We start from the raw sequence: 72089 nt of genomic DNA on the forward strand, positions 1-72089 counted from the left end.
TATCTGTTACGGATCCGACCCACGGATCCCGCATACCCGGTTATCCGAGGACAACCCGTTTCGACCCAAAGGCCCAGAACCGGCCCTTCAAAGCTCCTAACCAACTTCCGAATTCAAATATCTCTCTTATCCTAATCAAACAAGATAAGATAAGATAACGGCCATCACCTATAAAAGGAGGACCCAAGTCCCTTCAGGTATGATTCATTCCACACACCTCATACCTCTCAGATCCATTCTGACTTGAGCGTCGGAGTGTCTTTGCAGGTACCACCCCCCATCGCTCCAGTCAAGCAATCTAGTTCCAGCCTTGCCCGTGGGTTCCCGATCCACCCTTCAATCCGTACCGGAGACATCTCGTACATTGGCGCCGTCTGTGGGGACCCTGCGCCAGCTGGGCCCGATGGGGGACGTCCTAGAGGAAACCCCCTCAAGCCAGGATGACTCTCAACCGATTAACCCAACCCCCGAGCACCGAGAGGTCACAAACCAAGCGAGAATAGCGAGTACTGTCCAAAACGCGAACGATCACGACATCACGGACCGACGACATCCTGAGAAAGCCAGCGACAAAGCGGCGCAGATCATCCAGGATCTCTGCCTCCGGGTTCAGGAACTCGAAGGCAAGATAACCAATAAAGAAAAACACAACAACGAACACGGAAGCCATGCAACCTCCAGATCAAGATCTCGCCGCGGTAGGTCGCCAACCCGACGACACGACAGAAGAGACGGTCGCAGCTCCTCACGCGACCACAGACACGAGAAATCGCCAGAACGGCGATACAACAAGAAACATAACCGCAGCGCTTCTCGAGAGCTGAGTTATCAACACTACTCAGACGAAGATCGGAGGGACCGAAACACCAAACGCACGAGAAATGACCATATAATAATGGGAGCTACACCCTTTACAGAAAGAATCCTAAGAGCAAAACTCCACAAAGGCTTCGACAAACCTACCGATATGAAGTACGATGGAACTAAGGATCCCCAAGAACATCTAACGGCTTTTGAAGCCAGAATGAACCTAGAAGGAGCGGCCGACGCGGTCCGATGCAGAGCCTTCCCGGTAACCCTCGCCGGGCCAGCGATCAAATGGTTCAACGCCCTCCCAAACGGATCCATAGCCAGTTTCCACGATATTACACGAAAGTTCATGGCCCAGTTCACTACTAGGATCACTAAAGCCAAACACCCCATCAGCTTACTAGGAGTCACGCAAAAACAAGAAGAATCCACAAGAAAATACCTCGACCGCTTCAACGACGAATGCCTAACGGTCGACGGACTCACGGATTCCGTCGCAAGCCTTTGCCTGACCAATGGGCTAATGAACGAAGATTTTCGCAAACACCTCACCACCAGACCGGTATGGACCATGCATAAGATCCAGAACGTCGCCAAAGATTACATCAACGACGAAGAAGTCAGCCAGGTCGTCGCGGCCAACAAGCGGCAGCACGGCAACACCCAACGCGGCAATTCGGCTTCTCACCATAACCCAACACCCAAAGAGAATCAACGGGACCACCCCAGGCCGACTAGCCGACCACCGAGAATAGGCAAATTCTCTAATTACACGCCCCTGACAGCACCAATTACCGAGATATACCACCAAATAGCAGATCGAGGCATCATTCCGAAAGCCCGACAACTCAAAGAAAGGACAGGGGGCAACAAAACCCTCTACTGCGAATACCACCGAGGTTACGGTCACAAAACACAAGATTGTTTCGACCTTAAAGACGCCCTTGAACAAGCCATACGAGATGGCAAACTCCCAGAATTTGCCAAAATCATCAGAGAACCGAGACGCGCGGAGAGAGACAGGTCGTCGGAGAGAGAAGGACGTAACCCGAGAACCCAAAAGCAACCCCCCAGGGAAAGCCCAGAGGAAGATCCGACCATCATAGTAAACGTCATCAAAGGCAAGGACGTATCAAGCAAGTCAAAACTAACAATGAAGAAAGACCTCAAGGTAATGGCTGTAAGAAACCAAGTCCCAATCTCCGCGGCTGACAATACGATAACGTTCTTACCAGAGGACTGCCAACACGGCACCTCAGCCGAGGATGCCCCTTTCGTCATCTCAGCTAGAATCGGAACAGGACTCGTACGAAGGATACTGGTAGACACCGGGGCAGACTCAAACATCCTTTTTCGAGGAGCCTTCGATAAACTCGGACTCCACAACGACAACCTCCAAACACACCGCCACGGCGTCACGGAACTCGGAGACAACTTTCTCAAACCAGATGGCTCAATCACACTTCCCATCACCATAGGAACGAGCAGCCAGAAGAAGACAATCCTATATGAATTCGTAGTCCTAAAAGACTCCACAGCCTATAACGTGATCTTCGGAAGGAAAACAATCAATGACTTCTCCGCAGTCATCTTTACCAAATACCTCCTTATGAAATTCAGAACCGACGACGGCTCCGTCGGTACCATCCACAGGGACCGAGAAGTCGCAGCCGAATGCGACAACACCAGCCTAGCCCTAAGGAAGAAATCCCGAGATGCGGTCGGAGTATTCCTAGCCGATCTGGATGCCCGACAAGACGGCCAACCCAGGCCAGAGCCAGAAGGAGATATGGAAAAACTACAAATAGGGCCAACCAAAGATGAATACACCTTTATTAATAGGAACCTCCCATACGACCTCAAAGAGGAACTCTCTCAACTCCTGAAACAAAATAGAGACCTGTTTGCATTCACACCAGCCGACATGCCGGGAATAAACTCCGACCTAATGTCCCACCGTCTAGCCGTGGCCCCAAAGCTAAACCAGTAGCACAAAGGAGAAGAAAAATGTCATCAGACCGAGCCACCGAAGTAAAAAAACAAGTTAACGCCCTACTCGAGGCCAACTTCATCCGGGAACTCCCCTACACGACCTGGCTAGCCAACGTCGTACTAGTGAAAAAATCTAACGGGAAATGGCGAATGTGCGTCGACTACACGGACCTCAACAAAGCTTGTCCGAAGGACGCCTTCCCCCTACCAAACATCGACGGATTGGTAGACGCTGCATCCGGTCACCGATACCTCAGCTTCATGGACGCATATTCCGGATACAACCAGATTTCGATGCACCGACCAGACGAAGAGAAAACAGCGTTCATCACCCCAGACGGGACGTACTGCTACATAGTAATGCCCTTCGGCTTGAAAAATGCTGGAGCAACCTATCAAAGACTCGTTAACAATATATTTCGAGACCTGTCCGGTAACAAATTAGAAGTCTACATAGACGACATGCTCGCCAAGACCGAATCCGGCGAACAACTAACCGACGACCTCAAGGTCATAATGAACACCCTACGAAAGCACCAAATGCGACTCAACCCGACAAAATGTGCCTTCGGAATAGAGGCAGGGAAGTTCCTCGGCTTCATGATTACGCAACGTTTGGAGTTGAAGCAAACCCAGAGAAATGTCGCGCCGTCCTCGAGATGACAAGCCCCAAAAACCTTAAAGACATCCAAAAGCTTACCGGCCGACTGACGGCATTATCGCGCTTTCTCGGGGCATCGGCTCAAAAAGCGACCCCTTTCTTCAAACTAATGAAAAAAGGAGCCCCTTTCAAATGGGAGACGGAATGTGAAGAAGCATTCCAACACTTCAAGAGGGTCCTAGAGGAACCACCAATCCTCGCCAAACCCCAAACAGGGGAAACACTTTACTTATACCTCTCCATAACGGAAGAGGCACTCGCAGCAGCACTCGTCCGTGAAAATGAGAAAAAGGAGCAAAAACCCGTATACTTCATAAGCAAAGTCCTACAAGATGCGGAAGCTCGCTACTCACGCTTAGAAAAGCTAGCTTTCACACTCCTTACAGCTTCCCGACGCCTACGACAATACTTCCAAGCTCATCCCATGACGGTTCGAACCGATCAGGCGGTCAAGCAGGTGTTGCAGAAACCCGACCTAGCAGGAAGAATGCTAGCGTGGTCCATCGAACTATCTCAATTCCGGATCAAATTCGAACCCCAAAATGCGATCAAAGCACAAGCTATGGCCGACTTCATCGCCGAGATGACTCCGGGAAAGCTCACCCCCGAATCATGGAAACTACATGTCGACGGCTCATCAAACTCCACCTACGGAGGCGCCGGAGTCATACTCGAAAACCAAGACGGGATCACGATCGAACAGTCGGTACGATATGAATTTCCAGTATCAAACAACCAAGCAGAATACGAGGCCCTCTTGGCAGGCCTATCCTTAGCCCGGGAAGTTGGAGCAAAGGTCCTAGAAGTAAATACCGATTCACAGGTAGTCAGTTCCCAAATTAACGGAGACTACCAGACACGAGATCCCCTACTCCAACAATACCTCGCCAAGGTAAACAAACTAAAAGAAGGATTCGAACACGTCACCATACAGCACGTCCCTAGGGAACAAAATGCCAGAGCAGACCTACTCTCCAAGCTAGCCAGTACCAAACCCGGACACGGTAACAAATCGTTAATCCAGGAAGTCATTAAGACACCCTCCGTGTCAACAACAACCAACGCTCACCTGACAATCTCAAACCAGGGATCTTGGACCTACCCTATCCTGCAATACCTCCTCGATGGAACACTGCCACCAGACCCCAAAGAGGAAAAACGAATAAAAAGGGAAGCCGCCAACTATATCATTGTCACAGGACAGCTATACAAACGCGGATCCTCGCAACCCCTGCTCAAATGCATCGAACCCGGGAACACGGAGTACATACTCCGTGAAATCCACGAAGGCTGCTGCGGTCACCACGTCGGAGGCAAAACTTTAGCCCAAAAAGTCATCAGAGCAGGCTACTTCTGGCCCACGGTTATCCGGGATTCCATACAAATAGTTAAAAATTGCGACAAATGCCAAAGGCACGCCAATATCCACCAAGCCGCGCCGCACCAGCTCAGCACCATATCGGCAGAGCGGCCGTTCGGCACTTGGGGCATCGACCTCGTCGGACCCTTCCCTACGGCACCCGGCCAGCTTAGATACCTCATCGTCGCCATAGACTACTACACTAAATGGATCAAAGTCGAACCCCTGTCCTCCATAACAGCAACCCAATGCCGAAAATTCCTCTGGCGTCAGATCATCACCCGATTCGGGATCCCCGAGGTCGTTATCTCGGACAACGGAACCCAATTTACCGACAAAAAATTCAGAGAATTTTTAGAGGGGCTACGTGTATCTCACCATTTCAGCTCGGTAGAACACCCCCAGACAAACGGACAGGTGGAATCCGCAAACAAAATAATCGTCAAAGGACTTAAAAAGCGGCTCGACGAAGCCAAAGGACTATGGGCCAACGAACTCGGGTCGGTCCTATGGTCATACCGAACCACACCTCAAATGACAACGGGAGAAACACCTTTCCGACTAACATACGGTGTCGAGGTGGTCATCCCGGTAGAGATCGGAGACCCAAGCCCCAGGAAAACGGTCGGAGGTAACGACGAGGATGCAGAACGAGACCTCATTGATGAAACAAGAAGCATAACCCATCTCAGGGAGCTAGCCCTAAAGCAAAGAATCAGTCTGAGATACAATCACGGAGTCATCCGGCGAGAATTCGCGGCCGACGACCTCGTCTTACGACGAAACGATATCGGTCCCCCGACCCCAGGAGAAGGGAAGCTCACCCCCAACTGGGAAGGACCATACAGAATCAAGGCTGTAATTGGAAAAGGAGCGTACAAACTCGAACGGCTCAACGGCGACGAAGTCCCGAGAACATGGAACGCCGCCAACTTGCGACGATACTACGCCTAGACCAACCTACAAAGGTCGCACCCTTGTCCTCATTTCTGTTTTTGTACTTCTCCTACCAGTTTACAAATTCCAAGGTTTTATTTCTCATCTAAGTTTTAAACTCGGGCACTCTTTCCCGCCACCAACGGAGGGTTTTAACGAGGCCCAACCATCAATAAAAATTCCATTAAAATAGCTATTTCTATTTTCCTAAGTGTCCCAAATACGGAACAAAAACACGGCCGCAACTGGGGGACTGATCACCCCCCAGGCCCAAACACGCGGATATCCATAAAAGAACCTGACCAAACGACGGTCCGAGGAAACAAACGAAATACACACGAAATAGCCTAAAACGGAATATATGATAGGCCCGGACGGCCCAAAAACAACGTAACAACGGAACATACAAAAGGCCCGAACGGCCAATAAGCACTATTAAAACGAAAATAAAGTGTTCCAAAATCAAAATACACGGCACTTGGCCATCCGAAAATATCCAAAACACAGTTCAAAGGAAAATCCAAAGAGATAAAGGTAAAAGCTACTCGAGGTCAACGATCTGGCCATCACGAACAGTCTTGAAGGCCCCCATCACGGACATATCCACACCAGGAGCTAGCACTGAAGCTTGAGCCCTCATCGTTTCCTCGGTAGCCGCAATTGCATCCTTCGCATCAGCTAGCAACTCCGTCTTCTCCCTCTTCAAGGAAGCAACCTCGGCCTTTAGAGCCTCCGACTCGGCGAGAAGCATGGCAGCCTGAGAACCCACATCAGAAGCCCGCTACCGCTCCTCTGCCAACTGAGAGAGAAGCGAAGTTTCAACCTCGGCAAGTCGGAGAATCTCTGCCCCGGCCTCCTCAGAAGACTTCACAGCCCTCTCCCTCGCAGCTTCGGCAGCCTCAAGTTCCCCCTTCAACTTGGCTACCTCAGCATGAGAATGACAAAGCTTCTTATCCAGCAAACCAACCTGAGCCATCACAGGCTCAGCCTTCCGAACAACAACGACAGACCGGAGGAGAGCACGATACACCGACTTGGCCTGGAACGAAACATCGCAGCCATCAAAAAACGGCTCCGTTCTAGGCATCAAGTGTTGATCAATAAACCTCGGGACATCGAAGTGTCGATCCATCACGCTGGGCACAAGACCCTCATCCTCAAAAGTCTCGCTGCTCGGGTCCTCAGGCCTCTTTCTCTTCCGAGAAGCCTCAGCAGCCGTCACCACGACGACTTCAGGAGAGTTCGTAGGGCCTGGAGAAACTTGAGCGCCGGCCCGTGCACCCGAGGAAATCACCTCCTGAGAAACCGGCTGAGAATCCACGGCAGGATTAGAAACAGGAGTGGCCGGGGACGACGACCCCTCCTCCTGGGCCATCGCCGCCTTCAGACGCGCCAAGGATGTCAAACCACCAGCCATCTCAACTGCAAGGAAACAAGAAACAAAAATCCCAAGTTACGAAAACGGGAAACAAAACATAAAAACCAAGAAAAAGAACGGACACACACGACACACACCAACATACGACGGGCAAGCAACCGGATCACCCATCACGTCCCGAGGATTAAGAGGACGCTCCCCAAATAACTGCCACAGAACAAGAGCGATATCCCGCTCCTCCGAGGACAAGAACTCCTTCGAAATCCGAGTAAACACAGATGGACCAGCCTTAAAGTTCCAGTAAGTGGGGAACTGACGTTCACCCTCCAACGTCAACCAAAAAGGGTGATGCCCCCTCGCGGGACGAACTTTAAAGTAACCACTCTTAAAACCATGGAAGGAGTCTTCATACAAACCAAAAACCCGACGGTGGGGCTGAGCTCGGAAAGATACATACCCCTTCTTATGCTTCCCCTCCTTAGTCGGAAGAGTACACAAGAAAAGGAAAAGAAAAACATTTACTGAGGCAGGTAGCTCTAAAAAATCACAAACAAGTTCAAAAGACCGTATCGCCGCCCAGCTGTTCGGATGTAGCTGGGACGGTGCCACGGAGCACCAATTCAACAACTGCTGAACAAACGGAGAGAAGGGAAGCCGAACACCAAGCCGGGTAAACATCGCCTCATACACCCACATCCAATCCGGCACTATCAGGGAGTCGAGATTGGTATAGCAAACCCTCTCGTCAACCCCAGGGAGGGCAAGCTCGTAGTGGCGTTCGGCATCGCCACCCCCACAAACAGCCCCTTCATCACGGAGCCGTTGGAGGTCCGCCTCCATCATCCGTGACGGTGTCCCCCAAACATCACTGGTGACCCAAGAAAAAAGGTCAGGGACACCCCCCGCCGGTGCCACCAAAGCCCTCACACCCTCCGTCCGTCGGCGAGCCATACCTAAAATATCGACGAGCACGACCGTCAGCCAAACCTCACGGCAGAAAACGACGGCGGGTAAAAAACCAAAAACAAACACCGCCACCGCACACCACCAATTATACGGTGGCACTCGCCCCAACCCTTTTCTAAAAACCTAACAGAACTATCTAACCACTATACAAACACCACAAAACTACTCTAAAACTACACTTAGCAAAAACAAAAACAAAATACTGCAGAAAACAAAGCAGAAGATGCAAAAAGAAACAAGAAAAATGCCAACCTGATAAATCAAAGGAAGAAAACCCGAAGGAAAGATGCCGCAGAAGAAGACCAACCGAAACCACAGAAAGCGAAAATGGAGAATAAGGAAATGCTTTGGTTGGAAAAAGAAGCAATAGAGAAGTAAAAGCAGAACGAGAGAACTGAAGGAGGAAAACCAAAACGGTTTTTGAAAAAAGCAAAACGACGAAAATACCCTTAGAAAGCAAAGCAAACACAAAGGGCAAAAAAAGAAAAAGCGCAGCTTGCAATAAATACCCCCTCGAAAGAAGGTAACGCCTCGAAGAACACAACAGACGCGACTGATACGGAAGAGTCACGTCAGACCTAAACGGTCAAACGAATCTTCCACGATACGAAAACCGAGGCACCGACCTCACCTCAAAGAAATCATACGGGCACCCGAGAAAAAATCGAGCCCATAACAAACGTCTCCCAGCGACAGACCGACCTCGCTCGCTCTCCCGCTGCGGGAGCAACTGTTACGGATCCGACCCACGGATTCCGCATACCCGGTTATCCGGGGACAACCCGTTTCGACCCAAAGGCCCAGAACCGGCCCTTCAAAGCTCCTAACCAACTTCCGAATTCAAATATCTCTCTTATCCTAATCAAACAAGATAAGATAAGATAACGGCCATCACCTATAAAAGGAGGACCCAAGTTCCTTCAGGTATGATTCATTCCACACACCTCATACCTCTCAGATCCATTCTGACTTGAGCGTCGGAGTGTCTTTGCTGGTACCACCCCCCCATCGCTCCAGTCAAGCAATCCAGTTCCAGCCTTGCCCGCGGGTTCCCGATCCACCCTTCAATCCGTACCGGAGACATCTCGTACAGTATCCATTTATCTTCTATTAATATTGTTATAATAAGGATACATGTAACTTTATAAGAATGATATAATCTAGACTTTGATTATCTGAAAATTTACTGAATGACTGAAATAGCTCTACGTCACAAACTAATGAACCTTAACAATAGGGATGATCATAAAAACAACTAAAACAGGTATTTGTTGGGATTACTCACGTTTTGGAGTTAGATGTGGACCCGTAAAATTCTCACAACCCGCGATGCAAAAATAGATGGGGCATAGATATAATTATCCACTCTATGGGACCATCAAATTCACATGAATATAAAATTATTAATTATCCTAATTTATATATACATAAATTTATTTTTTGAATTTATTAACTTTAATTCCTAGATTCAATTCGAATCCTTTTTTTAGACTCATTCTCTGTCCCCCCCTCTCTCTCTAACTCACTCTATCTACCTCTCAAATCCGTCACTACGTCACTCAGTATCGTCCTAAAAATTATGTTATTATGTTAGAATATGCTTTTATATTTTTTTATTTTGAAATGTTATTTTTCATAATGAATATATTCTGAATTGTGTTGAATTATATTAAATTGATTATTGTATGTTTATTATACTATGTCTTTTTGTGTTAATTTTTTTCAAAAATTTTTAAAGAATATTTGTATATATCCAAAGAGACCTACATTTCTTAAGAGGATAATTAAACAGAAATTTGCAAAGATGGAGAAGGGACGATGTCATTTTTTTTAAACGGGAGTGAGAGATGAAAAGAGGGCCTGCCATATTTTCTTGAGTACTAATTACCATACCTAACTAGCAATGGAGATTCAATCTAAAACGATTTAAGAGAAGACACGTGTGTTTCATCTGCATTGGCCTTTTAAGATAATGAACCTAAGTTGGATTTGGGACCCTAACAATGGGTCTGAATTGATCTTGCTTACATTGAGGTCTTATTAGGCCCAAGTATATCTTGAATTAATATTTAAGTCATCGTTATAATAAATACTATACTATTTAATATTATAACACTTAGTATATGTAAAAGTTGGATATATTTACAAGAGTTTTTTAATTTAAATTAAAAATTTTTAATTATCTATTTTTTTAGTTTAAATATTATTTACTAATGTAATAAAAAAGTAAAAATAACAATAATCACTTACATAATTAAAATAGATAATCCTAATATATACATGACACTACATATATCAACAATTATTGTATATGATAAATATTTTTTTTGTAATGACTATTTATATAATTTATTGCATAAATTTTCTCATATTAATATTTAATGGATTTAAGATACAAGATATTATTTAATATACAAAATAAGTAACTTAAGTCATCATCTAAGATAATAGTGCAAATACCTACTTACTTATTAGTACTGAAAATATGTAAATAGTATAAATTGATATTTTTTTAGTATAAAAATAATAATAAATATTATTAATTAAGTTAATTATATAATTAAAAATTATAAATAATTTTTTAAATAATACTAAAAATGAGATCACTATTTTCACATATTACAAAGTTTATAAAAAAAATTGGACAATAAATCAATTCTTAATAGATTATACATTAGTCCTGTCAAAAAAATAAATAATTAATACATTATATATTATTATTTACGTACTAATATAATATTTATTATCGATTATTAAGTTTATAATTAATTTTTAACCCAATTTTTGGTAACTAAAATTTAAATAATTAAAATTATTAAATGCTAAATATTTTACACCTAATCAATTTTATTTTTGTTATTGAAATTAAAAAAGGATAAGTTGTTAATAAATTCTAAATTTAAATTTAAATTTGAGTAAAAAAATAAAAAATTATTTTAAATTTTATCTCACTAACTAGAATTAATTTTAATATAAGAAATTACTTTGTATATCATATTATAGGATAGTGTGGTCATTTTTTTAACAGTAAATATTGTTAAATAAAATGGTGTAAGAAATTAAAAAGAAATGTATTTACCAGTTTAAGAAATACTAATTTATTTTTCAATAGAATAAATTATATATTGAATAACAAAATTTATTATTGGTTTCTCTTCATACTAACTAATACTCAATGATAGTGTTTCGATACACCATGTTACCAAGAAATATTAATCAATCAAATAAATTTTGTAATGACATAAGTCTATAAATTTAAACATTTAAAAATTATGTCATAAAATATGAAGTTTGAACAAAGAACAATGTTGATCATATTGTTTTGACTTCAATAATGAATATGGTATCAACAAATAAATTTGTTTCACGTAAATTTTAACAAAGACAAAAGTCCATAAGTATTGCTATTAATAATGAGATATTAATCTATTTTAAAGACAGATACATTTTTCTACGGATTTTCTAACTTAGCATGTCAAAGGCTAATATTAAACCACTCTTCCATCTTAGCCCATGACAACAATAAAGAAGTCTCACGGCCCACAAATTCAATCCAACAGAATACACAAATTCAGTTATAATTTTACTCTTTATTATTATCTTATCTTTATTTATCCTTATTTTATCTTTATTTGCTTTTATCTTTCATAGGTTAATACTATATATATATTTAGTTTTACCTTTATAGTTTACAATTTCAATCAATTAACAATTAATAAAATTTCTTCTTCTTTTCTTTTCTTTCCTTGTTTTTTCACAATTTTATTATCTTTGCATGCTCTTTATGTACTCTTTCCGTTTTATTATAGTATCAGAGCTCCTCTTGAAGTCTGCTGACATCCATGGATAAACCAATCAATTCAGATTCTAAAACCCCTTCAACCTCCCCTCCCACTATGAATAATCAACCCCCTACTTTGTCCTAGGTTAAGGAAAAAGGGCACACGAGCAACTTCATGAGAAGCCTCTTTTGGATCTTTACTCAGCCTAGTACTTTTCTTTCATGGCACTTCCTTCCAATGAAGAAACTCATCCTTCAAACCCACTTGAGCTTTTGTTAAGTTCAACTACTCATTATCTTTGTTCTTTCAATACTTTTTCTATTGTTAACAATTTTTCAAATCGAGATTCATTCTTGAATACTTGGATCATTGATTCTGGTGCCACAGATCACATTGCATCAAATTTATCTTGCTTTATTTCTTACACACAAATTTCTCCTATTATTGTTCATTTATCAAATGGTTCTCAAACTACTGTTTCTTATAAAGGCATTGTTCAATTTTCACCATCTTTGGTTCTTCATGATGTTCTTTATTTACCTTATTTCAACTTTAATATTATATTCATCTCAAAAATTACTTCAGCACTTATATGTGAACTCACTTTTTCATCTTCTTCTTGCACTCTACAGAGCAACAATTTGGGGACGATTGATTTGGGCAGAATGAGAGAGGGATTATATGTCTTTGAACCCAATTTCGGTAAAAATCCATCCACTACCCACTCCATAAATTCCATTCAATCTCTACCCATTACACCTTTAAATATATGACATTTTCGTTTAGAACACCTTTCTGGACAAAGACTTAATCATTTACATAAACATTTTCCTTTTATTTCTATGTATCATGACGAGGCTTGTGACATTTGTCATCTTTCTAAGCAAAAGAAACTTTTATTTTCTCAAAGTTTTAACAAAGCCAATGCAAGTTTTGATTTATTACGTTTTGATGTTTGGGGTCCGTTTCGACAAAATTCTATTCATAATCATAAATATTTTGTTACTATTGTTGATGATTTTAGCTGCTTTACATGGGTTATTTCATTGAAATCAAAAGGAGAAGTGCAAAATCATGTAAAAAATTTTATTACTTTAGTTGAAACACAATTCAACTCTAAAGTCAAAACTATTCGTTCCAATAATGGACCAGAATTTATTTTACATGATTTTTATGCTTCAAAGGGTATTATTCATCAACGTAGTTGTGTTGAAACTCCTCAACAAAATAGAAGGGTAGAACACAAGCATCAACATATTTTGAATATAGCTCGTACTCTTATGTTTCAATCTAATTTACCATCATCTTTTTTGTCTTATGCTTTTAACCATGCTGTTTATTTGCTTAACAGAGTTTCATCATCAGCAATTAATTTTAAAATACCATTTGAGATTTTATTCAATCATCCACCAAATTATCATGACCTTAAAGTTTTTAAATGCTTATGTTTTGTTTCTACCCTAATGGCAAACATATCAAAATTTGATCCAAGAGCTAAAAAGACTGTGTTTATTGGCTTTCAACATGGTTTTAAAGGATATATTGTTTATGTTTTTGAAGATAAAAGAATTGAGATTTCTAGAAATGTAATTTTTTATGAAATGATCTTGCCTTTAGTCACCAAAAATGTCCAATTCCATACATTCATCCTAACATTGCCAAACACACCTTCTCAAAAATAAGATTCAGTTAGTCTTCCAGTTGAACCCTCACCTATACCCATTGACCCAACTCCATCTAATTCTTTATTTTCTCCAACAACCTCTCCTTCTTCCTCACTGTCGTTTCCTAACCAAGTTGAACCCATGACTACCGAATATCTTTCAACACACACACCCATCTCTCCTTCCGCATTAGACACCAGTCCACCATCACCTCCTCATCCTCCATCACCGCCTGAGCAACCCCATCCTCATCATTCCGACCGTCCTCACCGACCTCCAGCATATCTCTCTGATTACTTGTGCAATTCCTCTCTCATCTCTACAAATCAATCTACCTCAAAGTGCAAGTATCCTTTATCTTCAGTAATGTCTTTTTCTTCTCTTGCATCTTCACATAAAAAGTTTCTTTTATCTCTACATTTTAACGTTGATCCAAAGTCTTTTAAGGATGCCAATCAACACTCTAATTGGCGTAGTGCTATGAAAGATGAGCTAGATGCTCTTGAGCTGAACAAAATTTGGCGTCTTATTGATTGCCCTGCAGGCGTTAAGCCGGTTGGCTGTAAATGGGTCTATCGTATAAAACGCAAGCCTGATGGTTCAGTTGATCGATATAAAGCACGCCTTGTGCCTAAAGGATTCACTCAAACTGAAGGTGTTGATTTCTTGAAAACTTTCTCCCGTGTTGTCAAGCCTGCCACCATCAGATTAGTTTTGGCATTGGCCTCTATGAAGTATTGGCCCATACATCAGTTGAATGTCAATAATGCTTTCTTACATGGGGATCTTTCTGAGGATGTTTATATGATTCTGCCACCTGGATTTACATCTTCTCGACCGAATCAATGATGCAAGCTACTAAAGTCACTGTATGGTTTACGACAATCTAGTCGTATGTGGTATGACAAACTTTCTCATCTTTTACTATCTCATGGATACCAGCAGACCTTAATTATAGTCTATTTGTTAAATTCACTGGTGCTCAAATTTCTATCCTTCTAGTCTATGTTGATGACATTATTTTCACTGGTAATTCTATTTCTGAACTTGCTACCATGAAGTCTATTTTGCACCAACATTTCCGAATTAAAGACTTGGGCCATTGAAATATTTTTTGGGTATTGAAGTTGCTCAATCAGCGAAGAAAATTTGCTTATTTCAGAGAAAATATTGTCTTGATCTTTTGGAGGATTATGGTTTATTAGGTGCTAAACCTGCCTCTGTTCCAATGGATAGTACCACAAGCTGGAAACCAAGAGGCGGGAAACTTGCTTACTCTCTTCCTTCCCATCCTATCTCACGAATTGGATTCGAATCAATATCTCCGGAAACTTTCCTTTTAGTAGATTGTGAGTTATCTGTCGTCCTCCTCATTATAGTCCTCCTAAAATCAAGAGCATTTTGTCGGAAAATATCCTGCCTTTTTTGTTTTTTAGGGGGAGATCCCAGGGAAGTGGGACTCACTAGAAGGAAGACTACTTTGGTTTGGCCAGAATAGTGTTTAGAGATTCCGTATTTAGTGACGTATGGCATTAGAAATGACGCTTACGTGGGACCCTACATGGAAGTCAGTACCCTCACTACCTCGGGTGAAGGTTAAGGTGAGGAGAAAGCTTTCTGCAGCCGATCAAAAGCGGCTGAGGAAGGTGTCAGCTTTTCACTGCATCGAAGATGAGCTCAACGCCTGGTTTCGGTTGGCGCATACTTCGGTGTCGCATATTAATACAAAAGCCCCCTGCTATCTGACCCTTTTGTATATCGCCGTTTGGTTGGACGTCTTATCTATCTCACCACTACTCGACCGGACATCATGTATGTCACTCAACAATTAAGTCAATTTATGGCATTTTCTGCCAAGCATGTGTTACGATATCTGAAAACTAGCTCCGACAAAGGACCTTTTTTTTCCAAGAGAATCAGAAATTCAGCTTCTCGGCTTCAATGACTCTGATTGGGCCAGATGTCCTGACACTTGGCGATCTTTAACAGGTTTGTTTCTTCTTAGGCAGTTCTTTAGCCTCTTGGAAGACCCAGAAACAAACCACCGTTGCCCGCTCATCCACTGAAGTAAAATATCGTGCACTTGCTAACACAACTTGTGAACTTCAGTGAATACTAAATGTGTTACAATTTTTACGCATCTCTTCTATCCGCCGCCCACCAGTTTTATATTGTGATAATCAGAGTGCTCTTCATATTGCTGCTAACCCGGTTTTTCATAAACAGACCAAACATTTAGAGGTTGATTGTCACTTAGTTCGACAAAAAAGCTCAAGGTGAAGTGATGAAACTTCTCAAACTTCTCCCCATTCCCTCTTCTGGCAGCTAGCTGACATCTTCACCAAGCTTTTGTGTTCTCAATCCTTCAATCTTAATTTGAATAAGCTTGGTGTTCTTGACATCTTTCATCCTACAGCTTGCGGGAGCGTATTAAACCACTCTTCCACCTTAACCAATGATAACAATAAAGAAGTCTCACAAACCATAAATTCAGCCCAACAGAATACACAAATTCAGTTATAATTTTAGTCTTTATTATTATCTTATCTTTATCTTATTTTTATTTATCCTTATCTTATCTTTATTTGTTTTTATCTTTCATAGGTCAATGCTCTATATATATTTAGTTTTATCTTTATAGTTTACAATTTCAATCAATCAACAATCAATAAAATTTCTTCTTCTTTTCTTTTCTTTCCTTTATTCTTTCACAATTTTATTATCTTTGCATGCTCTTTATGTACTCCTTCTGTTTTATTAACTAATCCATCATGTATTGATGCTCTATTTATTAAAGGCATGTTGCTAACTAATGAATTGTTACACACATAAGAGATTCGAACTTTAAATACTTATTTAAGCAGACAAATAAGATGACTATTTAACCAATCTAAATTGATTAAAACAAATATTAATTATTTTTAATATTTTTAAATTATAAAATATTTATAATAATAATAATAATTGTATATTTTTTATTTTATTTTTTAATAAAATTTTTTATATAATTTTATGTATTATCCTGTGCAGCACACGAAAACATACACTAGTTAACTAATAAATCAGAGAGAGTACTTGTATCAAAAAAAGAATTTTTTTTTGCACACAAAGACAAAACTAATAAGTTAATTACACTAATATGTGTAAATAGATTGAGTTAGTCAATTTTAGATATAATATTATATAATTAGCTAATATTTTGTGAGTGAAAAGTACTCCTGTCTAAACAAAATATATATATTTTCACACATAAATTATCTTTTCATATTTTATTTCATTTTTATATATATATTTTTTTCTTTTACATGCTTTATCTTATTTTATTTAAACTCACGTGACAAAATTATGATAAAAATTATTGTATCTCTCTTATACATATACACCGTTTAAAGAAAAATAAATAAATAATAAAGAGAAAAAGTCATAGATCTTTAGATATAAGTGGTCTTCGTTTTTTTATTTTAGTATCTATCACTTGTTATTTTATATTTGACAAAAGGATAAATAGGTCCCTGAGCTTTTGGCCCGTGGACATTTTCGTCCCTGAGCATTTGAAAATACTTTTAAATCCTCGACCTTAGCAAATTTTGGACGGATGAGTCCCTCCGTGGACTTGCCTCCGCCGGACCCATCGGAGAAGTCTGATCTGGCTCCCCTGAGGATGACGTGGCACGCTTGGTTGACAGCTGGACTGCTGAGTAGAAAGCTCCCTTCGAAAATTGGACAATGAAGTCCCTGCACCACTAAACTACGTCGTTTTGCCACCCTACCCTAATTCTTAAATTGATTGCCCTTGTTTCTGGAGGCCAGTGGTGAGGAGTTGGACGTGCATCAACCATGGCTGCTAATGGAGCATCAGCAACATCGAGAAGAAGCCACAGGGGAGTAAGAGAGGAAGATTCTGCCTCAAGCTCAGACCTTTATGTTCTTTACGACGGAGACCCGAAGGACGATGTCGCCCGGAGATGCTTCTGTGGAGTTTATGCGATAATGTATATGTCGAGGACGATTAGGAACCCAAACAGAGTCTTCATGGGTTGTCCATTCTATAAGGTAAGATAAGAAACCTGTGAATTTTGTTCTGTTGGAATGGTTTTGTATGGTGCATTTATTTTGGGTTTTTGTCAGGGAAACCAACCGCACTGCAAGTTTTTTCTTTCGGTGGATGAGCATTTGGCTAGAATTGGAAGCAGTGGTTGCGTCTTTGATAAAAGACCTGTGGTTGAGAAAGAGCCAGAAGTTGTTGAAGAGGATGAGGGATTCCATCATAGGATTGCTATTCTGGAGGAGAAGGTTACTGTGCTGGAGAAGAAAAAAAATCCCTTAGCTTGTTGTGTTGTTATTGTTGTATGTGCTGTTGTGGCTGCATTTTATGTTTGTAGTGACTGATAAATGAATTTTAGAAGGTAGAGTTGGAAAATGTGTTGATTCTGGTTTCTGTTTTGTAATGAAACATGGTCTTTAGGGAACATTTGTATCCTATTATCTATGTAAATGCAGTTAAAATTATGATATCAATTGGGTGTTGAAATTATGTTGTCAATATGTGAAGAAGCCTTGAATGATTTCGTATAGTATGCATAAAAGTTGTATACTTAACCACATAATATATATTGAAAGTTGCCCAAAAAGAACAATTATGCTCAAGTGTATAGTATTTTGAAGCTTAACATCACAAAAGTAAGCCTCAAACACCTAACAATATTGCAACAGTTTGTAAAAACCTAAGAGCTTGTTCAAAAAGCCACTAATTCTCCCAAAAAAACATTGTTGTCACATTCAACTTTCCTAAATGATATTACAAGGCATAGTGGACTGCCCATGATGTCACATTTTTTCATGTCTTTGGATTGATGGATGGTGGATTAGGAATGAATTTGAACAGTCTTGTTGTTGCTGTGCTTGCTGCTGCCAGTGTCTCCTTAGAAGCTACTGAAGTCGGTCCTGGCCTGACTTGAGATGGTTGAGGCTGTGGGGGTGGAGGCTGACTTGAAGGTGGGAGTGGAGTGGCACAAAGTGGGGCAGGTGGCCTGAATATCTTCTGTTTGGGCCTGATTTTTGAAGTTTTTGGTTGAAATATTTGGTGAGGTGTGGATGAAACTTGGAGTGGAGGCCTAAATGATGTACCTCTAGTTACACGACGTGGCTGGGGTTGGTCTGCGACGGAAGCTGGTGTTACAGGGTTTAGTGTTGCTGGCACAGCACTTGGAACCTGGTTGTGATAAATAAGACAGTATTCATGAGACTTAGCATAAATAACAGTTTAGAGGCTCAACATAACACAATTATATATTATACTTACATATGGAGCCTTGCTAGATGCAGCCTGGGTAGATGCAGCCTGGCTAGTAGCTGCAGCCTGGCTAGTAGCTGCCTGGCTAGATGGAGCACTTTGGGTGTTAGGGGCATCCTGTAAGTTTAAGTTGACCACTGTTACGCATTACTATTTGAATCCTGAAATATCTAACTAAACATAGTTTACACCAATATAGCAGATTACTAAGAATAAATACAAATACTTACATCATCCTGTGGTGCTGACTGTGATAGTGGAATGACAACTAGTGACTGGCTTGTCCCACCTTTCTTGGACTTCTTGGTCTTAGGTTTCCAGTTGGGGTTAGATGGAGCACCCTTGCATGTCTTGTAGTTATGTCCCTCTGACCCACATTTACTACAAGTAACCTTAAAGGATCTCTTAAGCTTGGCACCTTGCTGCATCATTGGTTCAGCCGGATCCTTTTGTCTGTTGTGTACCTTTGGTTTGCCGATTGGTCTCTTTATGATGGGAGGATCTGGTCTCGAATACTCACTTCGTGTCCAAAATTCCTGACTAGGCACCGGTTGAATAGCATAGGCATATGTCTTATGGATTGACTCCATGCATAACCATGGATGCACATATTCTTCTGGTTGATCATGTCTTTTCCTGATTGCTGCCACTGCATGGATACAGGGCATGCCTATAACAGAGCAACATGATGCAATTGTTTTAAATGAAACCAGAAAATTGAGAACAGTAAAACAAGTAAATCAGAATATACTTAACGTCCCTACTAACCAGTCAGCTGCCATTTGTTGCATGAGCAGGTTTGCTTGATGAGATCCACATCCACCTTTGTTGTCTTACGACTCACTTCGAACCTCTTTCGATCTTCGTCACCTGTCCACTCTGCAACCCACTTATTACTGGGCCTAATAAGACGATCCAGCCTCTTCTGCTGTACAGGTGCCAGCTTTCCAGAAACATTTTGTAGCAACTGCTTATGCTTGACCATCCTCCGCATTAGATAGCACCTTATTTCTTCACACATTGTGAGAATAGGCCTGCTTCTATAGTTTACAATCTTCGAGTTGAACACCTCACACATGTTATTTGTGAGGTTGTCCACTTTTGGTCCATGTGAGAAGTAGGCCTTCACCCAAGTTGCAGGCTCGAATTTCGATAAATACTCCCATGCACCCTGGTTGATTCGCTTGAGTTTCTCCATTTGCTCCTTAAATTCTGGTATTGTGGTGCATTTAACACAGTCCCAAACCACCTCCCGAATATAGAGATCCTTAAATCGGTTGATAAAATTTTTCCAAATGTGCATCACACAGTTCCGGTGATGGGCATTTGGCATAACTGCCTTCAAAGCAGGTAGCAGTCCCTACAGTTCAGTTTAACAAATAAATCAAGTAACCAAGCAGTCATCATACCAACATCACTTAATCAAAGTAGTATTCAACAATATATTAACTAACACAGCAGCATTGCATTCATAGTAACTAAACCAGCATGCACTAACTCTTATTAACTAAAACAGCAGCAACTCATACTTAGATATGCACAAGTAGTGCATTCATACTAACATCACTAAGTCATGTAAACTAAATCAGCAACTACTCAATGTATGTATAATAGTAGAAATAAAGTGAATTGATACTGAGACACAATGAAATCAAGTTCTGCTGCATATTATATCAAGTTATCAACTGAACATAAAACCAAATCAAAGATATTATCTATTTTACCATTAAATATTAAATACATACATATATCCATCACAGATCCCAAAGACACCTTGTGGCTTCGCTATATGCTAAAATTATATGCTGTTTTCCTTCTCACATGCCTAAATTTTTAACTACTTGACATGAATATAAATAATGGGATCTATCTTTTTATTTTTCGTATTTTACATAAGTTTAGTACAAATTATGTAGATAGCATATAATTTCTCATATTATATTGAAAAAGAATCCCTTACATATTCAAACAATATATAAATACCGTAGTGAAAACTGAAAGCAATCCATATACTTTATCAATGCTTATTATTAATTAATTAATAACTACTTCTAATAAATCTAAAATATTATGTACTTGACTTGACTTGGTGCATAGATATTATTAATAATCAGTTAATAATGATGAGATTATTGAGATCAGCAGGCCGTAGTAGACTGGTAGGTGTCTAGGAATCTCTTCAGAATTGATCTATCTATCTATCTATGTTGTCGTTAATCAAATGAAAGACTGCATCATCACCCTGCTCATCAACTACAATATTTTCACTTCTCATAAGTACACTAGTATCTAATATTATAATGTTATAATAGTTTAAAGAGAAATTCTTGAGTCTATGGCTAATAACTTTATAAACTAACTCAGCAGCTACTCAGACCTACATATGCAGCAGTAGTACATTCATACTAACATCACTAAGTCATCTTAAGTAGATCATCAGCTACTCATTCTTACATATGCAACAGTAGTGCATTCATACTAACATCACTAAGTCATATTAATTAAAACAGCAATCATTCGTACTAACTAAAGCAGCAGGTGGACACATGTATTAAGAAATAACATAGTCTTAATCAACACTAAGTAATAATCAAGTTTACCTTTTGTTGGTCGGACATAAAGTTTCATCCATGAGTCTGCACATCCCCCAAATCCTCTTCGAGAAGAGTCAAGAACCACTTCCAGGATTCTTTAGTTTCAGACCTAGCTACTCCATAGGCAACCACGTAAAATTGGTTATTGGCATCCTGGCCAACTGCTGTGAGGAGTTGTCCACCATAATAAGTCTTCAGAAAGCAGCCATCAAGATGTATCAATAGCCTACACCCACTTTTGAACCCCTGTTTGCATGCTTCTAATGATATGTAAAGTTTATCAAAAACAGGGGGAGATTGAGGTATAGGAGTGACACACAACTCTGCCCTGGACCCTGGATTGCTTCTTAATATCTCAAACAAATAATCTCTAACATTACTATACTGCTCCCTCTCATTACCCATGATTCTCTCTCTTGCCTCTCTAACTGCTCTGTACACCATTTTTGGATGTGCAGTGAGTGAGAATTCTTCTCTGAGGAAGTCAATAGCCTCATTTGTCCTCATATGAGGCTGTGTATTCATTCTCTTCTCAACCTTTAAGCTAATCCAATGTTGATCAGCCGCATTACTTCCCATGTCCCTTGCACATGTATGGTCATTCTTGTAAGTCTTAACCTGGTAGCATTGCAAAGACTTGTTGTATGATAAATGAACCAGCCACGGACACTCATCATCCATGCATCCCACCCTCACTCTCTCTTTGTCATTCTTAATCCACCTTAGCTCCCTACCCTCAGCAATGAATGAGTCTTTTATAACTTCCTTAAATCTGTCAATGGTGGCAAACCTTGTCCCTAACTTAAACCTCCCCTCTCCATGCTCATAATCGTCATCAAACTCAGGGAATTTATGCTTGCTAGATTCATCATCTGATGAAATAGGTGTATGTAAAGTCTCAGATTCATAGTCATATACCGGGTCATCATCATCATCTTGCATCAAGCTCTCATAGAACCTAACGTCTTGGTCCATGTTGGGCTGTGGGCCTCTGTTGGGCTGCACATTAGGATCAGGCCCAACATAATTTCTGGTCTGCTGCTCATTGGGTCCACTGCTTTGTCCCATCTTCTTCCACGTCTTCCTCTTTCTTTTAGCACCTGTCTTGTTTGCACTTGTCTTATTTGGAGACACAGCTTTCTTCTTTCCTTTCATTACTCTCTGCCTTTTGCTACCCTCATCATCAGCACTTGTATCATCATCATCACTGTCACTTTCAAACCCGGGAGGTGGAGGTTTGTAGGGCTCATCCTCCGTACTCTCATACCCATCATCAGAGGACGAACTCTGGTCATCCACCAAAACCTCTCCCTCATCAGGACTCTTACTTTGCTTTCCAGCATTCTCCACAATCTCAGGTTCATCAACCGGGTGATCAAAGTATAGGTAAAACTCGTCAGTCTCTGTATTCTTCATTTTGTTCTCTCGCATTTCGTTAATCCCTGCATCCCCAGTGAGAATATGCAGCCCAGACTCAATATCAGGACTCATTGGATCATACCAATAAACTGTCTTGTATGATTGGTACCCCAAGCCCTTGAACAGTGTGATCAAGTCTCCGAAATTAACGAAGTCCAGGTCCATTTCTGGAAACTTCTCCACCTTTCCATTTTTGTAAACCAGACAGCCATTACTCTCTCTCACAAAATTACCTCCATGGTGGAACACGGGCACTACAAACACATCAACCATCTGACACAAGAAAAACGGAAAACTGTAAACAATGATCAAGAATTACTCTATTCACATATTAAAAGGCAGGAACCTTCAACATCCAAAACGAAAAATAACCGAGAAAATTTCGGGGCCCTAACTGTGATTTAACTTCAACCCAAAATTTCGATTACTTTTTTCACAACTTCTATCAACATGCACGCTCAGTCCATTCACATCATACTTCATACTTGCAGTGATATTTAACCTCACAATCCACTAACTACGCTACAGTACAGAGTTCTTACCTTCGGTGACGAAGCCAGCAACTCAGACAACAATGGTCGCCGCTTCGACAGCCACTCCACACGGCGAACGTCTCAGCTCTGGGTTGTGATCTTTTTGGAGGGAGAAACAGAGTATGATGAACGTTGGTATTCCTTAGGGTTAATTGTAATTCAGAAGGGGAGATGTGGGTGTAAAAGGTATTGTAACAGACTTTGTATTGTAAGGGTAGGGTGGCAAAACGACGTAGTTTAGTGGTGCAGGGACTTCATTGTCCAATTTTCGAAGGGAGCTTTCTACTCAGCAGTCCAGCTGTCAACCAAGCGTGCCACGTCATCCTCAGGGGAGCCAGATCAGACTTCTCCGATGGGTCCGGCGGAGGCAAGTCCACGGAGGGACTCATCCGTCCAAAATTTGCTAAGGTCGGGGATTTAAAAGTATTTTCAAATGCTCAGGGACGAAAATGTCCACGGGCCAAAAGCTCAGGGACCTATTTGTCCTTTTGTCTTTATATTATTATTGTAAAAACTTAAGCTGTGAAAAGTTATAGTAGATTAGAAAAATAAAAAAATAAGATAAAGAAAAAAAAATTGTTATGAAAATTTTTTTATTGCACAATAATAAAAAATTACAAAGGGTTAGCTCTTTACAATCTTCTATTTATATGCTGTATTATAATTTAAATAATTCTAGGTAAGTTAATAACTTACTATAAATAGAAACATAAAGTATATTAAATTTGACATAAATAAATTGAAATTTTAAATGAAAAATTTGACCACGAATAATTTAATTTTATATTATGATTGTAACTTACAAACATTCTATTTGTGAATTTTATTTCTATTAATTATAACATTTAAAATAATAATTAAAAATTTTATAATTCAAATATTAAGAAAAAAAAAAAGAAATGCCCATTTTAGTTTACTTGCATATCAAGAAAAGTTGTTTATTGGATTACATAAGCATTGTGTAAAATAAATACTCTCTTTTAAAGTCTATTACAAAAAAAACTCATTTGCCTTGATTTGAGCGGTGTTAAAATTCTTCGATCGTATTATAAGGTTTAGATCAAAGTAAAAAACCTACTTTAAAAGATAAAAAATAAGTGAATTTTACCATTAAATTAATAAAATTAAAGTGACATTTATTTTTAATTATTAATCTAAAGGAAGAAACATTTACTTTATCTTCTAGAATGAAATCTTTAATTCAAAAAATAATATGTACTCTTACTCAACATTTTTTATTGTTAATAAAATAAATAATAAATAATTAGTAGCACATAGTTAACATTTGTTCTTTTTTATTTTCATTATTTTTTTAAAATTTATATTATGTCTTTTTTATTTACTTTTATAGTCCTATTAATGTTTGGAGATGCTCCCATAAAGACGCAGAAAACGTCTTTTTTTAAATACATTTTTTAATAATTAAAATTTAACATATATAATAATTTAAATTATATTATTTTTGTTAAAATTAGGTCAGACAAATTAATTTTATCAAAAAATAGTGAATCAAATTTTGAATCCGTCTAAATTAATATTATTTTTTATAAAAAATGACTACAATATCTCTATTATATATATATATATATTAATTTTGAGAATCCTAAATTCTAGCCCTTTTCTTCTCTATCGTTATAGGGTTAGAATTTAAAGTTTTCAAAATATATATATATATATATATAACAGGGATATTTTAGTTGTGTTTTATAATAGGGATATTACAGTAATTTTTTAAAAAAAATATTAATTTATACCGGTTCAAAATTTAATTATTAATTTTTTTGCTAAATTGATTTGTCCGATCTAATTTTAATAAAAATAATATAATTTATTTTATTTTATGTGTTAAATTTTAATTTTTAAAAAATATCTTTAAAAAGAAGACGTTTTTAACATCTTTATTTAAGTGGCTCCCATTGATGTTTTATTATATCTTTGGTCAGTGTTTTTGGCTTCTTTTGTATATATTTCAATTAGTCGATATGTAAAATATTTATATTTATTTTACAGAATGAAAACACTTAATTGTTTTCAATAATTAAGAAATATTTTACTTTGGAAAAATAATCTAAAAGTAGAGCTACAAACTCTTCATAAGAGTAAAAAAAAAATGACAATCACCATCCATCTAAAACAAAATAAAAACAAACACAAGAAGACATACACTAAATGGTTACAATTTAATGCAAAGACACTTATCAAGAGAAAATCGAAATTGTCTATATTTTATAAAGAGTTGCAGTTCATTTTTTAATTTACAATATGTTTTGTGATGGTTTATGGCAAATTACAAATTATTTGACATGATATAGTCTTTAAACAAGGTCACAAGGAGCATAGAGTTGATTCAGAATTTGCAATGCATCATATTGTTTCTTATTTAAATAATATATATATATATATATATATATATATATATATATATATATTAATTTTCTTCCTGATAATAAGAAAAATAAATAATTAAGTAGATATTATCAATCACATTATATAAAGAGCATCATCATATCTTTATTTTAATTTCTAATATTCGAAATTTAATTTGGTTGCCCAAAGGCAAATATACCCTTAGTAAAGGGATCTATCATTTTTCCACCACCAAAAGGTAAAACAAAAGTGTAAAGAATAATCTATAAAGAACGTCTATGCTTTTTTTCAAATGACTTCCTTTTTGTTTTTAAACTTTCTTTGTTGTCTTCGTATATCAAGTGGCTTAATTATATATCTACTTAAAATAAATAATTGTGTATGTTAGGGTTTTGTTTTCAAAATATTTGTATCAAATTGCTTGTGTGTCTTCGGCTGCATTTGGATCCCTGTGTATAACTGTATATGTTAGTCCTCAGTCTATTTCTGCCTCACCCAACATTCAAATTCAGTAACGCAATAATACTGATGTGTGTTGTTGGTGGTGAATTTTTTTTTATTTTTATTTTTTGTTTTTGTACGTTTCTGTGAACTACAAATAATATTTTTGAATTAATTATTTAAATCGTATTTTTTCTATTTATTTTATAAGTTCTAATATTATTATAAATTAAATAACAAATTATAACTCAAATGACATAATCTTCTCATACTTATTTAGAAGTTCGTGGATTTACTTAACTAAATTTATATATCACAATTAAAAAATTTCATACTATTTTTAAATAAATCTTGCAGAATTTAAAACTCTATTTCTTCCTCTTCTTTTATCATCATCCTTTCTTTTTTTTTTCTTTTTCTTTTTCCTCTTCTTATTTCACATTCTCGTAATTTTTATTTTATTTTCTTAACAAGATCCTGTAACACCCTAACTTTTAACACTTCATGATCGTACTAAAAGTAATGCGTTATGGACCTAATTGCCTTTATTATAAATTTACTATTAAGCCTTTACGTCGATATCGCGTTTCAGTTTTTAAGAAAATTTCAGAAAAAGATTTTAGTAATTAAATTCACATAACAAAAGATCTTCAAATAATAATAATCACATAATTATTAATAATAATAGATGCTATACAATTAGATTCAATGTAAAAACTCAAATACAATATCTATCCCTCTGGATAAAATAAAAACCCTAAAGCAACAAGGACGAGGGAACTCTATAAAAACAACAGAAATCACAAGTAAATCTACTAATCGTCTGCAGCTTTTTACTGAATCTCTAAACCTGTGTCACTGAAAGGGTGGAAGATTTGGGGTGAGAACAAACCACACGTTCTCAGTAGGGAATGGGAATGCCGTAAAAGTAATGGAATAAAATGCAAATAATTAACTTTACTCAATAAAACTTTATTTTTTATCGAACTCTTTGAAAATACTCTTGTTCTACTTTAGCTAACAAATTACCTCTTTTTTAAAAAAAAATCTCTAAACTTAAATCAAATTTTAAATATAAAAACTAGTCACATTTTCTGTCTCTCAGCCACATAGTTAATCCTCAGTCAAATGTCAACTCGTAATCACTTTAATACACTCACAAACAAGTAGTGTAAGCAAGAGATTCAATTCAATGTACAAGCAAGTCACAACAAGACAAACAGTACAATCACAAAGTAATAAGACAAGCAAGCGCAATCAAATGCAAATATGCAAACAACATGATGCATGTCTATCCCTAACGCAGGCCATGAGCTCATGTGTCGGTTGCCTACCCGCTCCCGACATTACCCAGGCACAAGTCCCAGGTATGACTTTCCAGATGCATCAGTGTGCTTACAAGTCGTACGGCCAGGCCGCATACAGTGTGACTTTTCAAATCAATAAGCGTACATCTGGAAAACAGTTCTCAGTGTGTGGGCGTCCCCACTTTACATTTGGCATTAAGGCCCAAACAATATCACATCTGCTCTCCTGTGGCAGATATTTCATTAATTAATATATTCTTTAAATCCTTGTTCTCTGCTCTCCTGTGGCAGAGATTCCTTTTCTTAATAAACCGAGCTCAAATCTTTACTTAAAACAAAATCTCTCCTTAAAAGATTGGGTTTAAAACATTATATTTTTCTTAATAAATCAAACTTTAAAATAGAATAAATCTTTTCTTAACTAAATATATTTTAAATAATTTAATTTTCCAAAACCAAATCTTTTAAAATAAATTTTCAAATAAAACCTCAGATTTTATAAAATTTCGGCGGCATTCTCTCTAAAATTCGGTCTAAACCACCCTTTCGGGTTCCCTATTCCTCAACAATTCACCAGCCTTTTTCTCAACAATTCTCAAATCAGCGAAATTCTTAATAATCAGAAAACAGTCACATTCACAGCAATAATCCATACTCAATAACATTACTATTATATATATATATATTTGCAATTATTCAATTAATTTTGTAGGCATTCTAAATTAAAAACGTTTATCTTTAAAAATAAATCCCCTACCTTCGTACGTAATCGAAATACTCGAAATTCCGGAGAAGCTTTCTGACCGAACTGCTGAAAGAAAAAACGTCCGGGATCCTCTGTGCCTCGTAGAACTCCAGTTGGCCAAGGTCAAAGGGTAGGAGAGCTACGTCACTGTCGACTTCCACCGGACAAAAGTAACGCCAACACGTAAAGGAGGAAGATACGAACACTTTTACCAGATTAGATTTTTTATTGGAGTTACAGATCGCAAAAAATCAAGGCCAAAAAGTTAGAGGATTTTACGGTTCTCTCATAAAGCTTCGGTCTCTCTCTGTTCTTTCTTTCTAGCTTTACTAGAAAATGAGGCATGCAAGGCCAGTTTAGAACTAATGATCATGTTTAGGAGAAAATGTTACACAACTCATGGGTTTAGGTGTCATAATCTTATATATACATATGCATGATGATCTTATAATCTTACACACGTATATATGCATGAAATTAAAACACGTTTCATTTCTTTCCTTCTCCCAAATGGCTTCGGCCACTTTTTTCTCTTTTCTCTTTTTTTTTAAACTTTAATAATAATAATAATAATAATAATAATAATAATAATAATAATAACTAAATTAAATTTTATTTTATTAAATTAATTTTTGAAAATTTGGGTCTTACATCCTACCCCATTTATAAAAATTTTCGTCCTCGAAAATTGATATAAGATAGAAAAGGTTTGCATCAACTTCACTTTCAAAACGTCAAAAAAAGAAAGAAAAAGATTTGGCATGTCCATTTCATGTGAAGGAAATCATATCTTATAAATGACAAGATATGGTCGGGAGTTATTCAAAACATATCTCAAGAAAGAAGTTCGAAACAAAAATTTCTCTACAAGCAAGTAAGGAAAAAATGACTTCAAACTACTTTAACACGAATAAGGAGTATACGTTTTCCTAAAACTTTACTTCTAACGTTCTCAAACCCCATGATTCACGTTACCTATTACTTCTATCTCGTCTATGATAATCCATTAGTGTTTCCATATACATGAATCATTAGTATTAAGTTAGCCAGACCTAATACCATGAGAGATTCATTAGTTGACTAACAGAATTAATCAATAGACAATCATGCATTTGAAACTCAAACTCTTGTCTGTGGGACAAGTCCTACTGCATAGTCAGAGTATGCAGTAAAGCATAGTCAGTCCATTCCCAAGGCTCTAACGGGAACGAACTGCTCTGATACCATAATGTAACACCCTAACTTTTAGCACGTCATGATCGTACCAAAAGTAAAGCGTTATGGACCTGATTGCCTTTATTATAAATTTACTATTGAACCTTTATATCGATATCGCGTTTCAGTTTTTAAGAAAATTTCAGAAAAAGATTTTAGTAATTAAATTCACATAACAAAAGATCTTCAAATAATAATAATCACATAATTATTAATAATAATAGATGCTATACAATTAGATTCAATGTAAAACTCAAATACAATATCTATCCCTCTGGATAAAATAAAAACCCTAAAGCAACAAAGACGAGGGAACTCTATAAAAACAACATGAATCACAAGTAAATCTACTAATCGTCTGCAGCTTCTTACTGAATCTCCGAACCTGTGTCACTGAAAGAGTGGAAGATTTGGGGTGAGAACAAACCACACGTTCTCAGTAGGGAATGGGAATGCCGTAAAAGTAATGGAATAAAATGCAAATAATTAACTTTACTCAATAAAACTGTATTTTTTATCGAACCCTTTGAAAATACTCTTGTTCTACTTTAGCTAACAAATTACCTCTTTTTTTTTAAAAAAAATCTCTAAACTCAAATCAAATTTTAAATATAAAAACTAGTCACATTTTCTGTCTCTCAGCCACATAGTTAATCCTCAGTCAAATGTCAACTCGTAATCACTTTAATACACTCACAAACAAGTAGTGCAAGCAAGAGATTCAATTCAATGTACAAGCAAGTCACAACAAGACAAACAGTACAATCACAAAGTAATAAGACAAGCAAGCGCAATCAAATGCAAATATGCAAACAACATGATGCATGTCTATCCCTAACGCAGGCCATGAGCTCATGTGTCGGTTGCCTACCCGCTCCCGACATTACCCAGGCACAAGTCCCAGGTATGACTTTCCAGATGCATCAGTGTGCTTACAAGTCGTACGGCCAGGCCGCATACAGTGTGACTTTCCAAATCAATAAGCGTACATCTGGAAAACAGTTCTCAGTGTGTGGGCGTCCCCACTTTACATTTGGCACTAAGGCCCAAACAATATCACATCTGCTCTCCTGTGGCAGACATTTCATTAATTAATATATTCTTTAAATCCTTGTTCTCTGCTCTCCTGTGGCAGAGATTCCTTTTCTTAATAAACCGAGCTCAAATCTTTACTTAAAACAAAATCTCTCTTTAAAAGATTGGGTTTAAAACATTATATTTTTCTTAATAAATCAAACTTTAAAATAGAATAAATCTTTTCTTAACTAAATATATTTTAAATAATTTAATTTTCCAAAACCAAATCTTTTAAAATAAATTTTCAAATAAAACCTCAGATTTTATAAAATTTCGGCGGCATTCTCTCTAAAATTCGGTCTAAACCACCCTTTCGGGTTCCCTGTTCCTCAACAATTCACTAGCCTTTTTCTCAACAATTCTCAAATCAGCGAAATTCTTAATAATCAGAAAACAGTCACATTCACAGCAATAATCCATACTCAATAACATTACTATTATATATATATATATATATATATATATATTTGCAATTATTCAATTAATTTTGTAGGCATTCTAAATTAAAAACGTTTATCTTTAAAAATAAATTCCCTACCTTCGTACGTAATCGAAATACTTGAAATTCCGGAGAAACTTTCTGACCGAACTGCTGAAAGAAAAAACGTCCGGAATCCTCCGTGCCTCGTAGAACTCCAGTTGGCCAAGCTCAAAGGGTAGGAGAGTTACGTCACTATCGACTTCCACCAGACAAAAGTAACGCCAACATTTCGATGCTATTTTTTAATAAATTAAGAAAGTTTTTGTGTTATGGTTAAAAAATTTCGATGCTATTTTTTAATAAATTTTGCATAACTCAAAACTCTTCATCCTCCTCTTCTTCTTCTTTGTCGTCATCATCATCATCATCTCATCTTTTTCTTCTTTTCTTGTTCATCTTCTTCTTGTAAAAAAAAAAAAATCAAACAAAAAAAGAAAAAATTTATAATGATGCAAAATCACTATAAAGAGAAAGAGAAAAAAAAAGAAATACAGACATCTGCAGCAGTAATAAAAAAGACGATAAGAAGGAAACACACAAAGAAGAAGAAGAGGAGAAAAAAAGAGGAAGAACGGAGATACAAACTTCATGTTAGTAGAAAATTAGAGTGCGTAGACACACTCTTACTAATATAATTAATTTTTGTTAGAATTTGACCAATTTAATTAGACTTAATTACCAAAAAAATTTAAATGTATATTGAGCCTGATTTATATGTGGTGGTGGTGGTGCACTATATGTTTAGAATTCAATAATATTTTATATTTTTATTAATAAATATTAAATAAGATAAATTTAGATAGCTTGGACTAATTTTTTATTTTCTCCCTAATATTATTGTTTAGAATTTTTTTGAATCCAGAATTTAACTATCTGAAAATAAAACATATATACATTAGGTCGTAATGTTATCTTAATGTGATAAATTCTTTACTTTTACGATTTTTAAAAGGTTTAATTTTTCATTGGTTTTTATAATTTTATAAAATTTATAATTAAGTTTTTATATATTTTTTTGAATTAAATTTTTATATTATTTTTAATTTTATAATTAGGTCATTTTCAATATAAAGAATAATAGAGTTAACTAAATATTTTGTTGTAAATTGAAAGTATTCATAATTAAGAATTTAATTAGATATTTGACTACATATTTTTTGAAAATTTTTTTTTGTTAATTTAACGTTTTTGACATAAAAATAACTTAATTACAAAATTAAAAGTAGTATAAAAACTAAATTAAAAAAAATATAAAAATCTAATTATTATAAATTTGATAAAATTATAAAAATTGATAAAATAATTAAATCTTATCAAAACCTTAATATATCAAAATATTAAAAAAAAGATTTTATTGAAGATAATTTTATTCAAACATTAAATATCATTGGTATGACTTTCCTAATATTAACCGATGGCTTCATGCCTAAGACTCTAATTTGATATTAATCCTTGATTGAGGGACAAACATTTATATCCAACATTCTCAAGTAACTAAATATATACGGTAATATTAGATTGACAAAAAAAATTAAATTTATTTTATTTAATATTTATTAATTATAATAATTAATAAATAATTAAATATTAAATAAAATATTTTGAATTATTTTAATTAATTTTTTTTTGTTTTTTAAACATGATTGAAATTAAATACGTATCCGTACAAAACCCTCGTATTTGACCCATATTTATTTACTAGCTAGATTAATAAGTAACGAATTTTGATTATATTTATCTATTTGGCCAAATAGTCAAAGAAAATATTATAACAAAGTCAAATTAAGGACCTTTCACTCTCACAACATCATTAATTCCTATCCAAACTTCTGACGAAGTAACATGCCACTCTCCATTGGTTTAATGCGGTTGTCCACATAGCCAGAAACCCAAAAAAAAAAAAAAAAAAGGCTAAGTTCAACATTTCAATTCCTATTAACAATTGCTTGTATAAACACACACACTACTAATTTTTAGGACCACATATCAAACACATTTTCAAAAACACATATATGTAAAGCACTACCATCATATTATAAGCATGATCCATTTAAGGTCACTTGCATAGAATACCATACATATTGCACAATCCATCATAATGACATAATAATGTACACTATTATATGTCCATCCAATTTCTAACAAGCATTTGATTGATTTTGCTTGTGATTTGTGAATGGTGACTGCCATTTAGGATACACGAATACGAATACGGATACGGATATAAATACGGAACACAATACGACACGATATAAAATATGTGAACACATAAATTTTAAAATTTTATAAAATATAGTGATACGGTATATATAAAATATAAAATAATTTTATAGTTAGCCTTTTTTAAATGATTAAAAGTATTTAAAATATATTTTATTTTAATAAATAATAATATATATTATTTATAAACTCATTTCAAGAATATATGTTAAAAATAAGATTGGACACGCTGATGCATAATTGTATTTAGGTGTGTCTAAGTGTGTCCGGGCACGATTGGACACAGTAAACACGCATATCGAACGAATATCAATAAATATTGTGTTTAAAATGTGCTCGACACGCAAACACAACAACTCAACAAAGTATCCATTCTAATAATTAGATTTGATATAATAAATATAATAATAAGATCCCTTTTAGCAAAGTATAAAGCAAACACACACAGTTATATTATTTCACACATATTAACTTGTTAATTCATTTTCTTAACAATTATATATACACATATTTTGCTTATAGTTGGGGTATTCATTGTTGAGTGCTATAGAATTTTTTACTGGTTTAAGATATTTATATTTTATTCGGCCTTTTATCGGTTAGAATTTTTTACTGTTAAGAACCTTTCACAAATAATTTTTTTGGATTAAGATCAACTATTAAAATTACTGAAAGACTGGTATTTTAAGAACATTTAAAATTGTTGGAATATATTATCAATTATGAACAGGGGACAAAAAGGGAGAAGCTAGTGGCATCAAATACAAGCTATATATCTAAGTAGTGTTATCTTGAGTTACTGTGTTAACATCATTGAGCAGGATTACCAAATCCACATATTCGAAGAGGTTTATTTTAGAACCTAGCTAGCTAGGACACTATTTATTAGCTCTTGAACTTAAATATCTAACACTGTTTGAAATCAATATCAATATACTTTGTGTGCCATAAATATAGTGAACTGTTGCAAATGGCTACACAGAAAGAAAGTGAATGCATATCAGCATAAGTAAGATTCATGATTCGTGGTGTCTGGCGTGGACAAAGAGAATAGGTTATTAGAGGTGGGGACAATTAACTTGTCTATTTACAACATTTCGGTACAATTAATTATCTTAAAATTGAGTGGATATAATTTAATTTCAAAAATTATTGTTTAATTATAAACATTTTAGAATTCATCTCTAAAATACGTGGAATATATATATGACAACTAATTACTAATTATAGAATAATATTATAAAAATATGAATTTTTCTCAAGTATGCTTGGAAAATTGAAATGTGTCCTTGACTCAGCCTAATTTTCAACAATTACAAAGCAGATTTAGGGTCTTCTGTTTTTGTGTATGAGTATTGTTTGTTTAAACATCATCAATTATCTATAAAATTATGACTTTTAAAATAAATATATATGATTAAAACATTTAATAACATCTTCTTGTCAATATCAACAACAATAATCAGTTGATAATATATATATATAGGGCTGGAAGTGAGCCGAGCTGAGCCGAGCTAGACCAAGCTCAAGCTCGGCTCACAAAAATTGAGCTTGACTCATGGCTCGACTCATTAACAATCGAGCTTATTTCTTAAGCTCAAGCTCGGCTCACCAAAAGCTCACGAGCTGGCTCGAACTCACGAGCTGGCTCAAATAAGAGAAACATAAATACATAATCTATAATTTTATATCAATAAATTATAATTTATAAATTTTTAAAAATATTTGAAAAGATTAATTTTATATATTGTTTATCTATCAATAAATTATAAATTTTTTATTTATGTCCTATATTAAAATTATATGTAAAAAATAAATATAAATATTAAATAATTAAGATTGTTATATATATATATATATATAATCGAGTCATCTCACGAGCTAATGAGCTGAGCTTATCCAAGTTCAAGCTCGGCTCATTTAATTTATGAGCTCAATTTCAGGCTTAAGCTTGGCTCACCAGCTCACGAGCTTAACTTATCGAGCTATTAACGAGTCGAGCTCGAGCTGGCTCATGAGCTGGCTTGACTCACTCCCAGCCCTATATACATAGTAGTTGTTCTTATAAAGAGATTGTACATTAATTTTGTTAGAATATAATTAAGATCAATTAGTATTATTTAATATATCTAAATATTTATTATAGGATATTATCATATTATGTCTTTATTATTTCGATTCTTTTAATACCTATAAATACTATTCTATGTTGTATTATTTTAAATAACTTAATAAATATACACAAATCTTTTTTCTACTATTCTCTCTTATTTTTCTAACAAATTTAGTAGTATTTTATATCTATACAAATTAATAATCAAACAAATGAAGTTAAATATTAATCAGAATGAAGTCACATTGAAAATTTTCAATCCCATCCGCCACTTGATGACCTATATGTAACAATAATTACCATAAAAAAACCTTAAAGTAATAGATCATGACATGATATTACAATTTCAATAATTAAAATATTTAAAATGTGACATTTATATACCTCTTTTTTGTAAAATATAAGATAAAATTTTATCATAAGTAGATTTCATCAATATTTCCTTCGAATGTGTTTAAACGTGAACATTAGGTATTTTCTTATGATTACTAATTAGGTACCTATTATAATATACGGACACACATGACACAATATAAAATATGTAGATATACAGATTTTAAATCTTTATAAGACATAAGAACACGACATATACATAAAATATAAATTATTTTTTAAATAAATTGTAATGATATTTTGATATTTTATTGATAATAAAATATATATTAATTTTTTAAATTATTTTTAATATTTTTTAATTATATAAAGTATTTAAAATATTTTTTATTTTAATAAATAATAATATATACTATTTTAAAACTCATTTCAAGAATATATATATGTTAAAGATAAGATTAGACACACTAACAAATGATGTTATTTAGGTGTGTCCAAATGTATCCGAAAAAGAATTTTTTTATCTTTTATTAAGACATGGTTAGATAAAAAAATACGCGTATCAGATGAATATCGTGAAAAAAATATGTTCGACATACGAACACGACAATTTAATAAAGTGTTTGTGCTTTATAGAGTACCTATTTTAGATAGTATATTTTGTACATGCATCCAAACGTATTAAGTCTTGTATTTATACTTTTAATTAATAAAATTCAACTCTTAAACTTGTATTTGTATTTATATAAATATTTTTTTGGTTGCCTATGGTATCTTTTAATTTGATAGGCCAAAAACTATTCCGTCCCAGAGTTGAGCTCAATTTAAGGGTTGATGCTAGTCAATAAATTACTACATACACAAAGTAGATTTGAATATCTAACACTTATTTAAGCGGATAACCGAATATAAATACTTTTTCTTCAAGGAGAAAAGATTTCATATCCGGATATTATTTTTTTTTGTTGGGTGAACTATCCGCATATTACTTTTCAAAACCCGGGGCTTAACATGACCAGAATTACATGGGCTTCAAGAGTTTTTATAAGCCCAAAGTATTCAACGCATAAAACTATGACAAAAAAAGAAAGCCCTTACGCCTTCTGTTGCAATTTGCGAATGCAAGTGTTTTGGTATCGGCGCGTGCATGGCACGCCGAAGCCGCGAAAGCCCGCGAGTATTTCCCGCCACCAGCTTCATAGACGCACTTTTCGTTTCCTAGTATTATACGTTCTTCCCTTCACACTTCACACTTCACAGTACAATCAAACTACGCCTTTTCAGTTTTCGTTTTGAAACCCTAATTCCCAGCAAGCAATGGTTGAAGCCTTCGACGATAATAGTAATAATAAGCTCCCTGAGCTCAAATTAGGTATAATTTACCATTTCATTCCTTTTAATTATTTTATTTTATTTTATTTTATTTTTTGTGATAATCAGAAGGTTGCTAATGTTTGTTTAATGTTTTAACTGTTGCCAGACACGAAGCAAGCCCAAGGATTTCTATCATTTTTCAAAACCCTACCTAATGTAAGTATTTCTTTATTGTCTTGTCTTATTTGATAGTATTTTATGGGGCAAAAACCGTTTTTAGTTTTCAAATTTGATTGTTTTGAAACTGTTGATCAGAAGGGAAAATGTATATCCTTTAGTACTGCTTTCTCGTACTTAAAATCAATGTCATGATGAAAAGGGATATGGACGCGCATGCACACAGTCCATTTCTTTTTATTCCTTTGCTCACACCTCACTGTAGTTTGTAGTTTTGAGATGTTTTTTAAATGTTGATCCCCCCCCCCCCCCTCCCTATTTGCTTTCTTTCCCCTCTGCATTTCATTTATTTTGTTTATTCACTTGTTTCTATTACAGGACTCGAGGGCCATCCGGTTTTTTGATCGCAGGGTAAGTTAATGGCTGGTATTTCATCCTTTCTTGATTGTGATTTCAATGGTATATTGGTTTTGTATTGATGAAGTATGATACTTGAAGCTTATTTTTCATGAAAGTGCTACTTGTGCAGATTTTTGCTGTATTTTCTTAGTTGGTTCTTCATTTTTATTATTCAGGACTACTATACTGCTCATGGTGAAAATGCAACTTTCATTGCGAAGACCTACTACCACACTACTACTGTCTTGCGGCAACTGGGTAGTGGATCGGATCCTCTTTCAAGTGTAAGTGTCAGTAGGACCATGTTTGAAACAATTGCTCGTGATCTTCTTTTGGAGAGAACAGACCATACCCTTGAACTCTATGAGGGTAGTGGTTCTAACTGGAGATTGGTCAAAAGTGGAACGCCTGGCAATATTGGCAGTTTTGAGGATGTTTTGTTTGCTAACAGTGAGATGCAGGATTCTCCAGTTGTTGTTGCATTATCACTTAACTATCGTGAAAATGGGTGCACTGTTGGGTTATCATTTGTTGATTTAACTAAGAGAGTACTTGGGATGGCTGAATTCCTTGATGACAGTCACTTCACGAATGTGGAGTCGGCATTAGTTGGTCTTGGCTGCAAAGAATGCCTTCTGCCTAGTGAGAGTGGCAAATCTACTGAAAATAGAATGCTGTGCGATGCGTTGACTAAATGTGGTGTGATGTTAACTGAGAGAAAGAAATCTGAGTTTAAAACCCGGGATCTGGTACAGGATCTTGGAAGACTTGTTAAAGGTTCTATTGAACCAGTTCGAGACTTAGTGTCTGGATTTGAGTTTGCACCTGGGGCTTTGGGGGCATTACTATCATATGCTGAGTTACTTGCAGATGAGAGCAATTACGGGAATTATACTCTTCGTAGGTACAGTCTTGACAGTTATATGAGATTAGATTCTGCAGCCATGAGGGCACTCAATGTTCTTGAAAGCAAAACTGATGCAAACAAAAATTTTAGTTTGTTCGGTCTAATGAATAGGACCTGTACAGCTGGAATGGGGAAACGGTTATTGCACATGTGGCTAAAACAGCCCTTGTTGAATGTTAATGAAATTAACTTGAGACTTGATGTTGTACAAGCATTTGTAGAGGACACTGTGCTTCGGCAAGATCTGAGGCAGCATTTAAGAAGAATATCAGACATTGAGCGGTTGGTACACAATCTTCAGAAGCGGAGAGCTGGTCTTGCACATATTGTTAAACTTTATCAGGTAGAATTTACTTACAAGCATTATTAGGAGATACGTATTTCTTTTTTTCTTTGCTATGGCTGTCTTAGGTTTGATTTGTGGTCCACCAGCAAAGGATGTAGTATTTTTTCCAGATTGCTTTACTTTAGTTCAGATTTTGTAATTAATAGTTTCCTTTTTGTATTTTGGCAATTGATTCCTTTTTAGTACATAAAAAAGTGTTATTATTGAAATAAAACAATAAGTCAAGAATTTTGGGGTTTTATCCTTTTTATCTTGGTTAATTTATTTATTATTACTGAAATGCAGAGATGTTTTAGTTTGTTATTTTTTAATATGCCTTTTATTATGTAGGTTCTCACTCAGAACTGTACACATTTTGCTAATTTTATGTCCTCTCTTTTCACTCCATTGTTGTCTTGACTCTTGAGTGCAGTCAAGTATAAGACTACCTTATATCAAAAGCGCCCTAGAAAGATACGATGGACCATTTTCCTCAATGATGAAGAGCAGGTACTTGGAACCTCTTGAGTTGTGGACAGATGATGATCACCTAAATAAATTCATTGGGCTTGTAGAAGCGTCTGTTGACCTTGATCAACTGGAGAACAGAGAATACATGATTTCCTCAAGTTATGACCCTACACTAACTAAATTGAAGGAGCAGCAGGAGTCATTAGAGGATCAAATACATAAATTGCATAGACAAACTGCTGATGATCTTGATCTGCCTGTAGACAAGGCATTAAAGTTAGACAAGGGGACACAATTTGGACATGTTTTCAGAATCACAAAGAAGGAAGAGCCCAAAATAAGGAAGAAGCTTAATTCCCAGTTCGTTGTACTGGAAACACGTAAAGATGGAGTGAAGTTTACCAACACAAAGCTAAGAAAACTTGGGGACCAGTATCAACAGGTACTTGAGGAGTACAAGAGCTGTCAGAAAGAGTTGGTTAATAGAGTAGTTCAAACTGCTGCAACATTCTCAGAGGTGGGTACATATATTTTGTTCTTTGATCATTTGTTTCTTGTAGCCTAGATTGAAGAATCTTGCTTCTGCAGGTGTTTGAATCTTTAGCCGAATTGATTTCTGAACTGGATGTGTTATTAAGCTTTGCTGATTTGGCTTCCAGCTGCCCGACACCCTATACAAGGCCTGAAATCACTTCATGGGTATTCCATTATGGTTATTTGCAGTTTTTCATGATAGTTACAGCATCTTTTTCCTGTCATTTTGCCCATTTTTGGTGGGAAGCTCTTTCTGAGAAGTACATCTTGGCTGTAATAGGATGAAGGAGATATTATTTTAGAAGGCAGCAGACACCCTTGTGTAGAGGCACAAGACTGGGTGAATTTTATACCAAATGATTGTAAGCTTGTAAGTATTCATGAGATCATTGATGATAAAAGTAGAATTTCTTCATTTTAGTTTGGGGTGAGTGTGATTTAAGCTTTTCTTTTGCATTTTGTATCATACCAGATCAGAGAAAAAAGTTGGTTTCAAATAATAACAGGGCCTAACATGGGTGGGAAATCAACATTCATCCGCCAGGTAATTTTCTGTACCATTACTAGAGAAATTAATTACTGGCATATTGTCCTAAGAATTCAATTGTAAGACCATATCATTCCATTTTTAGAATATTTGAATCATCATAACTGATTTGGAGATTTGCTCCCCTGCTACCAGAGGTTTGGAGATTGAGTAATCATTTTCTTCCTTTCTTTTTTAGGTGGGAGTGAATATTTTGATGGCCCAAGTTGGCTGCTTTGTTCCTTGTGATAATGCCAGCATATCTGTTCGTGATTGCATTTTTGCCCGTGTTGGTGCTGGTGACTGTCAAGTGAGTTCTATACCATATAGTTTGCCCTAGTTGTGTGCACTTTTTCTTGTCAATAGTTTTGTCTGAGCCTTTTGCTCTACATGGAGCAAACCTGTCTCTAAATTACATAAGTGAGTTTAGTTCTTCATGTATCACTTTAATATACTTTTCTGTTATTAGAGTGAAAAATAACACTAATGAGTGACTCTGGGTTTTGTGAAACAAACCAAAATTATTGTGGTATCTATAATGACATTAACAACTGCTAAGTCATTACTTCTGTTTGCACTCCTAGAATGTTACTCTCTTATTCTTGAGGTTCATATGAAAAGTTGTAATTTTATGTTTATTGTACAGTGTGCAATGCTACTAATTAAATATATAATCATATCATACTATTCATTCTAACTTTTATTTAATCCCCAGCTTCGAGGAGTTTCTACCTTCATGCAAGAAATGCTCGAGACTGCATCAATATTAAAAGGAGCTACAGACAAGTCCTTGATAATCATTGATGAATTGGGACGTGGGACATCAACTTATGATGGATTTGGTTTGTTTCACAATCCAGAATTCCTTTAATGTGTTGGTTGCACAATATATTAAATCTGAATCCTATTTGTTAGAGTTCTTGTATGAACACATTAAGATCTTTATATTGTTTGCATGAAACCAAGTTATACTTTGTTGATATATGGTTGTTAGATACAAGAGTAAAATAAAATTATATGGATTATTGATTGATGTCCAAATTTTCTTTAATATGGCATACAAGGTTAACATGGTAGCTGCTTTATATCCAGTAAAACATTGTTATTTGATATGCAGGTCTTGCTTGGGCCATTTGTGAGCACATTGTTGAAATAATCAAAGCACCTACTTTGTTTGCAACCCACTTTCATGAACTGACTGCATTATCCCTTGAAAATGCAAGTGATGATCAGCAGAAGCAAATTGTTGGTGTTGCAAACTATCATGTTAGCGCACATATTGATGCTTCAACTCGCAAGCTAACTATGCTATACAAGGTAAACACATCCTAACATGCTTCTGCATTAGTTTGTTAGTTTATTGGGTTTGAAGTGTGGTCCTCATGCCACTTCATTGATTTTAGTGTTTAGCACTTTCCAATATCTTTGGATGAGAATAAAAGAAAATAAAAATCCAAATTTACATTGTAGAGCTCCCATTATGTTTGTGAAGCATCAGAAGGTCAAAAGCATCATATCAATCTGAAATTGCTTCAACTTGCCCGTTTTCTTATGTCTTAGGTTGAACCAGGAGCTTGTGACCAAAGTTTTGGTATTCATGTTGCCGAGTTTGCAAATTTTCCAGAAAGTGTTGTAGCCCTAGCCAGAGAAAAGGCAGCAGAGTTGGAAGATTTTTCTCCCTCTGCACTATCCTTAACTGACACCACAAATGAGGTATAAAATTTAGCATTATATTGTGATTCATTCCCTAATTATTACAGTATGGACTCTTATTTTTAAGAGTTGCAGTAATCTTTCCTACTCATGGATCATTTTCTTCCCTTCTACATGTTTTCCTCAATTGTTGAATGAATTTGCTTTGGGGTTTGTATAGCTTTTTCTCCATCTATTATTGTTTTCAATGGAAGCAATTGTCTGACATGTGAATTTGAAAACAATGTCAGAAATAGTTGCTTCAATTCATGCGTTTTTGCAAAATTGTAATAAATAAAACTCTAGTACAAGTCTCATCATTTAAGCAAACCTATGTGGTTGAATATGCAGGTTGGTTCTAAGCGCAAGAGAGTATATGAACCCGATGAAATGTCGCAAGGCGTTACAAAGGCTCGCCAAATCCTTGAAGCGTTTGTTGATTTGCCTTTAGAAACCATGGATAAAATGCAAGCTTTGCAGGAACTAAGGAAGTTAAAAGATAATTTAGAGAAGGATGCTGAAAACTGTCGATGGCTGCAACAATTCTTGTAGCTGTTCCGAAAGGGGAGTTGCATGTTGTGAATTTTGAAGTGCTTTTTTGATGTCTTGGTGTGTCCATGGGTTGTGTTAAATATAGAACTTGGGATGGCACTTGTATGCAGGTTTTTTGGGGAGGTTACGTTTCTGAAATAGCCCTGCATGAAAATAGATATGTATATTCTAATCTATGTTTTTATTTTAATTTGCGTAGTAAACTTTAGGCTTGTCTCCTAGGAGCATTGAACAATATATTTAACAGCAGTTATTAATCACATTATCAGAGTATTTTTCCTGAATTCTTGTCTGAGTATGGAAATTTCACCATTATGATTTGTTAAGGGTTACCCTTCTTGAGTTTAAGTAAATATTACGATTAATATAATTTTATTAGTGAAATTATATATTAATCTCGTTTGAGATTTAGGGCTCATCCTTAAACACTCCTTGTTAAGTATGGAGTGCTGCACACCTTGTGAATTCGTAAATATGAATTCTTCATTTTTTTATAAGTTTTAGATTTTTTTTGTAAGTCTCAGTATGGGCTGAAGTTCAAAATAAAAAAATAGTATATAAATATTAAAAACATGTCTGTAAAAAAAATTATTGGACTTTAGAATTAAAATAAATAATACATAAAAAATAAGTTGAAAATTTATGTACTAAATCTAGAAAAAAAGATATATTAGAATCTTAAAAAAAATAATATTAAATATATATTATGTATATAATATTAAAATTTAAATAAATTTTGTTTTGTGTGAAATAAAATTATAATATTAAATATAAACACAATGCTAAAAAATTTATGTATATAATATTAAAATTTAAATAAATTTTGTTTTATGTGAAATAAAATTATAATATTAAATATAAACACAATGATAAAAAATTGTGTTATATATATATATATATATATATATATATATATATATATATATATATATATATAATTTTATTTTATGAGAAACAAAATTAAAACATTAAATATGAACAGAATGATAAAAGATTTTGTATTATACTAATTTAATTAAAAAAACATATATACAACGTAAAAAGCAAACAAACATATAATAATTTTATTTTGTGCGAAACAAAACTTCATATAAGTTTTTATTAACAATTTTTTTATTGAAATATGTCATTTTACTATATTTATAATATATTATTTGGGATAATTATATTATTTTAGTTAATATATATTATTTAAAAAAATATTTAAAATTTATTATTTTGTATTAAGAATATTATTAAAAATATATTATTAGTTTTTCTTAAAATAATACTTTTTTTTTCTTTGGTTCAAATACTATGACAATAATTTTTTTTTACGTAACTACGTCTACTCAATAAATATTATATTCATTTATTTCTATATTGTATGTAAAATAAATAATTAATGTTTAAAAAAGTTAATAAAAAAAAGTATTCTTTTTTTTTTACCAACTCTTAGGTGAATACAGAGACTATGTCATTTGAACTATAACTCGTTGGCAAAGAAAGAAATACTCAATTAAGAGGTTGCGGGTTCGAGTCTCATATCTTTGGTAAAAAAAAAAGAAATACTCTTAATTATATATTAAATAAAATAATTATTTATTAGACTCATTCTTATACAAATAAAAATTTTTCTTAGTTTTATATCTGTAATATTTTATACCAATTAGCTTCAAAATTTAATTATTTTTTGAATAAATTAATAAAAAATAATACAAATAATTCTTTAAATATAATTGTATTTTAATTTTTCATTCTATTACGTACACGTTGAGGATAATTTGAAATAAAAGATAATGGACTTGTTGTAACTGTCATGTATTTTGTGCTTTGATTGCGTTGTCATCTGAGAATCATGGCGCCTTCATGGAGACCGAGTTCTTCTACACGTTTGGAGTTAGCCAACCAGCAGCGGCGACAGACAGCGTCTTCCTTTTCTATGGCAGCAATTTTTCGGGCTTTGAAGGTCCATTTATGGTAGATGTGGAATGTGGTGGGTTCAAGAGCGTCAAAATCTGTGGCTAGACAGAACAATAGTGGAAGCACCTGCTAGCAAACAAAACAGTGAAAATGCTTGAAGACATCACATCAACAATAACAGAATAACGGAGGAAGTCGATCAAATTTTTTTGAGTACTTTTCTGGTGTAAAGATAGTCCCGTGTTAAACGAGCGAATTAGTTTTTTTTATTAGTGCCGGTTTGTTTGTTCAGCCCATGACAAAAAAAAAAAAATAACAATAATAAATAAATTTAATTTACCTAATTACTTTTGATAGCAGGTTAACTTTTAAAGAGTGCTACACTCCCTACTTTGCCTAGAGTGCACTAGCTTTCGCCGAGATTTAGATATATTATGGTGTTTGTTTCGGTATAATGATAAATTTATACGTATCAATACGTTTAAAATATAGACAAATAATAAACAATGGAATTTATTTTTCACATCAGCATCTATTTTTTTAAAAAAATATATATTATATTACTATTTTTATTAAAACATCTTTTTAATTAAATAAAAAGTCTTAAATATCTTTACTTTATTCGATTAGACAAAAATACTCTTTTAAATTAATCAAATTATAAAATTCAACTGATCCTAATTTTATATTTTCAAATAATTTAAACAACAAAATAAAAATATATCTGAGAAACAAAAAAAAAATTGTTCTTTCATCTAGGTTTTTGAAACCCTCTTCATCTTCTCAAGCTTTCTCGTATTCTTCTCTCCTCTTCGTATCTCTCTCTCTCTTCCCCTGGAGCTCGGTCTCTCATCTCTCTCACCGTGGCGTCGCACTGAAGCTCTCTCCCTCTCTCGTCTCCGGTCTCACAATCAAGATCGTCGTCACTCTTCGTGTCATCGGTTGTCACCGTCTCGCACCAAGTCGCGCTCGTGCACCATCCCTGCACTTCATCACCATCGTCAGCTTCTCCCTTCCAGTAACTCCCGGTAACTCCCTCTCTGTGATTTCTGTGATTTTAATTATTAAAGCATTGTTGTGATTTTTATAATTAATGTAACTTGGTTTGATTTCTGTAATTTTATATTAGTTGTTAATTTCTGTACAATCACCTCTATACTTAGCCCAGAGGGAAGCTTGTGGAAGATACGAGATTGCCCCTGCTTTAGCTCAAAAGGGACCCTCATCTTGTTCTTGTTGCTGAGAACAGCCACCACAGGCTTTCAAGAAGAAATTTGTGGCGGCATTTAAGTTGGAAGAAGCAAAATGGTGATTGTGGAACCCAGAAACAGAAACACCCAACATTGACATTGTTACCATGCTTCTCTACTGTTTGACTTTTTATCCTTTCTTCAACCTTCACATCTCTTAATTCCTTCAATCTTATCAATATTTTGTTTCCTTGTTGAAAACATCATTTTCCTCCATGGTGGACGGGAAGAACGAAGAGATGTCCACTTTCGAGCTATCTGGTGGGGCAAGGATTCACTATATTTTTCAATCCATCTTTGTGAATAGTTTAGAGGTATAATATGATATTTACATATGGCATAAAGCTCTAATAGAAAATGAGATATAGGTATAAAGTGACACAAAGACGAGGATATGGATATTTATAAGTTTTATGGCACCACATGACAAATGAATATGAAATTAACTTAAAAACATAATTCTGAGGTTAGTTAGTTATTATAAAAATATTTGTATTTACGTAGATACTATTTTCAATATATCTATCTTCCCTTGCTTCATCATCTCTTCTTTTGATGATGCAGCAAGCTATGGCAATGCAACAGATGCAATTCCAGCAAGTTCTGCTTATGCAACAAACTATGGCTGCACAGCAGGCTGCCAATAAAGCCGCTACCATAAAATCTGCAACAGAGTTAGCGGTACCCCGAGCTGCTGAAATAAGTAAAAAACTAAAAGCTGATGGACCTGAAATTGAAGAGAAAGAAACAAAATAGAAATCCAGGTCTGTTTACTTTGTCAATTTTTTCTAGTGTAATTGTTCTACCGATGCTTCTTGACTATTCAATTTCAATGTTTTTATTGTTGCAACTAATTCATTTTAAGGTACCCTACATAAGTATCATGAACCCATTAGAGTAATATTTGAAATAGATTTTGTCATTTTAATGTTTTAGGAAAAAAAAAAAAATCATAATCTTGTCTCCATTTTAAAAGTTCCCATTCGGTGGTATATATTTTACCATATTTAAGCATTTTGGGTTTAGTGTGAGTCAATGCATCTTTTGCTTTTTTATCTTTATATATATATATATATATATAATTGCCTTTGTATTATAGAAGCTTGTGTTTTATGTGCCATAGCTGTGAGGTTGAGTAGCATATCTCTTTATTATGAATATGCATTCTCATCAATCTTAAGAGTTCTCTTTTCAATGTGTGCAATTACTGTGCATAATATTTTAAAATTGTTGCATGTTGATCTGTCTTTAAAATAGATGGCTGAATGACTGTGGAACAAGCAAAGTTTAGATTGTGGTGACAAAATTTTGTTTGTATATTATTCCTTTTTGTCCTTCATTTTCATATGCTAACAAAAGTCTTTAATTCATTAATTCAAGCTTGTAGCTGATGTATGTTTTTGAGATAAACAAAATAGGCTTTTTTTATTCCATATCATTTTTTAACAACACATGATTTCACAATTTAAAACCTTATTCACCAACAAGAAGCTAATAACTACATTGGGTATGCTTTTGAAGTTAAACAACTTGAAGTTCGACCTTGCATTCTTAAGCAGAGGAGTAAGACAACCAGGAAAAGTAATAATCAGGAGTAATTTGCAGGATTATTATTACGGTGAAGAACACAATTATGAAGCTTGGAGACAATTCAAATCGCTAGGATATGAGAATGAGGCATGGCTCTTACATGGAGAGTGAAACAAAAATACTGGAATTTGTGGTTCTTAGTAAGCTCCATGGAATTGGTTCATAAAAATTGTTCAATGTTGTTGAGTGTTTGCTTTCCCAAGTTGTGTTCGAAGCACTGTTTTTTGTTTTTTATTTTATCTGATAAATAATGGACACTTATGCTCCTGAATCCTGATCTGTTGATTTCACAATGAATCCTGAATCCTAAATAATATAATATTTACTAGAATACATTATAAAGTATAATTAATTTGTCTCTCTGCGAATTGCGCGGGTCTCACTCTAGTTGATATTGAAGGCAAATGTTGGAATGGAAAATATAGTAGTTTCACTGTTAATGTTACTTTTAAATTTTAACTTTGGTTATTTCATGTATCTCTGATTTTTGTTGAAACAGTTCCTGTTTTTTATAATCGTTGATATTTTTCACTGAACAAAATGAGTCAATTATTTATTAATTCTTAATGAAGTAGTTTGGGTGTAAAGTGAAGCCTTCATTTATTCAGATATGTGTGACTTCAGATTTTAAATTGGTGAAATTCATAAATTTTATCTCTATTGAAATGAGTTTTATCCTTTGCTAGTAAGTTTTAATATTATTCTAAATATGAGGACTTGCCTAGTTTACAACACAGAAGTGGTTCTAGACTTCTAAGAAGTGGTTCTAGACTTCTAGGAATAGAAATGCTAGAGTGAAAATTAAGTTTCATCTAAATTCAAATATAATTAAACTAAGACAGAAACATAAATTTTCAAAAAAAGTCTATAAAAAATATAGTGCATAATTATTTTTTTAAGTAAAAGAGATAAAACTAACCTCTTAGTATAAACCAAACATAACTACATGACAATTACGAATTTTTAATTTTTGTTTGAATCTTTTTGTTTATGCTTATTGTAATTCCTAGTAGCAGAGTCAATGACATTATGCAGCATCAAGTTGTGGGACCTTAGAATCAAATCCAACGCAATTCGCATCCTTGTACCATCGTTAACCTAAAAAATATAAATATATTAGATTACCAACAAAACCATACACATTAGTAAATAAGGTACTATTTTTTTAAGCAAAAGAAATTACATTTATTGTATAACTATACGTTTTCCTGTAGTTTGTCATCCAGGTTGCCACCCATATCCCATAATCCCTACTGTGTTAAATAAGACGCGGTTAGCTTATGCAGATAACATTTCAAAGAGAAAAACACAAATACAGATATTCCTTACGAGCCAAGAGCTAGTTCTCCTATTTCTAGCGTATTCACAAATGTAAATCAAGTATCATTGGTCTAAATGGAGTGTTGTATTTATAGAATGAGTCATACTTGAGCATATCTTTTAGATATTTTGCCTATTCATATAGGAAAAAAATTTAAACAAAGGATGATATTTGAAACATTTAAAAAAATGTCGTAAAAGTGAAAACGGGAAAAGTTAATTTACCAGCTTTACAATACTCGATCTCTTTCCATCTTTATTTGAAACAATCGGTAAGGAGTCTAACAAAATTGTTTGATGATTGCACAAATAAAAAATAACCAATACCAATGTGTGTTGTTCTCGTTAATAGGTAAAAAAAAATCTAGTACCAACTTTCACGTGTTAGAATATTATTAGATATAAAAAATTTTAAAATAAAAGGTCTAGATTAGTTCATGAAAATAAAGGCCATTAAACAATGAAAAAAATACAATAAATCATAAACCTTTTTTAGACCTTCATCAACTTTTTTCATGAATTCTTTTTGATAATATTTCAACAAAACTTCAATTTTGGTATCACATTCTAGTATGAATTGCTGAAATTAATAGTTAGGGACTAAGTCAGTGACACCAATTATACAATAAGAATAAAATAAACAAAAATTGTAACAAGCCTGAAAAAGACATGGCATACCGAAAATACAGCTGTCAAATACTAGTGTGTTTGACATCCTAATTCTTTCTCCTGCATGGTTAGCATAGCAGCCACCAAATCCAACACCTATGTGGTAATTAATAAATTTATTATAAATTGAAAGTATGCTGGAGTTAGTAACTTAATTATGCACTTACATTCCCATGCACCCATTCTTTGGGAATTAATGACTTGAAGTTGTGACGAGTTCTGCTAAATTTGTTTGTTGTCGTCAATACCTCATCACTACAAACATAAAATACATTAATATTGTACTATTTTTTAAAGCTTTAATAGATAGATAATAAGATATGTAACTTTCTTTTATTTGGTGGAAACATGTAGGTTGCCATTTTAATATCTAAGTCATTCAAATCCATGTATGCAGGAGGCTTAAATAAAACCGGGATTCACTGTAAAATAAAAAAAATTGGCGAGATTACTAAGTTATGTAACCTTAGATGATCGACGCAAATTCTTGTGATATGCAAACTTACAGATGGCCATTTAATTCTCTTGTTTATTGTGCTCGACCTTTTTGTTGTTTAGGTTATGCATGCTAATAGAATATCCACTTAGTGTACTCTTTTTTAAGAGTGTTTTTTGTTCCTCGGTTAGAGATTTGTGTGAGTCTTCAGTGTGATTTTTTTATTTTTTGAAAATTTGTCTTTAATGGAGATAGTATTTACACCAACCATATTTTCAGACAAATTTAGATTCCAGACAATTCTTCTCTTGGCCGCGGATACCTTCTTATCACGTACACTTGTATTCTTTGACGCTTTCTTATTTGTACCAGAGTTAGACAAATGATGTTGTGGAGACTTTAGCAGTTTAAGAATTTCATCTGTATCTCTTGAATTAGTAGATTAAATATGATACAAGAGAGTAGGAGGCCAAAAATTTGTGACAGTTGGACCTACGATAAATGATGGTGGGAATATGTTGTATAACGATGGATGCATGGGTGTCAGAGATTGGTTATAATATACTGCAACAGTATAAAAACCGTGGTATATAGAATAGAAATATTGGGGTATCTGAGGTATATAATTAAAGTACGGATTATGTAAGAGTTGGTTATCAATAACATTAATGTTAACCTCTCTTGTGTCTCTTTTTTTCTCGCTATGTTGAGGTGGTCCGGATAATTCTTGCTTACCCATGTCAAGCACCCAAGCATATATGCAACACAATTCAAATTATAATGTGAATATAATTTGCTAATGACATATTAAGCATTGTCTTTATATATAGAATAAAATTTTGTTTGTTCCTTCTTTATTATTGAAAAATTATCATTTGAAAAGATTTTATTATTTTATATTTATATTATATAATATAATTACAAGGTATCTGCATCTTTTATGATTGTAATTTAAAAAGATTTATTATTCAAAGTAAAAATTATTTTTATTTAAAAATTATTTAAAATAGATATTATTATACAAACTTATTATTTTATGTGATAATAAATATATAATTTTTAATAATAAAAATATTTTTAAAAAAAATAATTTTGAATTAAAAAGTTATTATTTTTATATATTCATAGTAGATATTATAGTACCAACTTATACTCTACGTGATAATATAATTCATAATATTTAATAATAAATATATAATTTTTTTAAAGATCATATATTACCGAAAATTTGTTATTTTTATTTAAAAATTCATAGTATATATATTTGTTCAAAATTATTATTCCATGTGATAATAAATACATAATATTTAATAATAAATATATATATTTTTTAAAAATAAATATTATTGTAAACTTATTATATTATTTCAAAATTATTCATAATAAATATTATTTTTTAAATTTATTATTCAACGTGATAATAAATACATAATATTCAATAATAAATATATTTTTTAAATCATATATAACTGGACACTTATTATATTTATTTAGACATGATTTAAAATAGATATTATTATTCTAACTTATTCTAACTTATTACTCTACGTAATATTAGCATTTAAACTTGTAATATTTACTTGCATATAATATTGATTTTGGCTGAATATATGATTTACTTATAAGTAATATAATTTGTGTGATTCATGTTGATTATAAACTAATTAGATTGTCAATAATTAGATTAAATTTGTATTTAATATAGATTTATCCTAAATTGATATATAATAACAACTCTCTTTTATCATTGTTATGTATTTTTTTCTCAAACACATAACATTAAAAGCTAATTTCAATGGTAAAAACGTGTAAAAATAATCGAGCTGCTTCTGTTGAGGCAAGTTCTATTCCTAACATGAAGATTTATCAAGAACTAACTGAAATTTTGAACAAGTACGTACTAATTATTTTTTTATTGTTCTTATTTCATAAATTTATTCTCAATGGTCTTCTGTTATTTTTTGATAATGAACCTATTTATTCACATCTTCGATTAAAAGAATAAAATAAAAATTATGTTGCAATGTTTTTAATTTAGAGTTATAAAGAACTCTGAACTCTTAAAGAAAACCTGCGTTTTGGGCGAAGAAAAGAAAGAGGAGAGAATAGCCTCACGTTTTGGGTTTCCTCACTCATTCTTCACCCATTCCTCTCTCACTCCCTGCAAGTGTCACCACAATAGATAATTAATACCCTAATATGGTCTTCATTCCTCACCGAATAGAATATGGTCTTCATTCCTCTAGTACATCACCAAACTTCACCCGAATAGGGTCTCTCTCACCTCAGAACTAAGAGTCAAACTCAGCAATAATACTTTCCTTACTCAGGGGCTCTCCTTTAGGATTTTTTAAAGCCTAATATCAATAAATATTTCTCTTTAGATGCTTTCATCAATTCTGAATTTAGTGTTTCATATGTCTAACAATGTGTTTCTTTAGATGCTTCCATCAATTCTGATAATTGATGATGTATTTTATTATAATGTTACATATGGTTACAGTGAATTTGAATTTGTAATTTGATGAATGATCTGTTATGCTCTGGATTTAGTTGTTTATTGTAAATTTTGATTTCATTGGATAAATATCTCATTATTATCTTTATTTCAACGTCATTGTTAACTTTTTTTTATGTTATAGTGAACCCAATCCATCATTGAAAGACAAAGTGAGTTTAGAGTCATTAGCTAATTCTGTTGAAGAATTAACTCAAATAGTCCAATCTGTTGTTCAACGGCTGAAAAATAAGGTCAGCTCCCGCTCTAAGGTGTTTAAGGCATTTGGTTACAATTCTAAGACTCTTAACCAACAAAGTAGTACGTCAAATAATTCATTGTTGCTATGCTCTACAGAGAAGGCAAAGATGGATCTGTCCATTGCTAAAAAAAGAACAGACTCACTTGCTTCGATCAATGTTCCTGGATTAGAGCTACCTATATTGTGAGTACTAAGTAATAAGTAGTTTATTATTATTATTATTATTATTATTATTATTATTATTATTATTATTATTATTATTATTATTATTATTACTACAATAATAATAGTTTTTTTTTATATATTTAGTGGGTGCAAGTGTGTTTTAAACCAATATCTTTGATGGATTTTAACGATATTGAACTTGCAATTGTAGAATACTTGTAGAGTAATCTATTGATGGATAAGTAAACTCAATAAGAATATTATTTTTTAACGGTGTTGTGAATTTGTTTAGCTTTTTTATTTATGTTAATTTATCTTTAGCAGCTGTGAGGAGGATATAGTATTTTTAGGGCTTACAGCTTGAAGAGATGTATTCAGGAGCTTGATGCAAGGAAAGCCGATTGATTCTCTTGTGCTAGAAAGTGTAGCAGATATGATGAAGAAAGAGTTGACCAGAGAAAGTGGTTATTGGCTTTTACCTACAACTTTTGCTGTAAGTATATAGGAGTGTATATTAAAATAATATTGGTAGTTGTTATTTGTATTGCGCATATAAATCATAAAAATAAAAGCCATTAAACAATGAAAAAGAAAATACAATAAATCATAAACCTTTTTTAGACCTTCATCAACTTTTTTCATGAATTTTTTTGACAATATTTCAACAAAACCTCAATTTTGGTATCACATTCCAGTATGAATTGCTGAAATTAATAGTTAGGGACTAAGTCAGTGACACCAATTATACAATAAGATAAAATAAATAAAAACTGTAACAAGCTTGAAAAAGATATGGCATACTGAAAATACAGCTGGCAAATACTAGTGTGTTTCACATCCTAATCCTTCCTCCTGTACAGTTAGCATAGTAGCCACCAAATCCAACACCTATGTGGTAATTAATAAATTTATTATGAATTGAAAGTATGCTAGAGTTAGTAACTTAATTATGCACTTACATCCCCATGCACCCATTCTTTGAAAATTAATGACTTGAAGTTGTCATGAGTTCCGCTAAATTTGTTTGTTGTCATCAATACCTCATCACTACAAACATGAAACACATTAATATTGTACTATATTTTAAAGCTTTAATAGATAAATAATGAGATATGTAACCTTCTTTTATTTGGTGCAAACACGTAGGTTGCCATTTTAATATATAAGTCATCCAAATCCATGTATGCAGGAGGATTAAATAAAATCGGGATCTACTGCAAAATAAAAAAATTGGTGAGATTACTAAGTTATGTAACCTAAGATGATTGACTCGAATTCTTGTGATATGCAAATTTACAGATGGCCATTTAATTCTCTGTTTATTGTGCTCGGCCTTTTTGTTGTTTAGGGTATGCATGCTAATAGAATATTCACTTGGTGTACTCTTTTTTAAGAATGTTTTTTGCTCATTGGTTAGAGATTTATGTGAGGTCTTTAGTGTAGTTTTTTTATATTTTGAAAATTTATCTTTAATGGCGATAGTATTCTCACCAACCATATTTTCAGATAAATTTGGATTCCAGACAATTCTTCTCGTGACTGCAGATACCTTCTTATCACGTACACTTGTATTCTTTGATGCTTTCTTATTTGTACCAGAGTCAGACTGATGATGTAGTGGAGATTTTAGCAGTTTAAGAATTTTATCTGTATCTCTTGGATTAATAGATTGAAAATGATACAAGAGAGTAGGAGGCCGAAAATTTGTGACAGTTGGACCTACGATAAATGATGGTGGGAATATGTTGTGTATAGAAATCGATGCATGGGTGTCGGAGATTGGTTAGAATATACCCTTATAGTATAAAAGCCGTGGTATATAGAATAGAAATATTGGGGTATGTGAGGTATATGGTTGAAGTACGGATTATGTAAGAGTTGGTTATTAATAACATTAATGTTAACCTCTCTTGTGTCTCTTTTTTTCTCGCTATGTTGAGGTGGTCTGGATCATTCTCACTTACCCATGTCAAGCACCCAAGCATATATGCAACACAATTCGAATTATAATGTGAAAATAATTTGCTAATGACATATTGAGCAATGTCTTTATATATAGAATAAACTTTTGTTTGTTCCTTCTTTATTATTAAAAAATTATCTATTAAAAAGATTTTATTATTTTATATTTATATCATATAATATAATTACAAATTATGTGCATCTTTTATGATTGTAATTTAAAAAGATTTACTATTGAAAGTAGATATTATTATTCAAACTTATTATTTTATGTAATAATAAATATATAATTTTTAATAATAAATATATTTTTTTAAAAATAATTTTGAATTAAAAAGTTATTATTTTTATTTAGACAACAATCATAGTAGATATTATAGTACCAACTTATACTCTACATGATAATATAATTCATAAAATTTAATAATAAATATATAATTTTTTTAAAGATCATATATTACCAAAATTTGTTTTTTTTATTTAAGAATTAATAATATATATATTTATTCAAATTTATTATTCAACGTGATAATAAATACATAATATTTAATAATAAATATATTTTTTTTAAATAATATATAACTGAAAACTTATTATTTTCATTTAAACATAATTTAAAATAGATATTATTATTATTCTAACTTATTCTAAGTTATTACTCTACGTAATATTAGCATTTAAACTTGTAATATTTACTTACATATAATATTGATTTTGGATGAATATATGATTTACTTATAAATATTATAATTTGTGTGATTCATGTTGATTATAAATTAATTATATTGTCAACAATTAGATTGAATTTGTATTTAATATAGATTTACCTTAAATTGATATATAATTACAACTATCTTTTATTATTGTTATGTATTTTTTCTCAAACACATAACATTACAAGCTAATTACAATGATAAAAATGCGTAAAAATAATCGAGCTGCTTCTTTTGAGGTAAGTTCTATTCCTAACATGAAGATCTGTCAAGAACCAATTGAAATTTTGAACAAGTACGTACTAATTATTTTTTTATTGTTATTGTATATAAATTTATTCTCATTGGTCTTCTGTTATTTTTTTATAATAAGTCTATTTATTCACATCTTCAATTAAAAGAATAAAATAGGAATTATGTTGCAATATTTTTAATTTAGAGTTATAAAGAACTCTCTTAAAGTAAACCTGCGTTTTGGGCCAAGAAAAGAAAGAGGAGAGAATAGCCTTACAATTAGCGTTTTCTCACTCATTCCTCACCCATTCCTCTCTCACTTCCTGAAAAGCCACCACAATAGATAATTGACACACTAATATGGTCTTAATTCCTCATTGAATAGAATATGGTCTTCATTCCTCTAGTACATCACCAAACTTCACCCGAATAGGGTCTCTCTCACCTCAGATCTAAAAGAGTCAAACCCAGCAATAATACTTCTCCTACTTAGGGGCTCTCCTTCAAGTTTTTTTTTAAGCCTAATATCAATAAATATTTCTCTTTAGATGCTTTCATCAATTCGGAATTTAGTGTTTCATATGACTAATAATGTGTTTCTTTAGATGCTTCCATTAATTCTAATAATTGATGATATATTTTATTTTAATGTTACATATAGTTATAGTGAAGTTGAATTTGTAATTTGATGAATGATCTATTATGCTCTGGATTTAGTTGTTTATTGTAAATTTTGATTTGTCATTTGATAAATATCTCAGTATTATCTTTATCTTAACATCCTTGTTAACTTTTTTTTATGTTACAGTGAACCCAATTCATCATTGGAGGACAAAGTGACTTTAGACTCATTGGCTCATTCTGTTGAATGATTGACCCAAATAGTCATATCTCTGGTTCAACGGTTGGAAAATAATGTAAGCTCTCTCTCTAAGGTGTTTAAGGTCTTTGGTTCCAATTCTAAGACTCTTAACCAACAAGGTAGTGCGTCGAATAATTCATTGTTTCTATGCTCTACTAAGAAGGCAAAGACGGATCTGTCCATTGCTAAAAAAAGAACAGATTCAGTTGCTTCGATCAATGTTCTTGGATTAGAGCTACCTATTGTGAGTACTAAGTAATAAGTAGTTTATTATTATTATTATTATTATTATTATTATTATTATTATTATTATTACAATAATACTAATTTTTTTTATATATTTAGTGGGTGCAAGTGTGTTTTAGACCAATATCTTCGATGGATTTTGACGATACTGAACTTGCAATTGCAGCATACTTGTATGGTAATCTATTGATGGATAAGTAAACTCAACAAGAATATTATTTTTTAACGGTGTTGTGGATTTGTTTAGCTTTTTTTTATTTATGTTAATTTATCTTTGGCAGCTGTGAGGAGGATATAGTACTTTTGGGGCTTACAGCTCAGAGAGATGTATTCAAGAGCTTGATGCTAGGAAAGCCAATTGATTCTCTTGTGCTAGACTTAGTAGCAGATATGATAAAGAAAGTGTTGACCAGAGAAAGTGGTTATTGGCTTTTACCTTCAACTTTTGCGGTAAGTATATAGGATTGTATATTAAAATAATATTGGTAGTTGTTATTTGTATTATGCATATAAATCATAAAAATAAAGGCCATTAAACAATGAAAAAGAAAATACAATAAATCATAAACCTTTTTTAGCCCTTTATCAACTTTTTTCATGATTTTTTTTGATAATATTTCAACAAAACTTCAATTTTGGTATCACATTCTAGTATGAATTGCTAAAATTAATAGTTAGGGACTAAGTTAGTGACACCAATTATACAATAAGATAAAATAAATAAAAACTGTAACAAGCTTGAAAAATACATGGTATACCGAAAATATAGCTGGCAAATACCAGTGTATTTGACATCTAATCCTTCCTCCTGCATGGTTAGCATAGTAGCCACCAAATCCTATACCTATGTGGTAATTAATACATTTATTATGAATTGAAAGTATGCTAGAGTTAGTAACTTAATTATGCACTTATATCCCATGCACCCATTCTTTGGGAATTAATGACTTGAAGTTGTCATGAATTCCGTTAAATTTGTTTGTTGTCGTCAATACCTCATCACTACAAACATGAAACACATTAATATTGTACTATATTTTAAAGCTTTAATAGATAGATAATAAGATATGTAACCTTCTTTTATTTGGTGCAAACACGTAGGTTGCCATTTTAATATCTAAGTCATCCAAATCCATGTATGCAGGAGGATTAAATAAAATCGGGATCCACTGCAAAATAAAAAAATTGGTGAGATTACTAAGTTATGTAACCTAAGACGATTGACTCGAATTCTTGTGATATGCAAACTTACAGATGGCCATTTAATTCTCTGTTTATTATGCTCGGCCTTTTTATTGTTTAGGGTATGCATGCTAATAGAATATTCACTTGGTGTACTCTTTTTTAAGAATGCTTTTTTCTCCTTGGTTAGAGATTTATGTGAGGTCTTCAGTGTAGGTTTTTTATTTTTTGAAAATTTATCTTTAATGGCGATAGTATTCTCACCAACAATATTTTCAGACAAATTTGGATTCCAGGCAATTCTTCTTGTGACCGCAGATACCTTTTTATCACGTACACTTGTATGCTTTGATGCTTTCTTATTTGTACCAGAGTCAGACTGATGATGTAATGGAGATTTTAGCAGTTTAAGAATTTTATCTGTATCTCTTGGATTAATAGATTGAAAATGATACAAAAGAGTAGGAGGCCGAAAATTTGTGATAGTTGGACATACGATAAATGATGGTGGGAATAGGTTGTATATAGCAATTGATGCATGGTGTCGGAGATTGGTTAGAATATACCCTTATAGTATAAAAGCCGTGGTACATAGAATAGAAATATTGGGGTATGTGAGGTATATGGTTGAAGTACGGATTATGTAAGAGTTGGTTATTATTAATATTAATGTCAACCTCTCTTGTGTCTCTTTTTTTCTCGCTATGTTGAGGTGGTCTGGATGATTCTTGCTTACCTATGTCAAGCACCCAAGCATATATGCAACACAATTCAAATTATAATGTGAAAATAATTTTCTAATGACATGTTGAACAATGTCTTAATATATTGAATAAAATTTTGTTTGTTCCTTCTTTATTATTAAAAAATTATCTCTTAAAAAGATTTTATTATTTTATATTTATATCATATAATATAATTACAAGATATGTGCATCTTTTATGATTGTAATTTAAAAAGATTTACTATTCAAAGTAGATATTTTTTTATTTAAAAATTATTTAAAATATATATTATTATTCAAACTTATTATTTTATGTGATAATAAATATATATATTTTTAATAATAAATATATTTTTAAAAGAAATATTTTTGAATTGAAAAGTTATTATTTTTATTTAGACAATAATCGTAGTAGATATTATAGTAGCAACTTATACTCTACATGATAATATAATTCATAATATTTAATAATAAATATATAATATTTTTTAAAGATCATATATTACCAAAAATTTGTTATTTTTATTTAAAAATTCATAGTATATATACAACAACAACAACAACAACAAAGCCTTGTCCCACTAAGTGGGGTCGGCTACATGAATCAAACGACGCCATTGTGCTCTGTCATGTATCATGTCTACAGAGAGACCGTTTACGTGTAGATCTCGTTTGACCACCTCATGGATGGTCTTCTTAGGTCTTCCTCTGCCTTTCGCCCTTTGTCCATCTTCCATCTCATCCACCCTCCTGACTGGATGTTCTATCGGTCTTCTTCCCACATGTCCAAACCACCTGAGACGCGATTCAACCATCTTTTCCACAATGGGTGCTACTCCAACTCTCTCCCTTATATCTTCATTCCTTATTTTATCTAATCGCGTATGACCACTCATCCATCTCAACATCTTCATCTCTGCCACACTCAACTTATGTTCGTGCTCCCCTTTAGCCGCCCAACACTCCGTACCATACAGCATAGCCGGTCTTATAGCGGTGCGATAGAATTTACCTTTAAGTTTTAAAGGCACTTTTTTGTCGCATATAAAACCAGATGCACTCCGCCATTTTGACCAACCTGCTTGGATCCTATGATTTACATCCTGTTCAATCTCTCCATTATCCTGTATGATGCACCCAAGATACTTAAAACTTTTAACTTTTCGCAGGATGTTTTCTCCGATCTTCACCTCTATATTGGAGTTTTCCCTTCTCAGACTGAACTTACATTCCATATATTCCGTCTTGCTGCGGCTTATGCGCAGACCATACACTTCTAGAGCTTCTCTCCATAACTCCAACTTCTTATTTAGGTCTTCCCTTGACTCTCCCATAAGGACGATATCATCGGCAAAAAGCATGCACCATGGCACAGGCTCTTGGATGTGCTCTGTGAGTACTTCCAAGACTAATGTGAAAAGGTATGGACTTAAGGATGATCCCTGGTGTAATCCTATACCAATAGGGAATTCCTCTGTCACACCACCTTGAGTCTTCACACTAGTTGTGGCCCCCTCATACATGTCTTTAATTGCCCGAATATATGCGATCCTTACTCTCCTCTTCTCTAAAACCTTCCATAAGACCTCCCTTGGTACCCTATCATACGCTTTTTCCAAATCAATAAACACCATGTGTAGATCCCTTTTATTACTACGATACCTCTCCATCATCCTTCTTAATAGGTATATCGCTTCAGTGGTAGATCTGCCTGGCATAAATCCAAATTGGTTCTCTGTTACTTGTGTCTCTTTTCTCAACCTCCGTTCTATCACCCTTTCCCATAACTTCATAGTATGACTCATAAGCTTAATCCCTCTATAGTTTCCGCAACTTTGTATATCCCCCTTATTCTTGTAGATAGGTACCAAGGTGCTCTTTCTCCACTCATCAGGCATCTTCTTTGACCTTAAAATCTCATTAAAAAGCTTGGTTAACCAGTTGATGCCTTTTCCTCCAAGACCCTTCCAAACCTCAATCGGGATATTATCAGGTCCTACTGCCCTGCCATTTTTCATCTGCTTTAGAGCCTCTTTTACCTCGAAGTCTCGAATCCTTCGATAGTAGTTAAAGTTTTGATCTTCTTCCCTTGTGCATAATCGACCAAGGCTCGGAAGAGTCTTCTGTCCCTCATTAAATAACTCGTAGAAGTAGCTCTTCCACCTTTCATTAATCTTCTCCTCTTGAGCCAACACCTCTCCATCCTTATCCTTTATGCACTTAACCTGATCCAAATCTCTCGTTCTTCTTTCCCGACTCTTTGCGATTCTATATATACCTTTTTCTCCTTCTTTCGTGCCCAAAGACTGGTAGAGACCCTCATATGCTCTTGTTCTTGCTTCACTTACAGCCACTTTTGTCTCTTTCTTAGCCGCCTTATATTTTTCCCAGTTATCTGCATTGCGGCATAAAGACCACTCTTTAAAGCATCCCCTCTTTATCTTTATCTTTTCTTGTATACTCGCATTCCACCACCAGGACTCCTTGTCTCTTGGTCCTATTCCTTTAGATTCACCAAAACTTTCTTTTGCTGTTCCTCTAATAACTTCTGCCATCTCCCTCCACATCTCTTCCGCGCTTCCATTCCCATCCCACTTTGCCTCTTCTCCTACCCGTCTTAGGAAGCTTCTTTGTTCCTCCCCTTTCATCCGCCACCACCTCGTTCTTGGGTTCTTCGTATAATGTCTTTTCCTCAACTTTTGCTCAACGCGAAAATCCATGACGAGCACCCTATGTTGTGTTGTCAAACTCTCTCCCGGGATAATTTTACAGTTAATGCAAAATTTCCGGTCGACTCTCCTCAACAAGAAGAAGTCGATTTGAGAGCTTGTCATGCCACTCTTATAGGTTATAAGATGTTCGTCTCTCTTTTTAAAACATGTATTTGCAATGAGAAGATCAAAAGTTGAGGAAAAGTCCAAAATAGTTTTACCCTCGGCATTGATCACCCCGAAACCATGGCCTCCGTGAATACTCCCATATCCAGTCACTTCTCTCCCAACATGGCCATTTAAATCTCCTCCTAAGAAAATCTTATCTCCCAAAGGTATGCCTTGAACCAAACTCTCTAGATCCTCCCAAAACCTTATCTTGTGTTGTTCATCCGAACCCACTTGCGGTGCATAGGCGCTAATCACATGGAAAGCACCTCCCTCCACCACAAGTTTGATAGAGATGATCCGATCTCCCACCCTCTTGACATCCACTACGTCTTTCTTCCACTGCTTATCCACAATTATTCCAACCCCATTCCTATTCTTCACCTTTCCTGTATACCAAAGTTTGAAACCAGAAGTATCCAACTCCCTAGCCTTTGCACCAACCCATTTCGTTTCTTGTAGGCACATAATGTTAATCTTCCTCCTTGTCATGGTGTCCACCACCTCCATGGACTTTCCTGTTAGAGTGCCTATGTTCCATGTCCCAAATCTCAACCTTCTGTCGCTTCGACCTTTACCTTTTCCTTTGTGAACTAGCTTATTTACCCTCGTCCGTTCACGAAAACGCGAGAACCCTTGCTCATTTAACACTACATCCGGGCACCGATGCAGCGGCTCTTGCTTCGACACCGTACTCGAGCCATACGGCGCGTTGCTTCCGGGCAACGACCTAGCTTTAGCGCAATAATGTCTTTGATTCATGTCATGGGGGTTCGGCTATATTTTTATGTTGGTTGCCGAAGACCTAACACAACCCTCCTCCTTTATCCGGGCTTGGGACCGGCTATATTTTTATATTGTCATAGTATATATATTTATTCAAATTTATTATTCCACGTGATAATAAATACATAATATTTAATAATAAATAAATAATTTTTTTAAAATCATATGTTATTGTAAACTTATTATTTTATTTCAAAAATATTCATAATAGATATTATTATTTAAATTTATTATTCAACGTGATAATAAATACATAATATTTAATAATAAATATATTTTTTAAATAATATATAACTGAAAACTTATTATTTTCATTTAGACATAATTTAAAATAGATATTATTATTCTAACTTATTCTAAGTTATTACTCTACGTAATATTAGAATTTAAACTTGTAATATTTACTTACATATAATATTGATTTTGGTTGAATATATGCTTTACTTATAAATAATATAATTTGTGTGATTCATGTTGATTATAAATTAATTAGATTGTCAACAATTAGATTGAATTTGTATTTAATATAGATTTACCTTAAATTGATATATAATGGCAACTATCTTTTATTATTGTTATGTATTTTTTCTCAAACACATAACATTACAAGCTAATTACAATGATAAAAATGCGTAAAAATAATCGAGCTGCTTCTTTTGAGGCATGTTCTATTCCTAACATGAAGATCTGTCAAGAACCAATTGAAATGTTGAACAAGTACGTCACTACAAGATTAATATTGATTTGAGGGAGTATTTTGGTGGAGGTTTTAAAAACCTCCACAATATATTTTATTTATGGCATTTTAAAAAACCTCCACTCATAATTCATTAAAATTCAAAGTTTTGGAATAAAACATCATTTTCTCTTTTTTTTTCCCTAAAATGTGAGGCACCGAGTTCGCTGAGAGAGAATGAAACCCTAAGTTTTCTACATACGCCATTCTGGCCGCCGTTCTCGCTGCCGTTTCCTCCGCCGGCACCATCACCATTGCCGTGTCCGTTGCGGTAGAGAGCTTCTGGATCGAGAACTTCTGGATCAGGGAGGTTGATGTTGGCCCCGATGGTAAGATCCGTTACGAGGATTTCATCGCCAGAATGGTTGCTAAGTAAACTCCTCACATATCAGATCCTTGCAAATTCCATTCGCTCTGCTTCTGGATTTTCCTAAATGTGTTCTTTCTTTTTTTTCAGCTATTTTCGTATTGCTGTTTCTTCTTTTTTTTTTTATTTATTTATTTTTGGTCATGTTTGGTTTTTGTTTTGTGCCGTTTTCTTTAGTGGACGAACGGGTTAACCATGTTATGCGCATTTTGGTTTTTTGCCATATTAATGTCATCATGTAGCTAACAATGGATGGTTTTAGGGATTCAAAAGTTGCTTGGATTGAATATATGTGTATGGTGAGATCCAAAGCGGTCTTTATCTGCTTCTGCTGTAATTGTTTATTGGCTAAATAGACTACAGCCATGGTTGGGAAAATGTGTGTGTGTGTGTGTGTCAAACTTGTGTTCTAATTTCAGAGAAGAAGAACGAGCAGAGCATTGTTTTGGGGGGTTTCAAGTTTTGATTATTTTGTTTTTGTTTTTCTGTGAAATTTTGTTTTCGGATTGAATGTGACTCAGAGTGCGCAGCCGAAAAGGTGAAAATGAATGAGGAAAAAAAAGATTATTATATGAATATTTTTTCCCTTTGTTTGATGCTTTTGCAGGTTTGAGTTGATAGAGTTTATCAGTTTACTCTGCATCTCATCTCACTCTCATTCTCCAGCTATATTTTCTTCCATGTTATCATTATTTTTCGAAAATCTCAATTGGAGGTAAATTTCTAAATTTGACATGATAATAATATCTACATTTAATTTACATCTTGAGATGGTGGCTTTTTTTGTGTCTAACAAAACTGATACCAATTGTCCATGGTCCATAGTCCAATTGCATGGTCTACGTTTTTTTTTGTTTCTTTTGTTTCCATGTTTCACCTTGCATTCTTCAGCAAGCTTGTTACATAGTAATGGTTGTCAACTTAACTTTTCTTCTATCAAATGTAAATGCACCCTAGCATGGTTGACGTTATTATCTACCTATTGTTTCATTGAATTGAATCTCAAATCTAATGCTGGATACTGAATTTATGTTAGAAAAATGGTTATCAGCTACTATTTCTGAGTGCTCGTGCAATTGTCCAAGCTTATCTAACCTAGAACTTCTTGATTAACCTGAAACAGGTATTGAAAGTTAAAACTAACAGTTTATTTTCAATTATATTGTAGGTTTATTTTTATTCTTTCATCCAGGAATTTATATATGAGATTTTCTTATGAGGGTTTTGTTGGTCTAGAATGCATGAGTAATTAAGTCCTCATCTGTTTATTTATATAGTGTTTTTCTTTAACTGCCTTTCGTCTTACCTTAAACTTAGATCTATCTCTCTTTAACTGCCTTTAACTGCCTATCTTTCAAGATTTGTTATTTGCTATAATTAAGTGACAAGTGTTGCTCTGAGCCCTAGCTTGAGGCTAGCGAAGGAAACTTGGAACATGGACCACAGTGTATAGAGGTCAGAAAAATCATATGATATAGTATATAGTTTTGTGAGTAACAAAGATTGCAATGAGAATCTTTTATTATTTAAATTAGTTGGTAATTGTGGAAGAAATTAGATGCAGGGCAGGATTTTGAGCATTATAAGAAAGGAAAAAAATTAAATTCATATTTCAAATACTATAATAGCAGTAATCTCTATTATAATATTGACTGAATGTGACTGCAATAATCTTCTATTATTCAATGCTTCCATTATATCGACTCCACTGAAACTACTATTCAGTTATGAGTGATTGTGTAGAGCGAGAGTGGTTTTGGGATTAGGAAGTGCAATGGACAAAGATAGTGTTTATTAGGGGGTTTATATACGGAAAGAGAGATAGAGATTGGTGTGTGTATATGTGATTTGAAGGTGCATGCAGGTTGGAATAATATTATAATAGTAATTAAGAAATGTGTGTGTGACTTGGAAGAAGGGGAAAAAGGGATTAAGGGTACTTCCAGGAAAGTGGCTTTGGTTTTTGTACAGTTGGTGGGTGTGGACTGTGAAGGCTTCCAGGAAAGGGCACGCTCTTTGACCATTTTGTCCTCTTCGAAATTTCCTCATCTTCATTCTTTTCTTTTAATTTATTTTGTTTTTGTATGTTGCTTGCAATGCATTGCATATTATATAGAAAAAATCCATTCATATTTAATATTGTCATTACAGTTATTAATCCGTCATTTTCTATTTGTTGCCTTCTTTTGCACCTTGTATCATTGATGATCACAGTTAGCATAGCATCACAAAAAATAAACAAGTCTTCTACTCTAGAAGGTACTTATCTTGTCTCATTCATTAATTCACATTCATTTTGCTTCTTGATTACTAGTATTAACATGAGTACTTCTTTGATTGACATATGAAACTTGTCTTGAAAGTACTAAAGATTCTGATGTACATATGATATTTGTTGGATCGCTAATAAGCAATAATATTTAAATAAAGTCTTTGAGCCTTAAGAAGTGTAAATGAATATGTGTTTTCTTTTTTTTCTTTCTTTTTTACTTGCATTTTAATTTCATCTTGCATCAACTTGTGTTGAACATTGCAAGGTATGTCTTCATTTTAGCTTGCAAATTTTGTTTTTGAATTCCATTATCCTGTTAATGATTGGATTGAAATTTTGTTCTGCTGATTGGTGGCTATGGTTAGCATATCGTCACATATCTCAACCTTTTTTTTTCTTGTTTGAATCCAGTGATCCAGTTTTCATTCCAGTTCCTGATAACTCTGCCAATAAGAGGAGGTTTACTCTGTCTTGCCCTTAGAAACTATGCTCATGTTCCTTTTATGAAGTGTCTCTAATGTTGTGGACGTGATTGAGAATTAGTGATTGCTGATAAGGAGGTCTAGTGTAGCTTGAATCAAATAATTTCCTGTTCTTACTTATCCATAATAAGTGCCAATAAGTACTAACATAAAACTCTCTCTCCGATCATACATTCCAATATTTTCCATAAGGTTATTTTAGAACCATTATGGTTTGTGCTTCACATTCTTGTTGGGATAAGACTAATAAACTACTTATTTGCATTCCTAGTTAGTGTCGTAATAAGAAAATTGATAAAATAAGGAAATTGAGAAAATAAAAACAAGATATAATTACTATTACGTTTCATGCATTTTGAAACCTTTATCTAATCATATTTTAATTGCATCGTTTTAGTTAAATATATCAATTAATTTTAATTTACTGGTTCAGTTAAATAAATATTAAAAGAATTTAAATTTTATTTTATATATATATATTAATTCATTAATTAACCACAAACTCTTCTGTGTGGTTTTCTGTGTGTATAGAAAGGAAATAGTGCCACTGCAGACCATCAGAACTATGTCTGTACATAGATATATGAGGTAACACTATATCTCTTCTCCTATTCAGCTACCTGATCGATCTCTTTCTTATCTTAGTTTCATTTTAATCTTTTCTCTTGTAAAGATAATCTCTCTTTTTCAATTCTCAGGTCTGTTTGGGCATAATGTCCAGCTTTTGCTTTAACACCCTTAACGATCACTGAGGTTGTCCATGAATCCAAGCTCCCAATCAAGTTGTGTCACATCCTCACAACAAGCATCACATGCTGTCATGAGCACTACAAAGAAGAGGGTGCATGACGAAATGGTGGAGCAGAACCAGAGCAAATTACTCATAGAAAATCCATTGATACCTTTGGCTAGAGAACATCTCAATATAGAGGTGTTACAAGGTTAGTGCTTTTGTTGCTGTTAGAAAAACTAGTGTTTGAACAATAATAGGTTCAATGATTTGCATATAGAATTGCTTTCTTATTAATAAATCTTTGTTAAATTATTTAGGCAAAGGTGGACTGGTAGATATGAAGTTCATCTATGTTCAAACTGGTCCTTTTGATGTCACTGAACTATTTCTTTCAGGGTATTGTGAGGCTCAAACCCTGCTTGGACTTTCTTTCTGAGGTTGGCCCTTACAAGATTATGGATGGAATATTGTGGCCAATTTTAGAGGTAGTAACGTCGGCATTGGAGGAGATGAACTTGTTAGAGGACACTATAATAAAGAGACAAAGAACTGTGTAAGGGCTTGCTATTTATACTGCTTGAAGTCATGTATCAAGTACATTGAGAAGGAATACAGAGCTCTTTGTAAAGTATAGCATCTTTTGTTTTTTCTAAAATTAGCTTTACTGTTTACTTTTATTCAGAGTTTTTATGTTTACTTATTCTGCTGAATTAAAACTATATTTATACTTCTTGAATTTTGTGCATCTCGAATGGATAATTTGATGTTGCAGCTTATAAAAGATACAAGTTGATTCATGAAAGAAGACATTTCCTTTATATATCTTTTATTTTATTCCTTCTATTCTTAGAATGTTTGTCTGTAGCATGCTGTGTTGCACTTATCAAAAATTTAGTTTTTAAAAGATTTGTGTTTTAAAAGATTTAGTTTTTAAATTTTAATTTGAGAATATGTAAATGAGATGAGATTAATGAATATTTAGGATTTTAAATTGAGATTAATGAATGATTTGAAATTAAAAATAAATAACTACAAGGTTTGTGGAGGTTTGAAAATCTTACAAAATAGTTAATTTGTGTCAAATTGAAAATTCAATTTGTGGGGGTTTTAAACTGCCACAAAAGTGATTTAAAACTGCCACAAAAGTTCAATATAAAACCTCCACTAAACACACACAAAACCCCCACTGAATAAATTGTGGAGGTTTTTAAAAATCCCAACAAAAGATCTCGTGGCACCTCAAATTTTGGGGGGTTTTGGAAACTCCCACAAACCATTTGGTGGGGGTTATAAACCTCCACAAATAAGAAAAAAAACCTCCACAAATAAACAAAAATCTTGCAGTGCGTACTAATTATTATTTTTTATTGTTCTTGTTTCATAAATTTATTCTCATTGGTCTTCTGTTATTTTTTTATAATAAGTCTATTTATTCACATCTTCAATTAAAAGAATAAAATAGGTGTAACACCCTACCATACAGAGTCTTATGCTTAAGTCATAATTCAGAGATGGCAAGGTATTACGACCTCTAAAACGAAAATTTAGTACGTATAGTAGTATGAATGATTGATTATAACTAGGAGCCTTTATAGAAAAAGGGGGTAAACAAAAACCGTAACTCGAAAGCGCAACACTCCGATCGGTAACGTAACAAGCAAAGGATAAGTCAACGCGAGATTATATATACAAAGGAGTGTCAAAAACAGGAATATCAAGACTCAAAATCCGGCTGCGAAGATAACCGGTCCGAGCATAGCAATATATACATGTAATAAAATAAGGGAACCCCAAAGGAAACCCAAAGGGACACAAATACAGAAATCTATTCTCCAAAACCTCCTATAAGAGGAGTCATCACAGTTTGTATTATTTAATGGAGATAAAAGTATCTAAACAAGATATATAAACCAAGACAGAGTCTTGAGAACAAAAGATCTTCGCTAATCCAGAAGTCTCCAGCATGCCTCAGCGAGAAACCTCACGTCCTGCATCTGAAAACCACAAAATCCGCATGGGTGAGAACCAGAGATCCCCAGCACGGTAACAGCTTCCACATATATAATACATAATAATAGAGGAAAGCCGAAGGCAATCCTAGAACTTCCTCCAGATAATATCAAAGCTTATAAACAAGCTAAACCGTAAGTGGCAACTGACTAAAGATCCTTCAGTCTAACTAATACTTCCCTTTCCAATTCCTTCAGACCTCCCAACCACCAGCAGTAGTATAATATAGCAAACACAGTTATATCAGACAAGAGATTTACAATTAGGAACAGATAAGGCATTTAGGCAATTAGCAAGTAATATGCAGTCAAATAGGCAATCTCAAACAATTCATGTAGTATGCTTATGATGCATGCCTGTCCCTAGTGGCTGATGATATCATCTGTCGGTTATAGAGCCAACCCGACAAGTCCTGGTAGCTAACCATTGGACTGTCCCTCTGTCGCGCATCCCCAACTCGAGTTATACTCATCATAAACTTGATCATAATCATGATCCATATCCATCACCCTCACTGGTGAATATTTACGGGGGCGAGCTCATCCGGGCCTTTCACAGTGCCCGGCCACACTTACGACATAGGGTCAAAAGAGCTTCGAGTCTCAACCTGGAGCACGTGGTGGCTAGCCACTGCTTCCTAACAGGAAAACTCTCATCTCCGATGGTGGAAGTGCAAACATTCACAATTCATTCAACAGCATATATACATTTATACTTAGCCATAATCATGGCTCCGCCGTAACACGGCAATAATCTAGCCATCCGGCTCACGGTTAAATCCATAACCAGCCAATTCATTAGCAATTACGGCCCTGCGGCCCATGGCACAACAAGCACTTCCACCGCCATCCTCCACATCTCACATAATCATCTTTGATCCTCAATGATCATTCATTTTTCCCCTTGCTTCACTCGCAAGTTACCACATTCACTAGCCCCTTTTTCTCATGCTAGGCATATCATAATGATTCAAGACATAAGTGGTGAGATCGGAGGCTTAGAAGTATGAAATTTGGTTTTTAAAACTCAAAAATCAACCTTGGGATGAAAACAGGGCCACGCGTACGCGCACTCCACGCGCACGCGTGGATGGCGACAAAACTCATCGACGCACAAGCGTCATACGCGCGGATTGAAAATTAGCCAAACGACGCGCAAGCGTCAGCCACGCGTACGCGTGGGTGCTCTTGCGCCCCAGGCACAAAACTGGCACAACTCTGGCACAACTCTCTGGAAAATGGCTGGGCATTTGGTGCAGCGCATCGACGCGATTGCGCACACCACGCGCACGCGTGGATGGTGCTTTCTCGAAGAACGGCGCGTACGCGCCAAGTGCGCCCACGCGCGGGGGTCATTTTGCTAAAAATTTTCTAAGTTAAAAGCTGCAGAATTCACAGATTCAACCCCCAATCTTCCGACGGACATAACTTTCTCATTTTAAATCGTTTTTCACCCGTTCATCGAATGGCATAGACATCCCGGATCCAATTTCATTTCTAAACATATTTGGCACAAATCAGAGATCCGTAGTCTAAGTTATGTCCCGTCAAAGTATGCCCAGAAACCATATTTTCATACAAAACCATAAAGTGCCATTTTCAAAACAAGCCACTTTCAACTCTTTTCAAAATCAATCAAAACATGCCAATTTCATCCCTTTTCTTTGAAATCAATCAAAATGTACCAAAATCAACATCAAGTCATCCTCAACTCACACATTGATATTTTACCAAATTTCTCAAAATCACCATCCAACCATTTTAACACTTCTCAATCAAATGGCTAAAGGACAAACACAATATCATGTCATACATCCTTCCTCATCCCAATTCCCAATAATACCATTTCCAATCAACCATCATTATACATAATCATCATCATACTCACCACCAACATGGTACCACCCACCAATTCAATATTAATCATTCATCAAGCATATATCACAACATGCATTTACTCATACATCACACAACCAAGGTATCAATATTCATAATCACATATATGATCACATCATATATCTCAACCATTCAACAACATCAACAATTCAATGCCTATCTTAGGTTCTCTACCCTAAGTATTTCCTACCACATTACATATTAGATACGGGAAACCGAAACCATACCTTAGCCGATTTCCTACGCTCAACCGGAGCATTTCCAAACCACTTGTCCACAAGCTCTCAAGGTATCAATACCTCCAAGAACAGATTTTATCACACAAAATCCTTTTCCAAGCTTTCCAAAGTCACCAATCAAGCTCCAATATTCACATATACACAACCTAAGCCACAATCATCATATCCATACACAACATCTCAATACCCAAACATCATAGAACAACAAATTACACTAGGGTTGAGAATCTTACCACACCCAAGGCCCAAGGAGACAAGATTAACCTTCTTCTCCAAGAGAGTTGGGTCCTATAACATCAAAGAGCCCAAAATCTCAACATTTTTGCTCATGAAACTCGAAATCAAGGCTGGAAATTCGAAGAGAAAAACGTGGCTTACCTCAAGATTGATTGTATGGGTTTTGTAGAGCTCTCCGCGGTGAACGCGTGGCCGTAAACGGTGTGGCAATCGGAGCTCTAGATCAAAAGTTATGGTGGTTTGAAGATCAACCAAGGGAGAGAACTTGAGAGAGTGTTCTTCCCCCTTCCATACCAATTTCAGCGTGTTTGAGTGCTAAGTGAGGAGAGAGAGTGCTGAAAACTAGGGTTTTGGTTTAGTTTAGTTGGGCCAAGGGCCCACTTTGGGTCCGGTTGGACCGGTTTGGCCCGTTCGGTCCAATCTTGGTCCGATTTCTATAAAATTGGTACCGAAATTCTCGTCTCAATCTCCTCTATCATATTAAGCCATAAAAATAACATTTTTGGCTTTCTAGAATAAATTCTCATTTATGGGTTAATTAGCCATTAATTAACCGGGTCTTACATTCTACCCACCTAATTGGGAATTTTGCCCACAAAATTCAAATTCAATTACCTGAGAATAAGTGCGGATAATCCGTTCACATCTCCGAATCGAGTTCCCGAGTGTGTTCCTCAACACCGCCTCGACTCCAAGCCACTTTGACTAATGAAACCTCTTTTCCACGCAACCGTTTGATACTAGTATCATCAATTCTGACTGGAGCCACCGGAAGCGTCAAATCTTCTTTTAACTGAACCGATTCAGGTTCTAACACATGGTTAGCATCAGGAGTGTACTTCCGAAGCTGCGACA

The 72089-nt window shown here is 34.4% G+C and overlaps 4 protein-coding genes and 1 long non-coding RNA gene across 14 annotated transcripts; 4 read left to right on the forward strand and 1 right to left on the reverse strand.

Moving 5' to 3' along the window:
• The first annotated feature begins 3461 nt into the window (after nucleotides 1-3461).
• On the forward strand, nucleotides 3462-5016 carry LOC148570495 (uncharacterized). The gene is made up of 2 exons (XM_088507066.1): nucleotides 3462-4776; nucleotides 4877-5016. The coding sequence occupies exons 1-2, from the start codon at nucleotides 3462-3464 to the stop codon at nucleotides 5014-5016; spliced, it is 1455 nt and encodes a 484-aa protein (XP_088363192.1).
• Nucleotides 5017-17386: 12370 nt separating this feature from the next.
• On the forward strand, nucleotides 17387-17938 carry LOC148570496 (uncharacterized). The gene is made up of 2 exons (XM_088508450.1): nucleotides 17387-17602; nucleotides 17678-17938. Exons 1-2 carry the CDS (start codon nucleotides 17387-17389, stop codon nucleotides 17936-17938), a joined length of 477 nt encoding a protein of 158 aa, XP_088364576.1.
• Nucleotides 17939-18386: 448 nt separating this feature from the next.
• Nucleotides 18387-20145, reverse strand: LOC148570497 (uncharacterized). The gene is made up of 4 exons (XM_088507067.1): nucleotides 19611-20145; nucleotides 19073-19512; nucleotides 18852-18959; nucleotides 18387-18761 (listed from the first exon to the last, which is right to left on the reverse strand). Exons 1-4 carry the CDS (start codon nucleotides 20143-20145, stop codon nucleotides 18387-18389), a joined length of 1458 nt encoding a protein of 485 aa, XP_088363193.1.
• A 16616-nt stretch (nucleotides 20146-36761) lies between these two features.
• MSH2 (MUTS homolog 2) lies at nucleotides 36762-42868 on the forward strand. Of its 2 annotated transcripts, XM_016333517.3 has the most exons (13): nucleotides 36762-37059; nucleotides 37168-37217; nucleotides 37557-37589; nucleotides 37754-38827; nucleotides 39243-39797; nucleotides 39869-39979; nucleotides 40095-40184; nucleotides 40287-40358; nucleotides 40540-40650; nucleotides 41056-41182; nucleotides 41458-41657; nucleotides 41901-42053; nucleotides 42384-42868. In XM_016333517.3, the coding sequence occupies exons 1-13, from the start codon at nucleotides 37005-37007 to the stop codon at nucleotides 42582-42584; spliced, it is 2832 nt and encodes a 943-aa protein (XP_016189003.1). In that variant the 5' UTR covers nucleotides 36762-37004; the 3' UTR covers nucleotides 42585-42868. The 2 variants fall into 2 exon arrangements, with proteins under 2 accessions (XP_016189003.1, XP_088365488.1); XM_088509362.1 differs by lacking the exon at nucleotides 37557-37589 and having other exon boundaries at nucleotides 36768-37059; nucleotides 37168-37221; nucleotides 37729-38827.
• A 20224-nt stretch (nucleotides 42869-63092) lies between these two features.
• On the forward strand, nucleotides 63093-67652 carry LOC107630407 (uncharacterized). Of its 9 annotated transcripts, XR_002359327.2 has the most exons (7): nucleotides 63098-64489; nucleotides 64726-64821; nucleotides 65581-65625; nucleotides 66050-66097; nucleotides 66652-66708; nucleotides 66819-67061; nucleotides 67249-67652. It is a non-coding gene; the product is annotated as an uncharacterized LOC107630407 (long non-coding RNA). The 9 variants fall into 9 exon arrangements; XR_015907347.1 differs by having other exon boundaries at nucleotides 63093-64081; nucleotides 64403-65625; XR_015907345.1 differs by having other exon boundaries at nucleotides 63093-63328; nucleotides 63974-65625.
• Nucleotides 67653-72089: the final 4437 nt, after the last annotated feature.

This window comes from Arachis ipaensis, chromosome B3, assembly GCF_059453495.1.
Source record: "Arachis ipaensis isolate K30076 ecotype BB chromosome B3, ASM5945349v1, whole genome shotgun sequence".
NCBI lineage: Eukaryota > Viridiplantae > Streptophyta > Magnoliopsida > Fabales > Fabaceae > Arachis > Arachis ipaensis.

Bases quoted from the DNA above. Each gene is read 5' to 3' on its own strand.
- LOC148570495 (XM_088507066.1), top strand. From the start codon at position 3,462: ATGACAAGCCCCAAAAACCTTAAAGACATCCAAAAGCTTACCGGCCGA. The intron at 4,777-4,876 runs GCAAAACTTTAG...CAAATGCCAAAG, and splicing joins CTGCGGTCACCACGTCGGAG to GCACGCCAATATCCACCAAG.
- LOC148570496 (XM_088508450.1), top strand. From the start codon at position 17,387: ATGGCTGCTAATGGAGCATCAGCAACATCGAGAAGAAGCCACAGGGGA. The intron at 17,603-17,677 runs GTAAGATAAGAA...GGTTTTTGTCAG, and splicing joins TGGGTTGTCCATTCTATAAG to GGAAACCAACCGCACTGCAA.
- MSH2 (XM_016333517.3), top strand. From the start codon at position 37,005: ATGGTTGAAGCCTTCGACGATAATAGTAATAATAAGCTCCCTGAGCTC. The intron at 39,798-39,868 runs GTGGGTACATAT...TTGCTTCTGCAG, and splicing joins CTGCTGCAACATTCTCAGAG to GTGTTTGAATCTTTAGCCGA. The intron at 40,651-41,055 runs GTGAGTTCTATA...TTTAATCCCCAG, and splicing joins TTGGTGCTGGTGACTGTCAA to CTTCGAGGAGTTTCTACCTT.
- LOC148570497 (XM_088507067.1), bottom strand. From the start codon at position 20,145: ATGCACATTTGGAAAAATTTTATCAACCGATTTAAGGATCTCTATATT. The intron at 18,960-19,072 runs GTAAGTATTTGT...TTAAACTTACAG, and splicing joins AGTCAGCACCACAGGATGAT to GATGCCCCTAACACCCAAAG. The intron at 18,762-18,851 runs GTAAGTATAATA...TATCACAACCAG, and splicing joins CATCTAGCAAGGCTCCATAT to GTTCCAAGTGCTGTGCCAGC.